The following is a 72,089-nucleotide window of genomic DNA, read 5'->3' as shown; positions in this document are numbered from 1 at the left end:
CCACGCAAGATCTCATCCCGTGGGGTCAAAATGATCATGAGAACGGTGAGCAAAGATCCCAGAACCACACGGGGGGACCTGGTGAATGACCTGCAGAGAGCTGGGACCAAAGTAACAAAGGTCACCATCAGTAACACACTACAACGGCAGGGAATCAAATCCCGCAGTGCCAGACGTGTTCCGCTGCTGAAGCCAGTGCATGTCCAGGCCCGTCTGAAGTTTGCCAGAGAGCACATGGATGATACAGCAGAGGATTGGGAGAATGTCATGTGGTCAGATGAAACCAAATTAGAACTTTTTCGTATAAACTCAACTCGTCATGTTTGGAGGAAGAAGAATACTGAGTTGCATCCCAAGAACACCATACCTACTGTGAAGCATGGGGGTGGAAACATCATGCTATGGGGCTGTTTTTCTGCCAAGGGGACAGGACGACTGATCCGTGTTAAGGACAGAATGAATGGGGCCATGTATCGTGAGATTTTGAGCCAAAACCTCCTTCCATCAGTGAGAACTTTGAAGATGAAACGAGGCTGGGTCTTCCAACATGACAATGATCCAAAACACACCGCCCGGGCAACAAAGGAGTGGCTCCGTAAGAAGCATTTGAAAGTCCTGGAGTGGCCTAGCCAGTCTCCAGACCTCAACCCCATAGAAAATCTGTGGCGGGAGTTGAAAGTCCGTGTTGCTCGGCGACAGCCCCAAAACATCACTGCTCTCGAGAAGATCTGCATGGAGGAATGGGCCAAAATACCAGCTACTGTGTGTGCAAACCTGGTAAAGACCTATAATAAACGTTTGACCTCTGTTATTGCCAACAAAGGTTATGTTACAAAGTACTGAGTTGTATTTTTGTTATTGACCAAATACTTATTTTCCACCCTGATTTACGAATAAATTCTTTACAAATCCTACCATGTGGATTCATGGATTTTTTTTTTTTTTTTTTTTTTTTTTTTTTTTTTTTTTTTCACATTCTGTCTCTCACAGTTGAAGTGTACCTCTGGTGCAAATTACTGACCTCTGTCATCATTTTAGGTGGGGGAACTTGCACAATCGGTGGCTGACTAAATACATTTTTGCCCCACTGTAAATGGTAAACGGCCTGCATTTGTATAGCGCTTTACTCAGTCCCTAAGGACCCCAAAGCGCTTTACACTACATTCAGTCATTCACCTATTCACACACACACATTCACACACTGGCAATGGCAGCTACATTGTAGCCACAGCTGCCCTGGGGTGCACTGACAGAGGCGAGGCTGCCGGACACTGGCGCCACCGGGCCCTCTGACCACCACCAGTAGGCAAACATAACACATACACATGTAAAACACTGTCAATATTTTCCATATCTACTTAAGTTTTGTCTAATTTCTTCATCCATCTGTTTCCTGTTCATGTCTTTTCAGTAATCTACAGAACTATAGCCCTCACGTCTGAAGTCATGAAGTGTTTTGAGCGGAAAGTGTCGCAGCACACCAGAAACTCTCTATCCCCCTCCCTCGACCCCTACCAGTTTGCTTACAGAGCAAATAGGTCAACCTAGGACACCATCACTATCACCCCACACAGAGGCTGAGCCATCTGGAGAACAGGAGGAGCTAAGTGAGGATGCTCTTTGTGTGCTACAGCTCAGCATCAACACCATAAGCCTATATTTATTTTGTTTCCCCTCACGTGATGAAAAGCAGAAACATGTTGTTTGATAAGACTCACTTATAATTCTGCACTGAATTCTTTTTGTTGCTCCCATCATGAGCAAAACTTGACAGAAAAAAAACCATGAACAATAGCTGCTTTTACTAAAACAGAGGAGACCCAAGGTTTCAGAAACAACTGAGGCAATGCACAGACTGTCAGAGTTATGAAAATGAGTCTACATACAGCAGAATTCTAGTCACTGTGGGTTATTGGATGTTGTTTATTGTAGGTCTTATCCTTGTGTTAATCAGTGTATTCTGCTTTTATGGCATATTATGACCAAGAAGTCTAATAAGTGTTTTGAGAGCAACGATGCAAACAGGTCGCAATTTTGTAGTATGCACAAGAGGTAGAGAAGGATTTCTTAATTTATATCTGTTATGCTGTCATCATTTCTGTTGAATTATTTTCTGTTTGAACTCCCAGAGCAAAACATTTTCTCTTCCTCAACTTAAATTGTTTAAAAATGTCTGCAAATTACTTTAGAAATTTAAAGTAATCTGTGAAATCCCAAAAAGCTGATTCTGTTCATGTGGACAACATGTTTTTAGTGGGAGAAACATTTCATCACTCTTCCTAGTGATGAGTCCTTACAGTGGAAATATATAAACATGATTCCAGCAGCAAACAGAGAAAACGAAATTAACATTTCTTCAAAAAATTATGCACTGTAACTGCAATAACACCTCGCATGTCCATAGCTTCTTTTCCAGCTTTTAGTTTAGCTATTATCTTTATCTCTGTTTTCTGTGCATTGTTCTCTGCATCTCTGCAAAAACATCTTAATCATGATGTGGTCAAAAACCTAAATGTTTTCTTCCTCTTTAGTTGAATTTCTCTCTTTCTGTTATTTTTTTCTCCTCCAAAATGAAGATGACAAATAAAAAAGCAAATTTTTTTCTATCTATTATCACATACTGATTTCATAGTTTTCTACAGACATGTTCAAATATGGTTATGGTGTGCCTACCAGGGGGTGGTCACTTTGTTCTCTATAAAAAACCAAAACTTCCCCGGTACTGTGTCTACGTTTTTAGCATCTCCCTTTTACACACTTGAAATTAACCAGGAGGTATTGACATCGTCTCTTTTTCCAAAAAAGGTAAAGCAATAAAGTTTTTTGCTTTTAGATTTTTTTAATTTTTGCTGGTAAAAATCAAGCTGTTCAACTACTTTTTGTCATTGTCTGTTTTTGTCACCTGTTGGTAATTTCCTTGATTAATATTTTTATGAAACAAAATTTCAAAGAAAGTGCAAAACCGGAATAAAAATGTGATAAACACCATCAATGAAAAGTTGAAAGGTTGTATGCTTTGCATTTCTGCATAAAAAACTGTCAAGTATTGCAAACTGATTGTTCTGTAAACTGATGAATTAATTTATAAACTAACTATTGATCTACATAAAAAGGTTTATTTGTGTTATTTCAACAGGGGATTATAACCAGAAGTAGCTGGCAACACATGTGAAGGTAAGTGAGGCAGCTCGATATCATGTTAAATGTTTGTGTTGTTTGCTTAAAACATTTACTTGGTTTAATTGTTATGATTGTTATGGTTTATTGGTTAAGACACAACAGTTTTGTTTGTGAAAACCACTGTGTTGTTAAATCTGATCTGATTAGATGGCTGGCCTGTGCTGGCTGGTGATGGTGCCAGCCTTCTTCCTGTCTCCTCCAAACATTTTGGCTGCTGTAAACCAGGACTGGCTCACGAACATTGTAGCAGCTGTCAAGAACAAGTGAGTTGACAAAAGTGGGGTTTTGGGGTTTTTATGTGTGATATTATATCTAATCACTGCTCTTCTAATCTGCTTGTGCTATTATCGATCTGTTGAGTCACCTGAAGGCAAGACATCTCTCTATGACTTCAGCCTTTGTATTACAACTATACATGAAATAAAGTATGTGACTTTATTTTACACTGCAGTTTTTCTGTTGTTTAAAGTGATTATAATGAGCTTTAAATCCTAATAAAAGATTATTATTATTATTTATTAATTTGCAATAGTATGTTTTAGTTTAATAATGATATCACTATTATTATTATTAATAGTAATAGTAGTAAGTAATTGTTAATGAAAATCTATAGTAATAGTATATATAGAATACAATGTACACGTACAACAAAATTATGGGTGCTCCATGTCAAGTGTGCAGGAATAACATCTAATTATTAGACAGCAGGAATAAATAGCAAACAAGAGACATATATACAAAAATAACTTTGGAGAATAAAATAATTGCAAAGTGCTTGTAAGTAGTGCAAAGTAAGATTTGGTCTGAATACAGTCCGTGTGAGTGGCCTGAGTGATGAGGGTTACTCAGACTGGTGATCTGGGTGGGCAGGGGTGGATTGTTAACAGTACGAACTATCCTTTGGAAGAAGCTGTTTATGAGTTTTGGATTGTGAGTGTGAGACCTGATTGACCTGAGGCCAGGGCTGGACTGAGACAAAAAAATCATCCCGGGCATTTTGACTAGACACCGGCCCACCAGGTATTATAGGTAAAGCCATGAAGCCTTTGAATGAAAACAAACGCCGTTGTAACAGTACGCTGTCTTGTTGGTATATGTATGATTTCTATACATTTTATATCAGATAAAAACTTTGGTTTTAAGATTCAGATTATTATTTTTTAAAAGCGAGACATTTTAAATGAGAGTAAGAAAGAAAAGTATTTCTTTGTGCCCCCCTCTCCCTGTTAATGCCCTTCCTGGCCCCCTGGCAACACTTTGCTAGATCCGCCCCTGCACAGTTACCAGCTGTCAGCTACATAGAAAAGGATCCTGGTGTTATTTGTCTCTCAGAAACAGTTCATAACTTCCCTTCAACTCATTCATGTCACCTAAAAGGTAAACCTGTTTCTCCATCACCTGTTCAGCTCTGATGATTCAGTAAGGACATCTCCTGGTTTCATCTTCATGTTTCCATCTCACCAGATAACCAAACCGACATCATGACCAGCAGCTTTACAGCTGTGGCTCCAGCAAACATCAGCTGATACTAGAAATTAATATTAAATAAATTCTAACAACAGCTGATCAAGCTTAAACGTGCTGCTGTTGTTTAGCACGACATCCACTGGTTTCCTCTTTCTGGCGCAAACTGGGCGATAAACAAACAAGAGAGAAAAGCCGATCAGCTGATCATTGATCAGTTTCATGATTGAAGTAGCAACAGGAGAGGGAGGGGGGAGAGAATGAGAGAAGAAGAGGCAGCTGACAACGTAAAGAAAACTAAAAATCACCATCGGCCCACCGGGCAAATGCCCGGTGGGCCGATGGCCAGTCCAGCTATGCCTCAGGTTATATATAGTAGATCAATAATTGGACTCCGAGGTTGCTCAGGGTCTTTTGTTATTCGTTAGAATAAAATGTACCATAAAATGAACTTGTTTTTTAATATGGAACTTTAAAAAAAAGAGAAAAAAAAAGAATTTGATGCAGAGGATTGCTTGTTATGTCTAGTGTCCCATTAGTGTCCCATAAAATACATTTTAATCATCTGTGTGAGGCATTTACGGCTCTTTTTTTTTTCTTTTTCCCTGGTACCCTCGAGACACTCAATGCAAAATATACTTTTACAACTCACTGACAAAGCCCAGATCATCACTGGTAGTCCAAATTTAGTGTGCAGTTTATACTTATTATATTATATTTTTGGCAGGTATGAACTAGGTGATTCCTTCAGCATGGCTTTGAACATCCCACAGAATCAAGATCCAAGCAGTCTCCAAGAAGTCCTTCAGGATGACCCAGCAGACAGCGTGACAGGAGCCATTTCACAGGACCAAGTGTACAAAGGCACCAGGGTGGTGGCAGCGACACAGTCACAGGCACTATCACATGTTCTTCATAACATACAACCATTCATAAACAGTAGTGAGGGTAACGTTCTCGTCATCTACTCTGAAAACTCTCCAATTTCAAATGACGAAGGTATCACTTTGAACATTAGTGATATCACTAATAACTGGAGCGATTATGCGTTTGTTTTTTCTAATGTAGCTGATGTTCCTGCTTCAGACACATCTCAGCTGACTCAATCATTTAAGAATCTTGAGATTACCAAACTTGGGCTTAACAACATATATCGTTGTTATGCACCTGGAGATGATGCTTTTCAGTGCACAAGATGCTCCTCGGGGGGAGATGTTACACCCACATGTGTTGCAAACCCAGCCCTGTCAAGTCAAGAACAAGGTACAGATGTAGAAACACCTAAACCAGGCCTTGACACTGGTCTAGGCAATGACATAGGCAATGACATAGGCAATGACATAGGCACGGGTATAGGCACTGGTATAGGGACTGACATAGGCACTGACATAGACAGTGGGATACCTCCAGGCTCAGGTAGGGGAAAAGAGGGTCAAATGAGCAAGTGCAAAGGAAATCAAAGAGGAAGCTTCAAACGCAGGGGAGGCAGCAAGCTTAGAGGAGGAGGTCGATGTAAAAAACGAAGCAAGTTTGGACGAAGAGGCCCAGGTAGAAAAGGAAGCAAGCTTGGACCAAGAGGCCCAGGTAGAAAAGGAAGCAAGCTTGGACGAAGAGGCCCAGGTAGAAAAGGAAGCAAGCTTAGACGAAGACGCCGACGTCAAAAAGGCAGCAAGATTAGACGAATAGTCCCAAGTAGAAAAGAAAGAAAGCTTAGAGGAGGAGGCCGACGTCAAAAAGGCAGCAAGATTAGACGAAGAGGCCCAGGTAGAAAAGGAAGCAAGCTTGGACGAGGAGGCCGACGTCAAAAAGGCAGCAAGATTAGACGAAGAGGCCCAGGTAGAAAAGGAAGCAAGCTTGGACGAGGAGGTAGACGTAGAAATGGAAGCAAGCAAGGCAGAAAAGAGGGCAAAGGCAGAAGAGGAAGCAAACGCAACGGACGCAACAAGAGTAGAAGAGGTGGTAAACGTAGAGGGAAATGGGGGATGGCATGGTTAAGGTAAAACAGGTCTGTCATAGCCTTAAACTCTGACAAGTAACCCAGTGAAGCTAGGAAGATCCTCTGAGAAACTGCATTATTTTTCCTTTTCATAGATTTAGTTGTTGTTTTTTATGCTAGCATAACTCTCATTTTTTGGCCTTTATAAACAAAATAACTTGCTTTCGAACTTGTCAGTGAGTTAATATGATCATGTCCCATGTGACCTGCTGTTTAAACCTTCAAGGAGCTGCCAGAAAATGTTGGTTTAAAAAAAGAATAAAATACATTTGAAAATAATAAAAAGAAACATGACACTAGAAATTTAAAGAATATGTCCACTTTAAGAATTTTACAACCTTTTACTGATTTAATGAGCTTTTGTGAAACATTCTTACAGATCTGTGGTAGGAGCAATCAACTTGAAACTTTTGTCTTGAATCATGAATTGGAGTCACAAAACAGGGACTTTAAAGAGATTTGACTACTATTTCATTTAGTCAAAGATTAAACATTATCAAAACTTTAATGTTCTGCTCTTCCTGATTAAAGCTTGGCTTGGCATGCATTCTGGTCTCTGTGTCAATCATTTGGAAACTCCTGTGTTATGGTACTATTAGACTTGCTTTGATAAATAAAGGACTGCACTTTCTGTATATCCTGAAACCAAATTCTCTGAACTATTACTCATGACATTTAAAGTTATGTGTTCAATGAACAGGATAGTGCATTGCATATAACATTTAGCCATTTTATACATGTTTTCTGTTAAAGCTATTTTATCAAAATATTACTCCTCAGTCACTACAGTTTGTACTGACATTACTGTTTCACTTTTTATTTCTTTTTTTAGATGGACATTGTTCAGGTGAAATAGGCCAGCTAATCAGTAAAAATGGATAGTCAGACTGCAATGTGATTCAAATGAATTGAATCAATGTCTAAATGCTCTTGATTTAATAATTCTGCAGCATTGCTTTTAAAATGCATTAAAGATTTAAATAAATAACACATTTTAAAAAACATGGGATATTTCAGGCCATTTAAAAAATGTCTATATTTTCTCTTTTTTTCTTCTCTTTTGGTCTCTCTTGACAGTCTCTCTGTAAAGAGCTCTTATCTTCTTTTCTAACCAACTGTAGATTTGTCCCTTCTTTTGCTGACACCCTTTCTAGCTCCTTGTTGCTTTCTGAAATTCTTCTCCAGTCTTTGTTCCTTTCTTTTAGACATATTGTCTGTAGTTACTAGTTTAACTTTAGTTTGGTATATATTACATAAGCATGCCTGTTTCACCTTTTTCCCTTCTCAGTGAACATGGGCTCATATGTGCACGACTATGTTCATATGTGCATAATACTCCTATTTGTGCTTATGCACACACAAATGTAGAAATCTTTTCAAATCCACACTAATGCGCACTGTCAAAACATCTGATAAAACTCAGCATGTTGCTTGTTTTAACATAAATCAATTGCTTCATTTTATCTGGTAAATTGGCCTTGTAACTGCAAATGATTTTTCACAATTTGTCTAGCAAAGTTTCTGATGTTCGCTTTAGGAGGCTTGGATGAAACGATACATGTCAAGCGCTGCCGTCGGAATCTGCAACTACAAGTCCCACAATGCCGTGTTGTACTGCAATTCATGTGACCACAAGAGCAAACATGGCGGAAGTAGACGCGATGAAGTCTCTGAGCAGCTTGTTAAATGGAATCGCACAGAAAGTATATTACAACAACAGCGAGATCACAGAGGAGCTGCTGAAAAGCGAGCTCTACCCCGAGATGTCGCCAGACGAGTTCACAGCTTTGCACGACAAAATGAAAGGCCTTTTAAAGGTAATGCAACACGGCACCCTGCACTACTGATGATCCTGATGCTGAAGTGGCAGTCGAGACCAAGCAATTCTGCTCTTTTCACTAATATTCACTTCAGTTTAGGAGAAAGGGTTGCGTCTGCGTGATAGTGCATGCTTGTGCCCATGCAGAAATGCACAACACGCAAACAAACACACATTAATGAGAGGCACCGTGAGAATATCTGTTAAAACGCAACTCAGAACATTGTCCGAATGTTTCTCTCTTAAAAGAGCGGCCGAACGAAGAAGTCTTCATGAACACATCTGTCAAATGAACTGTCTTTCTTTTTATGGATGAGTGTCGCCATGTTTGGACTCCCAGCATTTAAAGTCAGCTTTCTGTAGTTTCTGCTATTTCAGTACTTTGGCCTTGGGTTGCTTCCAGTACAAGTGAAGCAATGATTGAGTCAAATGGGTTGCTTGCCTCATTGCCAGGAAGAAATTGGAAATTATTCTTTTATGTACAAGGCAACATAAGGATGTCAGCTCCTTAGTGTGTGAATGTGTGCGTGAATGGGTGAAAAAGAATAATCATAAAAGAATAATTTCCAATTTGGATATGTAAAGCGCTTTGGGGTCCTTAGGGACTAGTAAAAGCGCAATATATACTAATGTGACACATTAGTATATGTGAGGGGGCAAACTCCTCAAGATGGGTAGTGACCATGGTGGACATTTAGAAGTCGGCCATCTTGGATACAACTTTTGTTTTTTCAATAGGAAGAGGGTCATGTGACACATCAAACCTATTGGTAATGTCACAAGAAAAACAATGGTGTGCTTGGTTTCAACGTAACTTGAAACCATCACTTTTGTTGTTCCAACAGTCTTGGAGGGATCCATCCAATGTGGGTTAGTGTCAGACCAATAGCGGTGTTTTGTTTGTTAACTTCACCATTCACATAAAAGTTTGCCTCATCACTGAACAAAATCTTCTGCGTGAACTGAGGGTCCTGTTCCAATTTGTGTTTTGCCCATTCTGCAAATTCTGTGCGCCGATCTGGGTCATCCTCGCTAAGATGCTGCAGTAGCTGGAGTTTGTAAGGGTGCCATTTGTGAGTAGCTAATATCCGCCGAAGGGATGTTCAACTAATGCCACTCTCCAGTGACATGCGGCGAGTGCTACGCTGTGGGCTCTTGCTGAATGAAGCTGGGACAGCCACTGATGTTACTTCATTAGTGACATTTTTCTTGCATCCACATTTAGGCAAATCCAACACTGAACCAGTTTCACGAAAGTTAGCAAGCAGTTTGCTAACTGTAGCGTGGGAGATGGGTGGTCTCGTAGAGTGTCTTGCATTGAAATCTGCTGCAATGACTCGGTTACTGCTTTCACCAGATATCAACACAATTTCAATCTGCTCCTCACGCGTTAACCTCTTCAACATGTCAATGGCTGTGAACAAAGAGAAACTTGTAAATAACTCAAAGAATAAAGTTACGTTGAAACCAAGCACACCATTGTTTTTCTTGTGACATTACCAATAAGTTAAATGTGTCACATGGCCCTCTTCCTATTGAAAAAACAAAAGTTGTATCCAAGATGGCCGACTTCTTGTTATACTGACAGACAGAACCTAGAGAACAGTCTGTAGATGTGTAAAGCTGGTAGAGACAGACCCTAAAAGACTGGCAGCTGTAATTGCAGCAAAAGGTGGTTCTACAAAGTATTGACTCAGGGGGCTGAATAATTACACACACCCCACTTTGCAGTTATTTATTTGTAAACAATGTTTGGAATCATGTATGATTTTCGTTCCACTTCTCAAGTGTGCACCACTTTGTGTTGGTCTTTCCTGTGGAATTCCAATAAAATTGATTCATGTTTGTGGCTGTAATGTGACAAAATGTGGAAAAATTCAAGTTTGCAAGCCACTGTAACAGCCGTGATAAAATATCTCAAAAAATCTCATAAAAATGCTGTTTAAACAGACTTACTACTTATAACTTTAAATGTTATTATGTCACTCTTTCTTTTTTCTTTTCCTCCTTTTCCTTCTATGTTTTTATCAATGGATTTTTGTTTGACTAGTGTCTTTAAATACATTTAATGTTTTTACTCCATGCTAGGCAGAAATATTCCATTAAATAACAGCTTAACACATTGTTTTCAGATAAAATAGCTAAATCCTGACTGGACTGTCTTAAATTTGAAAGAATTTAAAACATTTAAAATGTATTATTATTTTTGTAATGTTTAAGGTAAGGGTGACAAACCATTTACTGGTTTGTAATTTTTCCACTGGTTCTTCTCTTTTGTCAATAGGGGGCAGCACTAACATGAATATCCTACTCAGTACCTACAATGCCCAAAATATATATATATATTTTTTTTTTGTTGTGGAGGAGTTGGGGTTTTTTTGGAAACAAATGAAGTGCCTGTGAAAGGTATTTTTCGGGGCAGATTTGCCCAAACAGGGAAAATACAAATGTCAAAAGTACAGACTGTCTGAATGTATAGAAAGACCGAATACACTGTCCAGTTAAAATGCACCCACTTTGGTTACATGAGGCTTCCAAATAAATGTCATGGGGAAAATACTTCTTGTTTTGGAAACAGTAAAGGTAAAAAGAAAGTACACACTCTTTAAGTTCTAATTTTATATCAAGTCATAATAAAAAATAAACCGGTCCTTAAAAAGTCTTAAAATGAAGCAAAGTATTTATCAATATTAGTAGTATTATATAAGTATTAAAGTAAACTGCTTGCCTTTTCATAAAAGTCACCACACGACACTGCTGTAGCGATATGATTACAAGACATTAGAGCTCCAGGTTTGTTGAATTTCATCGTCCTCTTTTCTGCATCTCTCAGTCCATCGCCACAGCAGACATGGACCATGCCCAGCTGGAGGCCTTCCTCACAGCTAAGACCAAGAAACAAGGTGGTGGTGGCTTGAGCGCTGAACAGGCCGCTGCACTCTCTCGTTTCTGGAAGAGCCAACGAGTTCGAGTTAAGGAAAGTTTGGTGGCTCATAGCCGCTGGGAGCCCAGCCTCAGGGGCCTTTCCTGGAGAGTGGATCTCCAGGCTGCAGCCAGCAGACGGGGAACAGCTCACAGCGGCCCAGTCGCCCTGGTGGAGCTCGAGCTCGGCAGAACAGGACAAGTAAGCTATAGTTCCAGTTTCTTTTTTTTTTCTTTGACGCAAACTATCATTCTTAGCTTCCAAGGATGTAGTGAGGTGCTAATTTACGTTCGCCTGTTTTCATTTTTGTTAAAAATAAATGTGCCACCATAATTAAAACTATAAAGTATCCTAAATGACTTTTCTAATAGTACAATCCCATTATCTCCAAAAGTTTATTCTGTTCATCTGGACGTAGCGTTTTCAGTGGGAGAAACGTTTCGTCACTCATCCAGGTGACTTCTTCAGTCTCAGCTGACTGCAGGTTTCCCCAACCTTATAAACAGTACATTTGCATAATGACTGAAACCAGCCCGGAAGGACAGTTCCTTCATCGTAATTGTGCAAATTCTCATGACCACTGATCAAAGCCCACTGATCAATGGCCATGAGTACCATTTACAGAGAGTTGGAGATTGGCTGCAATCACAGCATTGTAAGATGGTGAAAGATGTATCCCTAGTGGGCTGGTTTCATGCATCAAGACATACAATCACATTAGAAAGACCAAAAATTTTATATATGCCGATTAATTATGCTTCAGGATTTGAGTTTGTGGATGTTTGACAGTATTTTCTCAAAGCAGAGCTGGAGCACAAATGATCATATTTTGAAAATTACATTAGCTCAAGGGGAAAAGTGAGGGCTATAATATGTTACAAAGGACTGAAACACTATTAAGATGCCTTTAGTAGCCTGAAATCATTAGAGATATAAATATAGGTATACTGAGTCTCAGACGCCACACAGAAAGACTCTAGACTGGATTCAAACCCAGGAACTTCTTGTTGTGGGGTATGGTACTAACCACCGCACCGCTTCTTTACTGCAGCACTCCACACATTTATGAGTTTATTGCTAGCAGTTCAAATGGACATGTAAGCGCATTTACACATCATAAAGCCAGGGGAGAGTCATGAATTGTTTTGGCCTTTCGATATGGGTGGGACGTAACTATACTCTGTCCAGTAGAGTTTGACAGCAATAGCTTTGTCATTTACTGTTATGCAACATCAACTCTAAGTACCCATTTATGATTTGACTGATATCCATTCCATAACTGGTTCTGTAACCTTTGGGGTGAAACGGAGAGGCCATTATGGAACTAACCTCATGGTGGTGTCATTCTGTCTAATTAACTACAGCTGAAAGAGCAGGTTTCAGTGTGGCCGTACTTTAGTGAGCCTCAGTCCCATGAGAGGTTTAAATTTACTCTGTGCCCTGAACAGTTTTAGAGCTGAAAAAAAGTTCTGTAAAAGTGGTAATATTAGCTTACCTTTGTAGTGTATTCAAATGTATATTCAGATTTAGGAGAAGGAGCATTGCCTTCTTTAAATTTTGGATCACTGTTGGATATTTGCTTTTTAAACAATTCAATATTGTAATAATAGAAAAAAAAATCCCCAAATCTATACTGCCACAGGCACTTCTACCTCTACATAAAGAGACTGTAAAGAATTTAAAAGTTGGATCATGTCTATGGCCTTGATTTTTTGCCTCTGATTGATTTAAGCTGTTGTTGCTTTGTGAAGAAATCCATTTGTCAGTAAAAGTCATAGGAAATCACATTTACGTTGCTATGAGCCCACATGACCATAGCAGTGTGTGTGTGTGTGTGTGTGTGTGTGTGTGTGTGTGTGTGTGTGTGTGTGTGTGTGTGTGTGTGTGTGTGTGTGTGTGTGTGTGTGTGTGTGTAATCAGCAATGTCCAGACTACCAGGATTTCTGGTCCTCTGAGTTTCTGCAACATATACATTATATACTGCATGTATATACTGCATGTATATAATGCAGTATATACATGCAGCTGCATTTTTACGTGCAGCTATGATTCTTCTACCTGCAAGAACTATTACTGTTTTATCATGAAGTACCCTTGTAGTTCTAGTTCTTGTCACATTTGGAACCAAACTAGGTATGCTATATGTCCTCATGGATGTACAGACTGCAGTCAAATAATTGCTTTAGCACCATACAAAGCTGATATTAATGTGTAGAGTTGATGCTGGTGTCATTTCCTATGACTTGCTGTCTGATTTAGAATGCATAATGACCTGACAGGAAGTGGCTCAGTCAACCATGGTGTAAATGCCAAAGCCTGCATGACTGTTTTTCATATATTTTGGATACAGAATGAAACATAGTTTAAGATGACTTAATGTGCTGTACCACTGAGCAGCTGCTGACACTGAGGAGTCTATTCTTTTTGGTGTATTTTTTTCTGCAGGTTCCTTAGCTCAGAGAAAGCAGATCGGCAGACCAGAGCAGCACATACTCTCAATGTGCACAATGCCACTGAACTACTGTTCAGCAGTATTATTGCCCCATTCAAGTCAATTTAAATGTAGCTAATAAAAGCTCAAAGGCTGAGGAAGAAGGTGGAGGAGACTGGTAACTGGTGAAATGAATTGCTAAGGTGTCTTTCAAGTCTTGAATCCCAGAAAAGGCCTAATGATAGGATGCCCATCATCACTGCAGAATCCCCTGTTTTTCTTCAGCTTCACACTAGGAATTAAACCAAAGTTTTTCTATTTTTATCCGCAATCACTGAATGATGCGCAGGGAATATTATATTGCTTCCTTCAGTAATTATTTATTGATTAAGAAGTAGACTGAATCATTGTTTTGGAAAATAATATTTAAATTCTTTTTGGAAATATCGTTAGTTGCTGACCCATTATGTTCAATCCGTTCACTGGCCTCTAACACCTCTGTTCTTTTGTCTTTCTCAGGACTCAGAGTTTGTGTGTCTGGAGTTTGATGAAACCAAAGTCAATCAAGTGTTGAAGAAGATGGCTGACATCCAGGAGAGCATCGACAGAATTGTTCACAGTACCTGAAAGTACTTCCTGAAAGTTTATCTCAAACAGCAGAGACAGAAAGATAACTGTGACTAAGAGTGCTGTGTTGAGGCAAAGTTTTTCCACTTGCTCACAGATTTATCAGAAATGAAAGTGGTGTGTACGTGTACAGATATACACACCACTATCAATTCTAGTAGATAATACTTGTGGTCGTCCTCTGAGAATAAGTGGTCATTAAAGAAGAACTATTCCTCTTTTTGCAATATAGTTTGCAAAGCTTTGGGATTCTGGGATTATGAGAAATAAGAAATGCGATGAAACTAAAGTGAACAAAAGCAATGTATTACAATATAATTGTAGATATTGTAAAACTAAATAAGAAGTATCCCACGTGTAATTGTTTTTTTATTATTATTAAAAGGGACAGAAAGATTAAGTTGTTTTTTTTGTTTGTTTTTTACTATTAATATTTTTTTTAATCTCTATCTCCTTCAGCATCACCTTCATGGCCATAGTGTTGGATAAAACTGTGTTTAAACTACATGTGAAGTAATAATTGGAAACTCTTTCAACTGTCTACAGCCTGACAAAACTAAATCAGAAATGTGCAAATTTCATTAGCCAGATTCAGGTATCAAATTAGGGTATTATTACATTCAGTTGTTTGTATGAACATGCTAACTGTATCTGGTAGCAAGGAACATATTTCCCAAACAGTAATTAACTAAAAAATCATAACTAATGCTAATCGTGACATCTTCAGTTAAAATGACTAAAGTAGATTTTTAATTCATGTAAAATAAATTACATGGGGTGTATCCTACCAGTGACCGGACAAAGCTGGACTGAAAGACGGCACAGAGGCACTAATCATGGCAGCACAAGAACAAGCTCTGAGCACAAGATCAATAGAGGCTGGGGTCTATCACACCAGGCAAGACCCCAGGTGCAGGCTGTGTAAAGATGCACGTGAGACAATCCAGCACATAACAGCAGGGTGCAAGATGCTAGCAGGCAGGGTATACATGGAACACCATAATCTAGTGGGCGGCATAGTGTACAGGAACATCTGTGGGACTTCCAGGTACAGACGGACATAAATGGTGGTGGGTAACCAACTGGACATAGTAGTGGTAGACAAGCAAAGGAAGACGGCCGTAGTGATGGATGTAGCGATACCGAACGACAGCAACATCAGGAAGAAGGAACATGAGAAGCTGGAGAAGTACCAGGGTCTCAGAGAAGATATGGAAGGTGAAGATAACAGTGGTCCCCGTGGTAATCGGAGCACTAGGTGCAGTGACCCCTGAGCTCCCAGGCCTCTGGTAGAGGACCCAAGCTTGAAGAACAAAGACTAATATATATATATATATATACACACACACACACACACACACACACACACACACACACACACACACACACACACACACACACACACGGATAGTAATCAGACTCTTATCATATGATGTTAGATAAGCACAGAACAGTCCAAAGGTAAAGGGGGAAGTCTGTTACACAGATAAGCACTGCACAATTTTTTTTTTCCTCAAGCAAATAAAAGAAGTTTAGGTTACTTTAAGGCAGTGGTAATAAACTTCAGCCCCATACATTCTTGGTGTTTCATTAACTCTCAAGAGGAAAAAAACCTTCAGAATGTCAGTGCTTGATTTCCAGTGGCACATCAAAACTGTAATACAAATCTTAATGCAGGGATAAGGAGAAAAGACTGTTCGTTTCATTTGGTGTGTTTAAAATAACAACGTCATGCTGCAATTCAACCTTTGGTACAGTACTTAATATAGTTTTATACATATTTAAATGTAAACCTGGAGACCTTACATCTTCAAAGATGGTTAATACATGTAACATTAAATCATTATACTTCTCTGATGTCTTTTGACCTTTCATTTAGTCCTAAACAGTGTTCTTGACATTATACTACTGTTGCTGCTGCACCTCATGTAGTTCTGTAGGATGGATCTGAGACAGCATAAAAGAAGTCTTAACTTGATTCTTCATCTTGCATCAGTCCTTAATCTTCAGATGTAATTATTGTGTTTTTAACTGCAGTAACACCAAAAAGCTAGCATTCACATTTTCACAGCAACCATCTCTAGACAATCCATAGTTTGGAGAAAGGCTAGTAAGACTACTAAAAGTCCAACTTAGTATGTTTAAAACAAACAAAGAAAAAACATGAAGTGGCCTGGAGAATGATTTTTACCAGGTGGTTATTATCCTGATAATAAATGTGAACAGGTGAAATAGTCTGGTTTTTTGACTGACATGACATTATAACAGTATAAAGTAGCTTTAAAGCAATTCATACTGTATATAGTATTTTGGAAGATTCTTTCTAAAATGTCTCGAGGATCCCTAAACCAAAGATAGAGATGGCCAAAACAAAGATTTTATTTATATATATATATAATATATTATATATATATATATATATATATATATATAATATAATATAATATATATATAATATAATATATATATAATATATATATAATATATAATATATATAAAATATATAATATATATATATATATATATATATATATATATATATATATATATATATATATATATATATATATATATATATATAAAATGTCTGTTTTGCCAGAACAGCAACCAACAACCAGTGGTGAATCAAATCTTTTGTCGAGGGTAAGCACGGCCTAAACTTGTTTGATTTTTGATTTGCATACACTTTTGTTTCCATCCACATTTCCCAAATGCAAATTTCTCTCATATTCCCGGCTCTGAAACATTTTAAGTACTAACTGAACTGCCGGATAGTCTGTTGAGCCCGAAGCCTCTATCCAGCCTCTTGAGCACGCTCTTGAAATTAGGGAGGAGTCACTACCCGCAACACACAGGAAGGACGGACGCTTCTAGTATTAGCCTTGTTGAGGATGGTACAAAGGAGATATTTGCGAGGTTTGATCATCTCTGATAATTTACGAAGCGTCCGATTCGCACATTTTAAAGGGGATTCTGGAACGCCGAGGTGTCTAAAACGCGTTCCCTCCGCAGGATGAGGAAGGTGCAGGTGCCGAAGTAGTAGCCTGATGATCAGAGCTATAGATAGAGCGAATCTGAAAGGTATGTGTGTTACTAATTTAAATAGCTGCCAGAAATTTCCAGTCTTATGCGACATGAAAGGACAGCTGTGCGCTCTTCAAGTGAATGTCTGCGGTCTAAAAGTAGGAATTAAAATAAAAGTGTCGTGAACTTTTGTTTTCTTTTTGTTTTTGCATTTTTGTTTTTCTCGAGCAGTGATCCTATAAAACATAGGTGGACAGATGTGTTTAACAATTTGCACATTATGGTCATTCTCAACAGATCACAAGTTCTAAAGGGAGTGCAGAATTATTAGGCAAGTTGAATTTTTGAGGAATAATTTTATTATTGAACAACAACCATGTTCTCAATGAACCCAAAAAACTCATTAATATCAAAGCTGAATGTTTTTGGAAGTAGTTTTTAGTTTTAGCTATTTTAGGGGGATATCTGTGTGTGCAGGTGACTATTACTGTGCATAATTATTAGGCAACCTAGCAAAAAACAAATATATACCTATTTCAATTATTTATTTTTACCAGTGACACCAATATAACATCTCCACATTCACAAATATACATTTCTGACATTCAAAAACAAAACAAAAACAAATCAGCGACCAATATAGCCACCTTTCTTTGCAAGGACACTCAAAAGCCTGCCATCCATGGATTCTGTCAGTGTTTTGATCTGTTCACCATCAACATTGCGTGCAGCAGCAACCACAGCCTCCCAGACACTGTTCAGAGAGGTGTACTGTTTTCCCTCCTTGTAAATCTCACATTTGATGATGGACCACAGGTTCTCAATGGGGTTCAGATCAGGTGAACAAGGTGGCCATGTCTCTTTTATACCCTTTCTTGCCAGCCACGCTGTGGAGTACTTGGACGCGTGTGATGGAGCATTGTCCTGCATGAAAATCATGTTTTTCTTGAAGGATGCAGACTTCTTCCTGTACCACTGCTTGAAGAAGGTGTCTTCCAGAAACTGGCAGTAGGACTGGGAGTTGAGCTTGACTCCATCCTCAACCCGAAAAGGCCCCACAAGCTCATCTTTGATGATACCAGCCCAAACCAGTACTCCACCTCCACCTTGCTGGCGTCTGAGTGGGACTGGAGCTCTCTGCCCTTTACCAATCCAGCCACGGGCCCATCCATCTGGCCCATCAAGACTCACTCTCGTTTCATCAGTCCATAAAACCTTAGAAAAACCAGTCTTGAGATATTTCTTGGCCCAGTCTTGACGTTTCAGCTTGTGTGTCTTGTTCAGTGGTGGTCGTCTTTCAGCCTTTCTTACCTTGGCCATGTCTCTGAGTATTGCACACCTTGTGCTTTTGGGCACTCCAGTGATGTTGCAGCTCTGAAATATGGCCAAACTGGTGGCAAGTGGCATCTTGGCAGCTGCACGCTTGACTTTTCTCAGTTCATGGGCAGTTATTTTGCTCCTTGGTTTTTCCACACGCTTCTTGCGACCCTGTTGACTATTTTGAATGAAACGCTTGATTGTTCGATGATCACGCTTCAGAAGCTTTGCAATTTTGAGACTGCTGCATCCCTCTGCAAGATATCTCACTATTTTTGACTTTTCTGAGCCTGTCAAGTCCTTCTTTTGACCCATTTTGCCAAAGGAAAGGACGTTGCCTAATAATTATGCACACCTGATATAAGGTGTTGATGTCATTAGACCACACCCCTTCTCATTACAGAGATGCACATCACCTAATATGCTTAATTGGTAGTAGGCTTTCGAGCCTATACAGCTTGGAGTAAGACAACATGCATGAAGAGGATGATGTGGACAAAATACTCATTTGCCTAATAATTCTGCACTCCCTGTAATTAAGATAATTGCATTTAATTGTTTTTAACACAAAACCAGGAGACGGCAAGGTGGTGTCAGGGAAAAATTTAGCTTGGCAGGGTCAGATGGTAGTCTGAAATGAAGACAGATATAAGGATTAAGTTGAAGAAAGAAGAATATTGCGCAGAGTTCAGGGAAGACTTGAAACAGGCTCTGGGTGGTAGGGAAAAGTTACCTGATGACTGGGAAAGTACAGCTGAATTAGCAGCTAAGAAGGTATTTATCCTTTGGACAGAAGAAAGAGCACAAACAGACTTAGTAGCGGAATGAAGTACAGGGAAGTATTTAAAGGAAGAGTTTAGCAACAAAAAAATGGGATCGTCAGGAAAACTATGTAAGTGGAAAGGTTATTGGGACGCTAGGCACACAGCAAAGGGAGAGGTGGTAAAGAAGAAGGCTCATACTGAGTTCGATGTGAGACTGAATACTAATGAAGAAGAAAAGGACTACTATTGATTTTCTTTAGACAGCGAGATCAGGTTGGGAAGGATGTGCAACAGGTTGGGGTGTTCCAAAAAGTTGATTCTGTTCATCTGGACGTAGCGTTTTCAGTGGGAGAAGTGTTTCATCACTCATTTCATGATGATGGATTTCCTCGCCTGTATGAATGAGAATGTACCAAGACAGGTTAAAGTGATTAAGGACAGGAATGGAAATGTGCTAACACGGAAAGCAAGTGTACTGAGAAGATGAAAGGAGTAATTTGAGGAGTTCCTGAATCAAGAAAATTAGAAAGGGTGATGTGCAGAGCTGTAGCAACTTCAGAACCAAACCATGAAACTAAAGGAAGTTGTTAAGGAGAGAGTTGATGATCAGTGAGCAGCCGTATGGTTTCCCCTTTTGTTTGCTATGGTGATGGACAGACTAGACGTTCTAAAGCCGTCTACCGACTACCGTCTGATGCTGCCAAGCTACAATTTTTGTAGCAGATGAGGTCAGACATTGTAGACTCCGTAGACTGTGATGTTTACACTGCGATCTGTAGTGAGAGTAGAGAGCTGTCAGAGGTTAGGTTGGAGAGGTTGAGCTGGAAAAATGAAGCCACTAGAAGCAAGACAGAATACAAGTACCTGACTGAGATGGAAACAGGTCTGACAAGGAAGTTGTAAGGAGTAGAGCAAGTGAAGATTGATGAGGGTCAGCCATCCAAAGATCAGGACAATATTAGAAATCAATATATCAGAGGGACAGCTCAGGCCAGGCATTTGAGACAAAGTTAGAGAGGCAAGTTTGACACGTACAGTGGCGTGATAGTGGATATAAGGGACGTTAAATATGGAGCTGCAAGGCAGGAGAAAAGGAGAGAGACCACAGAGAGCATTCATGGATGTACTGAAAGAGGACATACAGAGGACTGGTGCGGCAGAGCAGGATGCTATGAATAGGGTGAAATGGAGGCAGATGTTCCGGTAAAAATAGCACCGATGTGTCACTTATACTTTTAAAAGTAAAATTTTAGCAAAATAAACAGCATTACAGTAAGATGAATGATTCGAATTTTTAAAGAGTCTCTTATCTTGTCCAGTTTAACGTTTATTTATTTATTTTCAAATAAAAGCCTTTTGTATATTTTATTAAAATGATCTGAAGATAGGAGCATATTGATTGCAGTCTATAATTAGTGAAATGAGGAATGCTTTCATTTTGCTCTTTGCCTATTGGTTGAGAAGCTTGTATTTAAATAATACATAAATAAAATAGGTACTGTTGCAGCACTAAATATTGCACAATGAAAGTGGGAAGAGCAAAAAGGTTAGAAGGGGCCCAATGCTCCACACCTCTACAAGAGATTAGTGAGGAGGAATGTTCAGGAAAGAATAATGAGTTTTTGCATCTTTATAGACCGGACCAGCTACAAAACAGCATTTTAAGCCTAAACACCAGGAAAAAGGACTATTTTCAAATTGTTCCAATAGCTTGCAATTTATTTATTTTTACCAGTATTAAAGTAATAACATCATTATCAATCAAATTAGTAAGATCGATCTGGATTTTCACCATATTCATCAAATAAGTTTATCTTACTTAAAGGAGTTTGTGAATAATTAAGCTCACACGTGAACATACCCGACAGGTTGCACCCTCATTATTAGCTGTAAGCTGTAAATCAGGTTTGACTTCAAATGAACTTTAACAGACTGTGCGTTGGGTGTTTTGCTTTTTTCTTTGTTTGTGTTTTCCCAGTGTGATGAGCGTACACAGATGCATGCAGGTTTATTTACTACTCGAGTCTCGTATTAAAAACTCACGCATAACCATAAACATTGACTGTTAGATCAGTTGTCTGAGTAATACATGTATATCCATATATAAGCTTTGTAAAAGTTGAAAAACACAACCTACCAAATATATACTGTAGGTGTACTACTACCAGAGAAACAGTGACATCAAGTGGTACATATGTAAATTTTATTTATGAGCAGGCAGTACACAGATTGGTGTCATGTGCACTGCTGAATTGAAAATGTGTGACTCCTGTCTGTCAAGATGAGCGGAAAAATGTTCGCAGGCCATTCCTCGAGGATTAGGAATGAAAATGGAGCTTTGTGTGCAGCCAGTCACAGTTCTAAAACAAAACCAGGGGAAATTAAGCTTGCCACTGGCCTGCTGTCACAGATTCGTTCAGTTTTACTCCTGTTCGCGCCTTCAGGCTCAACTTAATAGTCTCCATGTTTCCAAGTGCTCCTTTGTATCCTGGCTTTGTTGTAAGTTTGCCTGTAATGCAATGACACTGCAGATGTTTTTTTCTCTCTATCTTTTTGAAAACAGAATATCTTTTCTCATGTCTAGATGCAGAGGGGAGGCAGCGTGGCTCTATGTCGCCATAAAATAAAGGCTTTCTGCTACATGATGATGCTTAACGTCTTCATCTGTGTCGTGATAAGCGTGTCATGGAACCTTGGACACAAGAGAAGTGGCCATCACAAAGTTCACATCCCATCCAAGAGGTTTTGGAGTAAACACATACTGAATGAAACCTTCTGGAACAAGGAGCAGCAACGCTTGGATTTCATTTACAACCCCAACTTTAACTCTGTATTCTCCAGCACGTCACGCAACACACTGCCAGATTGGCTCAATGACACTGGACCTCTGGACCCGTGTGAACCGGACTACAGAGTGCCCAGGCAAATCTTTGACTACAACTCCCTACCAAAGCAATTCCAGGACTTTCTTTTGTACATGCGTTGTAGGACATACCCTATGTTAATAAATCAGCCCCATGTTTGTAGTGAAAAACCTTTCCTACTGCTGGTTGTCAAGTCTTTGATCTCTCATTTTGAAAGGCGGCAGACCATTCGTGAAACTTGGGGACAAGCAGGAGTCTTAGCCAACCAGACTGTGGTAACAGTGTTCCTGCTAGGCAACGTCTTGTCGTCAGACCACTTCCCAGACTTGCAGGAGTTACTGAGTCATGAGGCAAAGCTTCACAAAGACATACTTCAATGGGACTACAGAGACAGCTTCTTAAACCTAACTCTGAAAGAGGTCCTCTTTCTGGAGTGGTTTACCAAACACTGTCCTCAAGCTCGGTTTGTTCTTAAGGGCGATGACGACGTCTTTGTGAACACCTTAAGAATTGTTAACTATCTGGAAGGCCTGCCAGAGGGTGAGTCCAAGGATTTGTTCATAGGCGATGTTATAATAAATGCTGGGCCACACAGAGACAAAAAACTTAAATACTTTATCCCAGAGAGTGTGTTTGTGGGTAACTATCCTCCCTATGCTGGCGGTGGAGGATATCTGTACTCTGGGGAGTTGGCGGTACGCCTACACAATGTATCTCAGCAAGTAGTGCTGTTTCCCATTGATGATGTATACACTGGGATGTGTCTCAAGAAGCTGGGTCTTGTTCCTGAGAAGCACAATGGCTTCAAGACATTTGACATTGAAAAGAAGTATAAAGACAATCCTTGTATCCACAGGAACTTGATGCTGGTTCACAGCCGAACTCCACAGGAGATGTTAACAATTTGGCCCTTCATTGTCCAACCCGAGCTGGACTGCCAGTGAAAGCTTTATTAATGGCTGTTTGCAATACTGAGTTTGTCAGTCATTTTCAATCCTTCCATTCTATATTTTTCAAATCAAAGTTCAACAGGGTTGCTACTTTTTATTTACAGGATATGTGTTGCATTTTACTGTTTAATTTTATATGGAGCATTTTTTTTCTGAATCTGTAGTGTTCTCTGTCAGTCATGTTGAAAGAGACATTTGATTCTCATCTGATGCATTTTTAAAATTTGAGTCATTCAGTATGTTTAAAAACACAATAAACGATTTGAGAACTAACATGAAGTACAAATGAACATCCTGAAAATGAATGATGTTAGTACATTTTCCTGATTTAAAAAAAATGCATAACTATATGTTGATTTATATACAGTACTGATATCAGCACCTGCCTACAAGGTTGAAAAGTGAATTGCATTAGTAATAATATATAAAATCATTTCTGTTCATTTAATGACATGTATGTCTGTTCCATTCACAGATGACTCTTTGTGAAGCTTTGCCCCCAACATTTTTTTAATCATTAAAACATTCCAGTGTCTCTGAATTTTGTATGCTTCCTCAAGATGCAGCAAATTTATACAAAATAACGTATTTTATGTCAACAGTATAAAGGGCATACATTAACCTCACTCGACTAAAGTTAAAACAGATGTAATCTGAAAAAAACAAAGTCCAAAGATATTAAAGATATTAAATTAGCTTCACAAGCAAGTTCCACATAGTGAGGCTTTCTTTGCATTAGCTGTCTTGACAGATCCTGAAATCAGTATCAGATTTCTTTGGGAGCTCAGGCTTTCTGCTTCAGGCTCTGGGCACATACACAAAAGGAGCCATTTGATGTGCCACAAAAAATGTATCAGATGAGAATCAACTGTATCTTTCAACATGAGTGACAGAGAACACTAAAGATTCAGAAAAAAATGCTGCATATAATATAAACAGTAAAATGCAACACATATGCTGTAAATAAAATACAAGAGTAATGTGCTGTTTTGTCACTGATCCAGGTGACTTGTTTTAGCTTGAGTTATATTTATTTTACCGCTCTGTGTGCTCTTGGTGTTGCTCTTTATTTCTAACACAACTTCTAACAGCTTTGTATTTGAACTCTGAAACTTTGATACATTTAATCAGTAAATGTTACTCAGTGTGTTCAGGTCTGATACTCTTCTGTAGCCTAATAAAGAAGACATTTAGTTTGTAGTCAGATGAAAGTGAAATAAATGTTATTGATTGGAAATTATTGACCATAAATCATCTACAAATGCAACAATTCAATTTTCTAATCTATGTTTTATTAGCTGCATTAAAACAATGTTAAAGAGACTTGGCAAACAGACCAAACTTTTATACAGTTTTTGCAATTGAATACATGCATTACACATGACACACCGTTTGCACTGCTGTAATTTCACAACTGGGCTTCATTTAGTGATGTGAGTAAAGTGAGGTTAAACAGATTGCATATACAGATACCTTCAGCAGAGAATCTATAAAAGACAAGAAACATTCTTTAAATAAAAGTATTATTGATCATGTGATGCTTCCCGCCAAATTTAAACTGAAATTCAGAACTTAACCTGGAACCTGGTATAAGTTATGCGGTAAGTATATGTTACCATGGTGATTTATGCAGGCAAAAAGAAAGTCACCTTCATAACAAAGAACACTCTTACTATAAGCTCAACATAGCTCACTACTTTGTTGATATTTGTTGTTTAATGGATGTGTTTGCTGGTAAACAGTCCAGCTGTTATTTCTGTTTTCATCCCACTTTTATTTGGTCAAATCCCAATCTTCACCACTTGCAAATAAAATGAACAAAAGCAGGTAACTCAATAAGGTAGAAGAGCTTGAGCATCAAACTGTGGCTGAACGTTTGCACGTGTATAAAATTTAGACCTACATTTTTAGATTTGCAGATGGTGCTACATTTAGTAGATGAAATAATAGATCAGACATTGTCTGAATAGCACTTCTATTACTCCAATATAACAGCCCGTGCCACAAAAAAAAAGAAACAAAAAACATGATTATCATGTGCATGTTTGCTTTTACATTTTCTTCTTAATACACATTTTCACTTTTCACACATCTGAAGGCTCTTATAATTCAAAGCATCATAAAAACATGGATAAAAGCATCAGGGAAAATATAAGCAGGAGTATTATTTTTAATATCACTGCATTTTAAATGAATTGCTTTTCAGCCTTAACTGACGTGACTAAGTTAAAGAAATGAAATAAAACTTAAAGTGATCCGACACTGGGTGTTGCTGTGAATTCAGGTTTATCTGACAGAAACATGACACATATTTTCACAGACTTCCATAATTCAATTTATGAAATATTATTTTAACTGTTTTTCTTGCTTATTTGTATGTGTGTATTTGAATAAGCAGTAAAGTGAGTTTGGCTCATATGCAACAATTTTCCATGGTTGACTGAATAAGGATTAAGTTTTTTTGACATTGTTTTAGCCATTACCCCCACCCATCTGCTCCTCACGCTCAATAAATGAAAACTGTCTCTTGTTATTGTGTGTTGTTGTGGTAAATTTTAAACTAATCTGTATTTGAATGTCCGACAATAAAGTGTTCTAATCTCATAAATTATAACATGTGATTTTTGGTATTTTTCTTTTCCTGGAAAAAATGTAAAGAAATAGTTTATGAAACTCAAACACAGCAAATATCTGTAGCAGATAAAACCCCTAAATAAAATAGGTGCAGTGTCTTCAGCTTTGTCTTTAAAGCAGAAAGCACCAGCCCAATAATAAATATTACAGTGCCCTCTGCTGGATAAAATGGATATTACTAGCCAGTAAAAGGAAACTTAATCAACTAACTGATGCAATTCACCTGCAGAGACAGAAAAGGAAATAGCCGTTGAACTGAATCTGAGAGGATCAGATTGACTTTGTTGCTTCCCAAATTTCAGTAATTTAACTGCATACGAAAATGAAACAAACAGCCGTCATAAACTTCAAGTGTGTGCTGCTCATATTTTTGTTGACATTTGACTGTAATGCACAGGTAAGTTATTGTGCCTCACTGATAACCTCTTTCGGATTTGTGTTAACAGCTTAATTGTGTATTTCTTTCTGTCTTTAGGTGAATGAAGAAGATACTGAGCAGCCTCCAGGTGAGTCTGCAAATGTTTAACTTGGGATTTTCTATGTTTATATGTCATTTTGTAAGTCTAAATGTTTCAGCCTGTGCTAACAAACTGATTTTAGTTTCATAAAACCTGATCACCAACGCACATGCAAACTTTCTTATGAAATATGACCATTATATTTGAGCTAATTGGATTCTAAATAAACTGTACCTCATTTTGGTAGTTTGACATCGCCCATATGGATTTATGGGAGAGCCTTCCTTATACAGGTTAATATTTGATTGTTTTTATTCAGTGTGAAAGTGAATGATGTTAGTATATTTTCCTGATTTTAAAATATAAAAATAAATAAATAAAATTAAAATGTTGATTATATACAGTACTGAAATCAGCACCTGCCAACTAGGTTGAAAAGTGAATTGCATTAGTAATAATATATAAAACCATTTCTGTTCATTTAATGACATATCTGTCTATTCGGTTCACAGAAGACTCTGGAGCTGAAAACACTTTCTTTGCCTTGCGGAGTTGTCACCGGTTGCTATACAGTGACAGTGGTGAGTTTTTCTCCCCGGACTACCTATGCTCCAATCCTCCCCTGTGGTGCAACTGGACAATCCAGGTGGATCCGAGTAAAAGGATTCATCTCTACCTGGAGGATTTGACCCCTGATGACATCTGTAACCTCAAACAGGACCAAATCCACATTGACGAGCCAGTTGGAGATTTAGCGGGACACAAAGTCTTACAGAAGTGCTGGCAAGAGGCCAAATACACCACCTCCTCCAATATTCTGTATGTAGTGCTACTGATTAGTGGCTGGCCCAACCCCCTGTACAGGGGCTTTTATGGTCGCTACCAGGCATTTGGATCGCCAGTCATTTATAACCCAGGGGAAGGCTTTACAGAGACAAGCAATGAGTCAGAGACATCTCCTGGGCTGATGGACTTCAGTGAATCTGGACCAGGTACAAAGAGGGAACAATTAGCAAGGATGACTGAGCTACCCACGGAGCCCAAGATGCCTGCAGGCACAAACACTTGGGTGAGTGGACACAGTGTTAGTCTTAGATGCCTTACGCTGCCTGGCAATATTTCTAACGCTGGCAAAAGCTGCATATTCACTATTAAATTTAAGAATGGGTAAAAAGTAGTCAACGTGTCAATGTTAACGCATCATTACGATTAACGCAATTAAAAGGTTTTTAACCCATATGGAGCACAGACTGGACAAACTGCCCGAAATGCGTTGACAGAGACATTTCAGGAATTTTGAGGCCTTCTGAGCTCCAGATGGGTTAATTGCCTTAAAAATTGTAATCTTGTAAATTGTGATGTTGGATTAATTGGTGTCAACGCTGACAGCCCTAGTAAAATTACTGTCTAATGTTAAAGATTTCACTCACTGATTAAAAACATGTAGAAAAAAAGTTTAGCAACTTCTTTCAGTCCCTCTGCAGTGTAAATCATTTAGGCTTTTTTCTGCACTTTGTTTTGATTTTCTCTTTAATAAATTAACCTTCTAAAATTTTTTTTTTTTTAAATGTCACATTTCATAAAATGTGACATTTTTTTTTTAAAAAAAGTCACATTTTTTTAACTTAATATATTTCATACATTAAGTGAGGTCACGTGATTACTGTGTGAGTTAGCATTAAAATCAAGGCTACATAGTTTTCTTTTATTTTCATATCATTCATATAATCTATGTAGCTCAAGTAACAGTGATATAGCTGTTTGGTTAGCTGTAATGTGACAACTGAATTTAATACAATAGTGAATTACACATAAATGTAATATGATTACAATAAGATCCAACATACATTACTTAATCACCAAATTGCCATACTGGATACTGCTCAGGAACTTAAAACATTAATGGTAATGACCCTATATGTCAAAAGGAAACCCAGAGAAGTATAAACAACATGATAAAGACCAGGTAATCTTGCAAAAATCTGCAGTACTTGTTTTGTTTTTTATTTTGCTTGTAAATTCCAGAAAACATTGTAAAACTCTTCGTCTGTCCTTCTTCAGGTGGATGAAAACAACCCTCTGTCCTTGTCTGGGAACTACACGACCATGCCAACTGCATCAGTGTCCACCCAAAGGACCTTCAGATCAGGGAGAGGTATCACTCACACCCAACTAGAAGTCACCACTGACACTACAACAGCAAAACAAATGAATGAGGAGGAATCTACTGTTGCAGAGGATGAGACCACAACTCTGAGCTGGACAGTGAAGGAGAACATAACAGAGGTCAGTCAGACCTCAGTCCAGCTTTCCCCATCCTCTGACAGACAAGAAATACAGCACGCTGATCACACTCATCCTCAGCCTAACATGGTGGAGCCACTGTCGGACCACAGAGCGAACTGTGAGTACATTTGAACACAGACACTCTCCTGGATCTTTCAGGTACTCGTCTTTTTTGTATTGACTAACTGTAATTATATCGCTTGATATAGATATTTTATTTTTTTATTTTGAATCTTTATTTTGAACATGTTGAACAAAGCAAACAAAACAAAAGGAAAACGAGCAACCACAACTCCAAATAACGTCCATGTTCAAAAAGGAGCAGGAAGAAGCATAAGCTTATTTAATCCCACCCCTTTTCCACTATCTAGTATCAATAGACTACAGAAATACCTCCTTGCAATTACATTATGTTATGTGTAATTTTTTTTTTTTTAATATTTACACATATATGTTTCTATCTATCCATACATACGTATATACACACATACGCACATATACACATTTTCAATAACCCCATTAACACCTCAAGGATACACAACCTACAATTTTATCTCTCTATCTCTCTATCTCTCTATCTCTCTCTCTCTCTTCTTCCCCCCCCCCCCCCCCCCCCCAACAAACCCGTGCATGCGCACACACATGAAAATATTAGACAAGAACACCCTATCAAATCTCGGACACAAGGATGTTTTAAATTCAATTCCCCCCTCAAATTGTATCCCCGTTCCCTTTTAGAAAACATTTTTAGAATATTGTCAGGAAGCAGGTTATTTCTTGCTTTACATATAATTTGTGCTGTGAGAAAATGAACCAGATCTGTGAATTTTAGAATTTTTGATTTTAAGAATAGTGGATTTGTATGATCTCTGTAACCAGTTTTATGGATTATCCTTATGGCCCTTTTTTGTAATATAAAGATTGATGATAGCGAACATTTGTAAGTATTGCCCCAAACCTCTGCACAGTAATTCAAATACGGTGCAATCAGGGAACAATAGAGAATGTGGAGTGATTTGTGGTCCAGAATGTGTTTTACTTTACTCAAGATTGAGACACTTCTTGAAATTTTGTTATGTATATGATTTATATGAGACTTCCAGTTTAATTTATCATCTATAATCACACCAAGAAACTTATGTTCAAGTACTCTTTCAATTTCCACACCATCTACATGAATCTGCACTTGTGCATTTCTAAGGAAATTCCCAAATAAGATAATTTTAGTTTTACTTAGATTTAGCGATAGTTTGTTCCTGTTAAACCATTTTTTAATTTTGCACATTTCTGAAGTAATTGTATCCAGCAGCTCCTTTAGATTCCCCCCAGAACAAAAAATATTTGTGTCATCTGCAAATAATACTAATTTTAATATATCAGATGCCTTACAAATATCATTTATATAAATAATAAATCATTTTGGACCCAGTACAGAGCCTTGTGGAACACCACAAGCAATGTCCAAGCATGATGAGGAATGGACACCCAGCTTCACAAATTGTTTCCGGTCACTTAAATAATTTTTCACCCATTGCAGTACAACCCCCCTAATCCCATACCGTTCCAGTTTATTAATTAATATGTCATGATTGATTGTGTCGAATACTTTCTTGAGATCCAGAAATACTCCAGCTGCATACTGTTTCTGATCTATAGCATTCGTAATCTCCTCAATTGATTCGATTAATGCCAGAGATGTTGATCTTTTTGATCTGAATCCATATTGACTGTCAGAGAGTAATTTATATTTATCTAAGAATTTGTCTAATCGTTTATTAAACAGGTTTTCTAGGATTTTGGAGAATTGTGGTAGTAAAGAAACAGGCCTGTAATTTGTGAAGTGGTGTCTATCCCCGGTTTTATACAGCGGCACAACTTTAGCTATTTTCATTTTGTTTGGCACTTTTCCCGTCTGAAATGATAAGTTGCAAATATATGTTAGAGGTCCTACAATTCCTTCAATGACCTTCTTGACGATTTTCATGTCAATATCATTACAATCAGTAGATGTTTTATATTTACACATGTGTACAATGTCAATTATTTCTTTTTCCTCCACTGATGTGAGGAACATTGAGTTAGGGTTCCTATCAATCAGGTTTTCACTACATTCTACTGATGGCAGTGACTCAGGAATTTGTTCTGCCAGTTTTGGTCCAATATTTACAAAATAATGATTAAAGCTGTTGACCTTATCAGCAGTGTTTTCCATAATATTGCCATTATCGATAAAGTATTGTGGATAACTTTGTTGTCCAGAATTATTTTTAATGATACTGTTTAAAACATCCCATATTCCTTTCATATTCTGTTTATTGTTGTTCAATATTTTACTATAATACTCCTTTCTACATACACGTATAATATTGGTCAACTTATTTTTGTATTTTTTATATTTATTTTCAGCATCTTTTGTTCTTTGTTTTAGGTATTCCCTATAGAGTGTATTTTTCTTTTTACATGCATTTTGTAAACCCTTAGTGAGCCAGATATGTTTAGTTCTTTGAAATGAGATCATGATCAACTAAATTTTCAATGAACATTTTCAGGTTAAACAGCTATTAAAATTTGAACTTGCTCTTTGATTTTCTAAAAGAGCTGTACATGATACATACGTGAGTAAAAATAAGTTCCACATGTTAAGTGTTTTCCTGTTAGAACCTTGTAATTAAGGCCCCTTCAACCCTAACACAAGAATTGACTGTATCCAGAAAGTATTGCCAGTGCTTCACTTGTTCAACATTTTGTGATGTTATAGCCAAAATAGGATTGATTCATTTTCACCTCAAAATTCTACACACACCACAAAACAATGCAATGACAAAGTGAAAAACTTGAAATTCTTACACTTTAATAAAAAAAAATGGAAAAACAAAAATGGAACATGTAGATAAATATTTATAGCCTTTGTAATGACACTCAGAGGTGAGCTCAGGTGCATCCAGTTTCCAATTATCATCTGCCAGACGATTCAACAACCTTATTGGAGTTCACCTGTGGTAAATTTAGTTGATTGTACTTGATCTGAAAATAAACTATATAGTTGATTTTTATACTTTCATGCTTTTTTTCCCTCTTATTTCTAAATTTTGTTTTGCCATGTTTTATTATATTGTATTGCTGTTATTGTTTGTGCTATTGTAAGGTGACCTTGAGGGTCTTAAAGGCGCCTATAAATACAACTTATTATTATTATTACAGTGCATGTGAAAGAATATGTCAAAATGTGGGATAAGTGATGCACTCTAGATACTTTTGGATGTACTATAAAGAAATGGGGCTTTTTTGCCGAACAAAAGCGCACACAAATAATCTATGTGGTCGAGTGGTGTTGAATTATGTTAAGTGTAGATAAGCACTGGGTTACACAACTGGTTCATTCATGGGAAGTCGGAGAGGGGTTTGGTTTTGTTTTGTTTTTTTTATTGTGTGGTTTTTGTTTTGTTTTTTGTCCCTCATAGCAAACATGAAAAATGACTCAGAAATTCAACATTTTCCTGGTGGTGAGTATTGAGCAAGAATGTCTTATTTATTTATTTTCTGAAGTGTGAGTTCTCTTTTTATCTGGCTAAATTGCCATTGTACCTTATGCTGAACACACAGTCTGGTCATGAGCAGGATTTTAAAAATGTTTTATAGATAGATTTACTCATTTATTAAAAAATGAGTAAATCTCATTTTTTCCCTTCTCTCCCCTGCGGGTGGTCTATCCTTCAAGCTAGGGTCCTCTACCAGAGTCCTGCGAGCTTGAGGGTCCTGTGCAGTATCTTTGCTATTTATATGACTGCGCTGTTCTGAAAAGAGTTCTCAGATGTTATTCCTCAGATCTTAGCCTGGGAGTCACTGCACCAAGTGCACCGAATACCACTGGGACCACTGTTACCTTCATCCTCCAGATCTTCTTGAGCTCTTCTTTGAGCCCTTGGTACCTTTCATGTTCCTTCTTCCTGATGTTGCTGTCATTTGGTATTGCTACATCTATAACTACGGTTATCTTCCTCTGCTTGTCCACCACTACTATGCCCAGTTTGTTAGCCATCACCAGCTTTTTTTTATATATCTGGAAGTCCCACAGGATCTTGGCTCACTCATTCTTGACCACCCTAGGGGCTTCTCCTATTTTGACCTTGGGACTTTCAGGCTGGCACAGATGTTCCTGTATACTATGCTGGCCACTTGGTTGTGGTGCACCCTGCTGTTATGTGTTGGGGCATCTTTACTTAGGCTGCATCTGGGATCTTGCCCAGTGTGGTAGACCCCTACCTCTCTTGTACTTAGGGCTTGTTCCTGTGCTGCCATGATTAGAGCCTGTGTGCTGTCTTTCACTCCAGCTTTGTCCAGTTTCTGGTAGGATTTCTGGATATCAGCGACTTCCTCTATCTATACCATACAGGGGCCCATCCTTCCATGATGCTTCTTCTCCTTGCTCCTCTTCTTTCTTTCTGCTGCCTGAGGTATTCACTAAGTACAGGGAGTGCAGAATTATTAGGCAAATGAGTATTTTGTCCACATCATCCTCTTCATGCATGTTGTCTTACTCCAAGCTGTATAGGCTCGAAAGCCTACTACCAATTAAGCATATTAGGTGATGTGCATCTCTGTAATGAGAAGGGGTGTGGTCTAATGACATCAACAACCTATATCAGGTGTGCATAATTATTAGGCAATGTCCTTTCCTTTGGCAAAATGGGTCAAAAGAAGGACTTGACAGGCTCAGAAAAGTCAAAAATAGTGAGATATCTTGCAGAGGGATGCATCAGTCTCAAAATTGCAAAGCTTCTGAAGCGTGATCATCGACCAATCAAGCGTTTCATTCAAAATAGTCAACAGGGTCGCAAGAAGCGTGTGGAAAAACCAAGGCGCAAAATAACTGCCCATGAACTGAGAAAAGTCAAGCGTGCAGCTGCCAAGATGCCACTTGCCACCAGTTTGGCCATATTTCAGAGCTGCAACATCACTGGAGTGCCCAAAAGCACAAGGTGTGCAATACTCAGAGACATGGCCAAGGTAAGAAAGGCTGAAAGACGACCACCACTGAACAAGACACACAAGCTGAAACGTCAAGACTGGGCCAAGAAATATCTCAAGACTGGTTTTTCTAAGGTTTTATGGACTGATGAAATGAGAGTGAGTCTTGATGGGCCAGATGGATGGGCCCGTGGCTGGATTGGTAAAGGGCAGAGAGCTCCAGTCCGACTCAGACGCCAGCAAGGTGGAGGTGGAGTACTGGTTTGGGCTGGTATCATCAAAGATGAGCTTGTGGGGCCTTTTCGGGTTGAGGATGGAGTCAAGCTCAACTCCCAGTCCTACTGCCAGTTTCTGGAAGACACCTTCTTCAAGCAGTGGTACAGGAAGAAGTCTGCATCCTTCAAGAAAAACATGATTTTCATGCAGGACAATGCTCCATCACACGCGTCCAAGTACTCCACAGCGTGGCTGCAAGAAAGGGTATAAAAGAAGAAAAACTAATGACATGGCCACCTTGTTCACCTGATCTGAACCCCATTGAGAACCTGTGGTCCATCATCAAATGTGAGATTTACAAGGAGGGAAAACAGTACACCTCTCTGAACCGTGTCTGGGAGGCTGTGGTTGCTGCTGCACGCAATGTTGATGGTGAACAGATCAAAACACTGACAGAATCCATGGATGGCAGGCTTTTGAGTGTCCTTGCAAAGAAAGGTGGCTATATTGGTCGCTGGTTTGTTTTTGTTTGGTTTTTGAATGTCAGAAATGTATATTTGTGAATGTGGAGATGTTATATTGGTGTCACTGGTAAAAATAAATAATTGAAATGGGTGTGTATATGTATGTATGTGTATATATATATATATATATATATATATATATATATATATATATATATATATATATATATATATATATATATATATATATATATATATTTTTTTTTTTAAGTTGCCTAATAATTATGCACAGTAATAGTCACCTGCACACACAGATATCCCCCTAAAATAGCTAAAACTAAAAACAAACTAAAAACTACTTCCAAAAACATTCAGCTTTGATATTAATGAGTTTTTTGGGTTCATTGAGAACATGGTTGTTGTTCAATAATAAAATTATTCCTCAAAAATACAACTTGCCTAATAATTCTGCACTCCCTGTACACAATTGGTTGTGGCCATTGGTTGTACTCATAGATGTTTGTGTACATTCTCACTGAAGGCATCGAAATTATGAATGAACACACATGTAATTTTGTAGTAGATAAAAGTATGAAATGAGTCATAACATGCTTTTATACTTTAGTCTTCAAAATAGCCAACCTTTGCTTTGATTACTGCTTTGCACACTCTTGGATTTCTCTCGATGAGCTTTGAGGTTGTCACCTGAGCTGGTTTTCCAACAGTCTTGAAGGAGTTCCCAGAGATGCTGAACACTTGTTGGTCCTTTTGCCTTCACTCTGCGCTCCATCTCATCCCAAACCATCTTGACTGGGTTTTAGGTCAGGTGACACTGGAGGCCAGGACATCTGGCGCAGCACTCCATCACTGTCCTTCTTGGTCAAATAGCCCTTACACATCCTGGAGGTATGTTTGGGGTCATTGTCCTGTTGAAAAATACATGGTGGTCCAACTAAATGCAAACCAGATGAGATGGCAGGATGCTGTGGTAACATGCTGGTTCTGTGTGCCTTTTTAATTTTGAATAAATGCCCAACAATGTCCAATACTTGTGTTTGTTGGCACAAACAAATCTCTTCTGCTTGTTGTGGTTTCTTAGCAGCTATTTGACCATAAAGGTCTGATTCACACAGTCTCCTCTGAACAGTTGATGTAGAGATGTGTCTGCTACTGGAACTCTGTGTGGCATTTATTTGGGCTTAATCTGAGTCGCTGTTAACTTCAGATTTCTGAGGTTGGTGACTCGGATGAATATATCCTCAGCAGCAGAGTTGACTCTTGGTCTTTCTTTCCTGGGGCATCCTCATCCAGTTTCATCATAGTGCTTGATGGTTTTTGAGACTGCACTTGGCAACACAGTCAAAGTTTGAGGAATTTTTCAGACTGACTGACCTTCAGTTCTTAAAGTCATGATGGACTGTCATTTCTCTTTATTTAGCTGATTGGTTCTTGGTATAATATAATTTCTAGTAGTTGTCAAATAGAACTTTCAGCTTTGTACCAACCTGACTTCTGCAGAACACAACTGATCATCCCAACTCCATTAAGAAGATATGAAATTCCACAATCGAACCCTGACAGGTGACTACATCCTGAAGGTCATTGAGAAAAGGCCAAGGGATTGCAGCGCTGTCAAGAAAGCAAAGGGTGGCTACTTTCAGGAATCTGAAATATAGAGTATATTTAGAGTTTTTTTTTTTTCTTTGCTACATACATCTTGCTTCATATATTTGATGTCTACAGTGTAGAACGTAGTAAAATTAAAGAAAAAAAAAAACATTTAATGAGAAGGTGTGTCCAAACTTTGTGTATGCCTGTATGTCTAATCTGGAGATCAACTTTAATTAATTTTATCTGAGCTACCAGTGAAACTGTTAATATAATGACTTTATTTTGGTCTTCTGAAATCTCTCTGACAGATCACCTGTTTGAAGTGGCCATAGAGATCAACTTTAGTCAGGATTTGCTGAAGTCTTGGGACAACCTGGCCAGATCACTGCTGCTTTCAGTAAAAGCTTTGGTGCGTGTGTGTGTGTGTGTGTGTGGGTGTGTGTGTGTACGTGCGTGTCATATGTAGCATGTTTTTGTTTTTTTTTGTTTTTGTAATAAATATAAAAAACAAAGCTTCATTGACGCATTAAGAAATGGTGAAGGCCCAGACTAAACTTTGTATATGGCTTTTGTTTCTGTAGATCAGCAAACAGCTGGAGGCTCTGCATGCACAACTGTCGGTGTCTTCCAAAAGAATAAAAAGGTTTGTAGAAAACATCCTCACAAGTCTTTCCATTAATGCTGAAGTATAAGTTTGTCTTTGAATGAGACTGTCTTTTCTGAGTGAACCTATGCAGAAAAGAACTGCAACTCCACACGTAAATACCATTGGTCTAATCTTGCAAAACCGACCACGACTGGATGAAAGTATAGATGGGATCAGATGTAAAATGTAATTTGAACACTTGTACACTTGAGATGTTTCTTCTATTTCACTACAGTTTTGCCACTTTGTTTTGTGTCAGTAGTTTTACAATTTTTATGCTCTTGTGCAGTGTTGTGTTGATTCTGAAGTTGCTGAATTTGGGTTTCTGTTTAGGGTTTTACTTTTATTGTAGTGTTTAAAGTTTTAAATTGTATTATTTAAGTCCCTGTTTGGTTTCTTTGGAGTTCTGGGTACCTGTTTAGATTGCCTCATTGTTCTAGGGTTTGTATTAAACTTTGGCTCCAATTTTGATGTTCTTGTGTTTAACTTGATCAGTTTCCTTATTTTGGTCCTCCTCTGTCTTGTCTTTCTGTTTATGCTTTTGTCCCCTAGTTTTCGATTCTGTTTTCTTTAGTGCTCTGTGTAAGTTTTAGTTCCTGTCTCTGTCTTCCCATGATTGTTCTTATCTGTGTTAATTATGCTCAGTGTCTGCTATCGCCGTTTCATTGTCTGATACCTGTTGTTCTGCTGTGGTTGTTGGAATTTTCATTTGCTTCACATTTTGGACATTTTGACTGTCACTCTGGGACTCCATGTCCAACTTGGGGAAAAAAGGGTGCCTTTTACTTTGTATCCAGCATATAGGACCAGACCTTTTCCCCACCTCTCTCATTCATTTTCCTCTTTTGCTACCATACTAAAAACAAATCCTGGAAACTCCACTTGAGAACTGTGGACTGGTGTATTTATTACATTAAACCTCACTCTGCAGCGCCTGAACTTATGTCATTGTGTAGTCTGTTTTAGACTCAATAATGAAACGGGATCTATGGACCATAAAGCTGCTTTACTGTTAAGGTATATGTTACGGTACATAATTACAGGTTTTGTGCACAGGTTGCATGCAGGAGTGCTGTACATCCTCTGGCTGCAAGTTAGACAGGGACCTAGAGGCATGCATGTCCACAGGGGCATCCACTCTGCTCTCCAGGGGCTCATTGAAGTTGATGCCAGTGGCAAAGGAAATCTGAGAAAGGCAATCATTATGTCTGTGTCGACTGCAGGTATGGAAGTGTCCAAAATTGCTTGGTAATGTTACTCTGGACAAATCTGTAAACAGGAAGGAGTCAAAAACAGTGATTACTGATAAATACATATTTGATTACACTAATTGTTTTTACATAGTTTATTTTAAATGCATATAATACTAAACACATTATCAGCTAAAAGTTCTGTGCATGTCTGTTTCAGATGTTAATGAGTGTGGGACCCAGCTTGCTCAATGTGACTTCAATGCAGACTGTGTGAACCAGTTTGGCTCCTACTCATGCCATTGCCGGGCAGGCTTTCAGGATAACTCCCGCCTGGGATCAGGAGGAACCATCTGTGTGGACATGAAGGCTGCAGGTATGTTTGACCCATATCAGAAATCTTAGTTAGACTTGCAGATATTCTGCTTTATTTCAGCTGCTGATCTCCTGTTTTGTTTGGCGGGGTTTTTGTTTTCCCTTCAGGTTGCAGCTCACGCCTGTCCACTGAAGCCAAAGGTGTATACGTCCTTTTCTTCCTGCTCAGCTCACTAATTCTTGCGCTGCTGGTGGTTGCTGGCATGTTCTACCATCGTCACCACCGGGGAAAATTCCTAGTTCGCTGCCACAGCAACAGCAGCTTATCCCCTTCTGACCCCAACAACAACCACCAGCATCCTGAGGAAAACTACTCCAATCCCGCTGACTCTGACCCGCCTCCCCCATCTCCACCTGCCTGGGGTCCCAGAGAGTGCTGGGGCCATGTAAAGGAGCAACGGCAAGTTGTGGATCTGCAGCTGCTGCGCTTCAATCTGCTGCACCCTCCAGACCGCTACATGGATCAGCAGGAGGGTGTGAACAGTCAATGATAATTAATCTTAATTATATTCAGTAAAATGTCCTCTTTAAATTTACTTTCGTTTTTTTTGTCTGCATTTTGCACTATTTGTAAATTGCACAATTAAAGGCACAATGAAAAGCATTTTTATTCCTTGAAGTGCAAAACATGTCTTGAGAGAAGACTGTTGTAATAATAATAATAATAATAAATCTTATTTGAAAGTGCCTTTCAAGACACCAGAGGACACTTAACAATAGAATAAAACTCTAGCCCCCACCCCCAAAGGGGGTCGGTTGCCCTCGGCCTGGGGCTCGGTCACTCTGGCACAGCTGGCTGCCGGCGGAGCTCACGGGCGTGTCACTGCAACCCCCCCCCCCCCCCCCCCCCCCCCCCCCCCGGCTTCTGCTCCACGGCTGCTGAGTGAGCCCTCATCTGGGACTCTCCTCAGCTCTTTCTGGGACAGTGGCGCGGCTGCCCCTCTGTTGGTCTTCCTTGGTCTCTTGTGTTCTGGGGGCCTCTGGATGTCTGGAGTTTTGATCTCCTCCATACCTGCTTCATGCCCTGGAGGACGGGGCTGTGGCCCCCCACACCCTCTAGCAGATCATTACATGAAGGAACCTTTTAAATACAAGCGCGTCCATGCTCACAGGTGTACACACGGGTGCTCACAGACACAAACTACACCCTTTTTGGCTCCTACCTCAAAGCACACTGTGTTCTGTTGATCTTATGTGCTGCACAATAATATTCCATATTTAGTATTTACTGTTATATTCACATAGATTATTGCGATGATGTTCTGATGTGACACGGAGCAGTATCATCTGTAGTCCTGCAGCGCGGTCACAGCTTATCATATATCGTCTCAGCTTCCTGTTTCCTCTTCCCCTTTTTTTTTTTTTTTTTTTTTTGGCTTGTTTTCTCTTTTTTTCTTTCTTAACAGGTGATCCAGGTGATTGATATTTGTATTTTTTTGTCTGTTTTGTTGGTTTTTGTTTTTTGCCCTTTATCACCGTCGCTCTTCCCCAATGTTTTTCTTTCCCTCCCTCTCTTTCATTCTCCCTTTTCTTTCCCCCAGTCATGTCTGTCCCGTGTGTAGCAAGTGAAAATAAAATGAACAATAAAAGCAAAGGTGAATCAAATAGACCAATACGGCAAGGCCGGGATAGTCCATTTGGTAAAGTAAATCTGTTGGGCATCTTTCTTTGCCTTTAGACAATAATTCTGATGGCAAAAGAGCCAAGCTGTGGGGGGGGGGAGAATAAAACACATAATATAACAATGACAACAAAGGAAAAATTAGAAAAAAGCACAAAATAAAATGATAAATCCAAGTCAAAAAATGTACCGGTCAATAGCGGCAGCCAGACGCACCAGCATTCACTCAAGCCAGAAGTATTCACGGCTTGAGTGAATGTGGGATTTACATGGAAAAAGCCTATAAAACAAAAATTTAGGATACTAAAACTATAGATCAAAACAAATCGCCAATACAACTTTGATACATAAGATATTTGAGCTAACTTTTATAGTCTAGTGTCAGGCAGAAGATGCCTGCCTGGGACAGCTCATAGGGGAGCAGTAATATAACACATGTATAGTGTATGTGTCTTTTAGATCCTGTAGAAGTCCATCAAGTGTGTGAAGAGGGCTCTCCATTTACATCAACAAATTGGGGTCTATTAAATAAGATTCAAACTATTGCAGCAGTACCTTTAATGCCTTTTGAATGCTCTAATCGCTGTTAAAAGCCATAAGATTCTTTGTAACTGTTACCAATGCTGTTTTTGTACTGTGATGAAATCTGAATCTTGAGTAAAATTCTTTAAACAAACATTCCTCTGCAGATGATCAGTTAGCTGTTTTGTAACTAGTCTTTTTTTAGAATTGTTGAGATAAAAGAAATGTCTGCATGCAGCCTGAGTCCACCAAAGCCTGGCAGCTTACCCGAACACTGTATGTCGCTCTTGGGACCCCAATGACATGGAACACCTGACCAACCTCCATCAATGGACACTCCCGCCGCATATGTCCTGTCACCCGCATCTCTAACACTTCTGCCTTAGCATTGGTGTGGCCTGCCGTGGGTCAGCGCTGGCAGGACCTGGTGAGGCAGATCTGGGAGAAAGGGGTTAGTGTCCTGTAGCTGCAGTGGCTGCTCTGCCAGGGCAGGGCCGTGGGGACCTGGAAATAGCCTCGTCCCACTAGCTGCCAGCTGCAACCCTCCACCTCCTCTGGCTGCGTGGCCGTCAGCATGACCTGACAGCCGCGCCTCTCTTTCCAACGGCACAGGTAGCCAGGTAGCCTGGCATGCCTCTGCCATTGCCTGTAATGTTTCAAGGAACACCTGAGGGTCGTAGCCTGCCCCCATTCTATGTGGCGTCACTGCCACGGTAGGGGAGGTGCAGTGGGAGAGTCAGCCCGACCAGCCTCTCCAGCACTTGTTCTGGTGTCAGCCTGGTCCTGCAGCTTATCCAACTGAGCTCTCTGCATCCCATTAAAAGAACATTGAAAGGACTGTAGGAATGCGTCTACCAATACCGTGCTGGTCAAGGACACTCCTACAGGACACATGCCGTACTGTGGTCGCAGCTTCAAGCCAGCCAGCCTGCATCATTGCATGTAAAGAGTGAAGTGTAGTCTGTGCTGGCCCACCCAGTCCAAACCACTTTAATAGGCTTACAGCAGCTAATCCAGCACAGTGTGCTGACACATTGGGAGTCTGCTGACCTTACTCTGCTTTATTACAGGGTACTTGTTCCCTCAGACCTTCACTGCTCAAAACAGGAAATCAGCTACAGTTTCTCTACATCTTCATTCAGGGGGAAATATTGGAACGATTTTCATCAGGTTTGCATAAAAACATTATTCAATTTGAATGATGACAATGACGTCTAAGTTGATCTCATTTTTGCTCTAACACGTTAAAACTATCAGCTTTTTAAAAAAGAAAATCTTTCTGTTAGGGGGGGGGGTTAATTGTTGACTGATAATCAGCTTTAACTTATAGGCTTCAACTGCATTGGAAAGCTAGTTTTCAGGAAAATCTGCAATGCATTTGTCATCTAATGCAGTCCACAATTAATTAAGTCAGCTTCCTTTTTACTTCATTGATGGTATTAAGATTTTTTCTAGATTTTTTTTCCCACCATTTACTCAGATCCCTGCCTCCTGTTAAAAGAAACTCCTTCTTTGTCCTTTGACTGAATGCTCCTTATGTCTATCAGGTAGATTCTCCAAGGACAGCCTCACTTGGTTGCTGTCTGTAAGGTAAGGAGGAGTGGTTGTTGGTGGTGGTAATAGTAGATCCACCCTCAGCTATCTTCCTCACTTGGAAACCTGAGGTCACTCCTCCTCTATCGCTCTCCAACCAGAGAGGCATGCTGAGCATGACCTTCCAGGCAGCATCCTCCAACCTTAATCCTGTGCAACCCTCCCACACATGCACAGAATCCCAACTGTTTTTCACTGCCCTAAAACAATAATAAAGTCCTACAGTAAAAAAGCGTCTCTAATTCCATTACCTTCCTGTATTGCATTTATTTCATTTTATTGTAGTTTATTTTCAATGTGTATCCTGTTTTTCTTTGTTTTGTCTTTGATTCTGAGAAAGCTATGTCACTGAAAACATTTCAGATGACTAAAGCATTAGTCAATTTTCTTGTGGGCAGTGAAGACTGGAATCCTTATGTTACTAGTTGACAAAGTGATAAAGAAGGTATTAAGGTATTAAGGCGTTAGAAATTTAAAATGTTTCTAATTACATTTCTGACATTCAACTTAATAGAAGAATAATGAAGGATTACTGTAATACATTTTTTTTTCATCTGGAAAGGAATTAAAACTCGTAATTGTATTAATTCGATTTGTCTATATTATTTATTTATATTGTTCACTAACCATATTTATGTTCTCAGATGTTTTAACACCTCCAGCACTTGAATGCTCTCAAGCGAACATGTCAAATTCACAGGAAATATTTTCATAGTAATGGCTATATTCATAAAGTGATATTGCTGTATTCATGGCCTACAATATTTCAATTTGAAAAGCTCTGTGATCTCTCTTCTTGATTCTCCATCAGATAAAAACATAATCACTTGACACAAGACAATACTCAACAGTGGCGTCTGTGACTTTTATAAACATTTAATATCTATCTATTAGGGGTGCAACGATACACAAAATTCACGGTTCGGTTCGGTTCGATACTTTGGTGTCACGGTTCGATATTTTTTCGATACAAAAAAAAGTTCATGCATTTTTAATTTGTCATTTATTAAAATTATAAATATATATTTTAACTCAAAAGTACAGTTTTTAAATTTAACCCTAACCCTTGTGCGCGTTTTTTATTTTGACAGCGAATGCGCACCTGCGGACCACTTATGTGCAGCCCTGGTTATTTAGCTCGTCATATTGCAGCCACAGAAATTCTTTTGTCCATGAAACCATAAAGCTGCACTTTCTTTTTGCCTTATAGTCTCATTTGTCATAACTTCTCCGTTTTGTGGTAAGCTTTTCTTTGGCTGTCACTTCTTCACCCTGACCTGTCTTATTTGGCTCAGCAGAACTAAAATATATATCCTGCTGCTTTTACACACGGACTCACATAAGCTCAGCGATTCTCTGCGCGATCAACCTCTCACATGTTTAAGCTTGCTGCGGGAGATTTCACTTGTCATGTTTGCATAGTAAGCTAACGATTAATAAGACGATGTCAGAGGAATTGGTGCACAAATTATCATCACTCACAGATCAGTGCTGTCGCTCTCTATACACAGTTCGCACGATTGCAAAGTGAAAGCAAAAAAACAAGTGCAAATTCAAACACGATTTCAATATGTCACATATTGACAGTGGCTCACCGATGCCAATGACATAATTACCCAGCTACATTTCTGAAAGAATGCAAAAGCATTGACATATATTTTTCCTTCCTACAATAGCCCGACGGGCAGGGTAGCCCGTCTGAAAAAAAACGCTAGCCCCAGGACGTCGGGCTAGCGATTGTGCAAGCCCTGTATCTGATTGAGGAATCACTCATCTTTGGAAAAGAGAGTTTATTACAGAGAAATGTCTCTTTCCAAAATAAAAGCTATACTATCCGCTTCTTCTGGGCTATATTCTCAGCAGCATAAGGAGAATCATGTGCTAACAGCTGTCTAAATGACTCGGCTAAAGTTAGTAGCATGCTTGTTGTTTTTGTCTTTGCACTAGGATGATGTCGGCGTAAATGTGCAGTCATATTCGTTGTGTTCCCACTAGTGCTTTCAGGTTAATCTCGTTGAAATGACCTTAACGCCACCACACGGCAAATCTCCGTTAACGAGCTACCGCCGATCGCCCCGTGCATAGGGCTAGACGGCCAACACGTTAACGAGCTAACTGCGCTAACACACTAGTTCCCACCCATGTAATTGAGCATTGCATGGCACATTCAACATACTGTTTTACTTTAGTCCATGACTCGCTTACCTTCAGGGTCATACGTCACATGAAAACCAAAATAATTCCAAACGCCAGATCTGAATGAGAGTGGGGGAGGTCCATGTTGCAAGGACAGCTTAACTTCTGTCTTGCTAGCTTGCCCTGCGCTCTTCCTTCTGACTATGCTGTCTATGTTGAGCGCTCAGTGGATCTGCGCTCGACAGTGCAGCCTAGGCGGAGTAGTCGAACGCAGATTCACTGAGCGCTCAACACAGACAGCATCGTCAGAAGGAAAGTTGATAAAATAAATTACAAATGTTGTATTGTTCGATACATATGCGTACCGAACCGAAAGCACTGTATCGAACGGTTCAATATCCATACGAATATCGTTGCACCCCTACTATCTATATATATATATATATATAGATAGATATATACATACATATATATATGAAATATAATGAATATTATATAATATATATATATATGATGAATTGAAAAATGGAAAAATCAGTGTTAAAGTAATTAATATTTCTCATTTGAAGTACTTGATATTGTGTTTCATTTTCAGCATCTTTTATAAAGTTTATAGTGGCTGTCCTGGGAGGAACACATATCTAATTAGAGAAAACAAAGATACTAAAATATGTTGATAACAAAAAAAAACCAAAACTGCTGAATTAAAAGGTGAGCAGTGAGTGACATGGTTAACTGTCAATATCTACAGGGGATTAAATGCTAGTTAAGTATATTCCTAGACATTCTCATAGATGCTAATCTGAAAGTGCTGCTGAACTCAACTTGCATGTTTGTCCTCTGTAGAGGACCTTTCTAAACCTGAATAATTCCCATCCACTGCATACTACAGAATTACCTCCTTTTGGTATCTACATTTAGGGCTTTCCAATTATACCAAATATGAAGGGGTGGGGCTCTAGGGACTTTAGTGTTTTCATCAAGGAATATGGCGGCCATTGCTGCAAGCACATTTTATGGAAAGAACAAAAGTAAGTGCACAAAACTGCTTACTGAGCAATTTTTGGCTATAAATGTTATTAACATATTTTAGATAAGTCTCTTAGTAACACATTAAAACATAGTATGCTTAATTCTAACTTTATTTTAGTATAGTATTGAAGTGTTTAAAAAATGTCCTCCGTAGTGGACATTTGTAGTCATTTCCTCCATTTTGTTCTGTTTTTTTCAAATGACCAGAAAAGGAGTCCTTTTTAGAAGCAGAAAGAAATGTATTGCATTTTGTTGTCGGTGGACACGTGATATCTGAAAAATAAAAACTTTTTTTCCCCAAAAAAATATTTCAGTCACCAAATATTTCTGATTACCTTACAAACATTGGGGGATTTAAAAAAAATTGATTGGATAACATTTTTTTTCCTGGTAGTCAGGAGGTTAAGGACATTGTCAGAGCTGCTGTCCCCTGTCCATCAGGCAGGGGACAGCAGCTCTGACAATGTCCTTGAGTACATTAGCTTTCCCTGCTAATGTACTCAAGGAATTATTAACAACCTTTTCAAGCTCCATCTTCTCTATATCACATACATTGACCAAGGTGGTTAGCAAGAAGAAACTTGTCTGTTAGATGCTAAATCATTGGAGCTCCTTTACTTGCTAATGTGTTTCCATATGAAGTGCGGATGGACCGCCTGTGTTACAGAGAGAGCGACAGTGTTCAATGAGGTCAAAATAATTGCAGCTTTCAGCGACAATAGTCAACTGCAGCCACAAGATGGCACAAATGTAAAGGCTGGATGGACATATTAATTGACAGGCAAGAAGCTTCATGTCAGTAGTGTCTTAAAGGAGAGAGATATTTACTTTGGTACATTTTATGTCTATTTTTAAATGTGTCAAGGCAAGCACTACTTCCTTGCTTATCCTGAGGGAACACTACTGATACTCAAAAGCCATATTTCCATTAATTAAATACAAAAAGCAATGATGCCTGAAATTTGATGACTCAAATTCCGACTTTATGTTTTCTTTATTCGAGCAATCAAAGGTTCGAGTTAAAAAATGGCTGTCATCTCTCTTTGCTTCATCAGGAGAGCCAAATAAACAAAAAGCCCCACACCCAGAAATTAAATGCATTTTATTATGTGTGATATTATGTGTGATAAACAGGGCACCAAAGTGATTGGTCAAAACAGTTTAGAGTGGTCTTGGGTCTGATGTCGACTCAGGTTTCTTCTTCTGCAGCTTTCTGGCCACTTCTTATTTGGAGATGACGCTTCCGTTACCATTGCAACCATCTCTTGTCCTCCAGTGTAGGGTTAAGAAGGGGGTATAGTGCATACTATGGGGTGGCTGGGGCCCAGGTGGTAGAGCAGATCAGCTACTGATCGGTAGGTCGGTGGTTCGATCCTTGGCTTCCCCAGTCTGCATATCAAGTATCCTTGGGCAAGATACTAACCCCAAATTGCCCTCCGATGCATTCATCGGAGTGTGAATGCATGTGAATGCAGGTTAGTTTGCACTTGTGTATAGAAGTGCTTGTACGAGTGGGTGTGAATGGGTGAATGAGGCATGTCGTATAGAGCACTTTGAGTACTCCAGGAGAGTAGAAAAGCGCTATATCAGAAATAGTCCATTTACCATATAACAGCATATTTATGACCAAGGCCAAATTCCTGTGTGGGGCCTTAGTCTTGTGTCTGTTAGTATCAGGGTAACAGTCTACTTCCAAAACTTCTCTACAATACACTGTGTGCAGTAAAAAATCAAGTCTCTTTTCCCAAGAGACATGCACAACATAACAGGTGCATGTGCATCACACCACAAACATAACTAAATTTCTTACTGAAGTATGATCAGGAATCATCATCAGGAAGAATTATTTTTAATGATTCTACCTACAAATACACTTGACTGTTAACTAAGTTGACTATTGCTTCAATCAGAAGCAGGAGCAGTGCACTGCGTTCCCTATCTAACATTTGTGAAGAATGGGTCACTCTCAGAAGCTCAGTAAATTCCTGTGATAAGATGCCACCTGTGCAACAAGTCCAGTCATGAAATTTCCTTGCTACTAAATATTTTCCATTCACTACAAACCTCCAAACTTGAGTTTAAGATTGGCTCAAGAACAGTCCATAGAGAGCTTCATGGAATGGGTTTCTGTGGTCGAAGCAGCTGCATCTTACATAACCAAATACAAAGCAAAGCAACAGATACTTAAGGTAAGGTACACCACCACTGGACTCTACATCAATGGAGACATGTTCTCTGGTTTCAAGAATCACACTTCTCCATCTGGCAGTCCGATGGATGAGTCTGGGCTTGACCCGGGGTATAGAGTATGTTTGGGGAGTGTGATTGTGTGTACAATGTCCATTTGTGTCTATCTTTACGTTGGGTGAGTGCTGAGTATTTGTATATGTGAATGTATGTTTGTGTCTGTGTGTGCCTGTTTGTCTGTGTCTATATGTCAGGCCATGTCATAGACTCCACCTCTCTGGGAACTCCCAGGCCCTCCAAAGTCTCCAAACTTAGCTGGATTAATGCGATGGTGTTGTGTTTATTATGTTGCTCTCTTTTTTTGCTTGTTTTCTCTTCTTTTTCTCTCAACAGGTGATCCTGGAGTTTTTGTTTGTTTTTTTCTCTCTCTTCCTCTTTTTAAGTTTCCTTTCTCACTGTCCCTCTTCCACTCTGTTTTTCTTTTCCTTCATCTTTCTTTCTCCCTTTCCTATCCCCTAGTCATGTCCCGTCTGCAACAACTGAAAATAAAATAAAATAAAATAAATAATAACAACAAAGGTCGATCAAATGGACCAATACGGCAAGACCGTGATGATCCACTCGGTAAAGTAAATCCATTGGGTATCCTTGTTGGCCTTCAGACAACAATTCTGACGGCTAAAGAACCAAATGGGACAGGCAAAAAAAAAAAGAAACATTAATGAATCAATGGTACGGATTTAGAGGAAGCAAAAAGAATGACTTGAGTAAAGTTTGACTTATCTAACTATTTTGTTTCGCTTAATGCACCTTATAATCCTTTGACGTCGACACTGTTGTGTTTGTTGTCTTCTGAAAGTGAAGATTTATGTTAATTTGACAAGCAGAACACTTTCTGTACTGTACAGGAGACACGGCATGAGATTAATTGAAAATGGTCTACAGCTGATCAGGACGCAGAACACAATGTGCTGTAAAAACCCCCCCAAAAAAACAAAAAACAAAACAAAAGAAAATTGCACCAAAAAAAAAATTCTGCAAAACAGTGAGGTCGTGAAAAGTGAACCACGATATAGCGAGGGACCACTGTATTGTCATTTCAACCAGCAGTGGTACAGTACACAATGAAGCAAGACAACTTTCCTCCAAGACCATGTACATATAGCAGACAATGAACACAGGACCACATAAAGTTTGAGTGTGCAAAAATTGCAAAAAAAAAAGCCAAAACAAAGACACAGAACAGAGCAATTCAGACACAAGATAGTGTCTCTTGATAGTCCCTCAGCAGAAGGTGGTGAGAATGGGTGGTGGGCATTTCTCAGCTTCCGCAGGAAGTAGAGATGCTGTGGGCCTTCTTAGTTATGGAGCTGGTGTTGAGGAACGTCTGCCAGGTGAACACCAAGGCATTTGATGCTCTTTACAACCTCCACAGAGGATCGATGTTAAGTGGACAGTCATCATCCCATCAACTCTTTTGTTTTGTTCACATTCAGAGACAGGTTGTTGACTCTCACCAGTCCATTAGCTGTTGCACCTCCCTTACTTCATGGTGACTCATCGTTCAGTCATCGCTCACTCACTAATCACTCCTATCTCTTCTGTGGGTTTTGGGATGTCCAGTGCTGCTTTGACTTTTTCTTGGTCAGGCTGTACACCCTGTGCAGTGAGCTTGTCTCCAAAAAATACAATTTCTTGCACATCAAACTGGCACTTACTCTTGCCGAGTCTATATTTGTGTACCCTTGCTCTCCTTGTGTTCTTGCATTATAGAGCCCCAGATAATTATCTCATCCACATAAATCTGGACATCTTCCAGTCCTTCTGTTCCATGCCCCATTGCCCTGTGAAATATATCGGAGATTCTCCGAGATTATTCCAAAAGGTAGTCTTAGGAAACAGTATCTGCCAAACGGTGTATTGAAGATGCAGTATGTGGTGCTGCTTTCATTCAGCTTTAATACCCAGAAACCTTGTGAAGTGTCGAACTTTAGTAGTACAGGGACTCTTCTTGCAGCATGCTCAACTGGTGCATGCTTTGCGTCATTCTTTAGCACAATTTTATATGTGAATGGTCTTTTAAATACATCTGCAAAAATGTGAACTAGGTCATCAAAAGAGTTATTTGGTGATTGTACATCTGCACTGATATAGTACACTCGTCTCACAAGTCCAATATCTTTACAGGCTTTTTCACAAGCAGTGATTCGTGTTCTTCAATGACTACTGTACTTTTTTTTTCCACTATTACTTTAATCTACATGTGCCAAAGTTTTTAATATTTTGTCCATTGTAGTCTTTCAGGGTTGATTATGTTTTTTTTATTTCTTTCATTCCTTTGATGTCAGATAAGCTGATCAGATTTGCTTTCACACACCAGTGTCTAGTTTCGGTGTGACAAGTGTCCCAGTTACCAGTGGTACTGTCCATTTGTCTTTTACCATGGCATTTATTTCTGTGTCTGGCTCATTTTAAAAGTTGCTCAAACTAACAAAAATGTCTCACTTAAATCAGTATTTTCAACCAAGTTTACTGATCATCTTTTCATTTCCTCTTTACGAGAAGCATTACATGGCAAAATGGTTCTTCCTATGGCAGATGGAGCATGCCTTACCATGGGCCACTTACCACTGTTTAGTCATGTGCTTTAAGCCACAGCATATGTGGTCAAACATCCTGTTCTCGGACTGTGGCTGTCTACTTTTGGTCAGAATAGCTGAGGAATGCTGACACTGAATGTGGAATCAGGATGAGCTAGCAAGTAATCCTATCTGTGTTTGATAACCTAATCCCAGCGTTACAAGCTCCATTATATTAGAGGAATCAGGCTCTAGATTCTTCTAATTCCACACAGTTTTGGAACCTCCTCTGCTGCAATTTATTTTGCGGTAGGTTGGTGAATGTACTGCTTGAGCTGATAAGAGATCCAGCTCAGCACACTGACTTTCTGCTCATATTGGATGAAGATACAAGGCAGAAGATTGAACACCATGGAAACGTGAAACGCAATGTCAACCCCCATTATGAGAAAGACACGCAACAGTCTACAACAGTCTTTATTTTATATCATTTTTCTTTAGGGCTTAACCTAAAGAAAAATGTGGACACTTATTTTTTGTTGGTTATCATCTGAGTATTTTTAATCCTTCAACCCACAATAACTGCACCTCTGCTGAAACCAAATATGACATTTAAGACATGGTCCGGATTTTATTTAGAAACTATAATGTTGAATGAGGAAACAAGTGCAATCTAAATACAACATAAACCAAATTGACATTATAGTAAAAATATACAAAATTGTGTATATTTGTTCTTTAGAATATAAAACATATATTTGTGTTTTATGTATATGGTGTATGGTGAATATACAAAAATATACATATATTCTACGTATATTTATGTATATTCTACGTAAATATACGTAGAATATACATAAAACATATATTTGTGTTTTATGTGTATGGTGGTGCTTTCTCTGGTGGGCACCACCATGACATGAGCTCATCGGCATCAGTCAGACAGAAACACTGACACTTTGTTACAGTAATTATTACAGTTATTATTAAACATTGTATACACTGCCTAAAGTTCATTGTGTAACTCTGAGTAATTTTGAAAAAATTTGTCCATGTCTGTTTACTCTGGAGGATGCTGGAGGATACATCATTAGTGAAAATTTCTTTGAATAAACTGTCATACAGTTTGAGAATATAATCAATATTATCAAACTGTTTATTAGAGGGAAAGTGTGACTTTTAGGACACATTTACATTAACTGGCATAATGTTAGCTTATAGCCACTTACACTTGGCTTACCAGTTCATTGTACTGCTGTCTGGGGACGAGGAGTTGCTGGCTAACACTGACAGTAAGTAACTGTGACAGTACTGGGAATAAATACAAATGTTTATGCATGTTTTCATCTATTAGAGCCCAGACTTCAGTTCAGGAGAGAAGCTTGAGGTTTTCTCTGTATTATTGTAGGTGCTTTATTTTACAATATAAATCAGTTTGAGGCAACTGTTGCTGTGATTGTGGCTAGATAAATAAAACTGAATTGAACTGAACTGAGGAGAAAGAGGATGGATATTTTATTCAGATGTCAGTTGTCTCTTTCCTTTGCATTTCACTTTTTCATAAAGGGGACCTCTTCTCAATGTTAAAATTATATGTAATCCATCATATCTTGAGCTTGAAGGTGCAGACATCAATTAAAACTTCCTCCAATGCATGCAAACACCTACAAGGTCTCTTCTCCTCCACCTTTGGTATAATACATTTGTCACATAGCACATCATTATATACCAGCTAGCCCAACTTCAGTAACCCTACAAACGTCACTGCTGTTTAGTTTCTGTCTTCATTTATGTTGGAAGTGATAGCAGAGCTGTACGTTTTAATTTGTTTCCAAAACCCCGCAGTCAGGACATGCTATATTGTATTTAGATAGAAGCTAGCGAGCTAACTCCCTGCTAACTTCTAACTCCGTTAAATGTCATAAATTCCGTTTTCATGGATGCCTGGATGTTAAACTCAATTGTTACACCTGGTAGAGCAGAACGCTGATCATTTTATTAAAGATGAAAGACTTTAGACAGTTTTTCAACTCTCAGTAATGCCATAGTGATCGTTTGATATATGGACCTTGTAACGTTGGGTTGTGTGGTTGAGAAGAGGCGGCAAGACACCTAGCAGGCTAGGCGGAAGGATACTGTGATATTATTCTGTTATTATATGTTACCTTATATATGTAATCAAAGTAGTTGAATTAGAATACTGCTGTAGATCACATTATACCCTTTAAAATAGAGTGTGTGATCTGTATGTAGTTTAGTTCTCATTATACTTTTGAGTTAACAGAACATATTCACATATTAGTTCATTAGATAAATGTGCATCACTCTGTATCCTTGATCTGCTGGGAATGTGTTACACTGTTTTCTTGACATGCTTAATTGTTGAATCATGAAGAGAAGGTTGTAAGCAGGAGACTCTGTGTCTAAAGACAGGGGAGATAGATAGACCACATTCCACACCCCCACCTTACAGAAAGCAGAGAAACAACTGCCGAGGTCATAACTTAGGCGCTGTAACAGAGAAAAAATGTGATGTTTTGGCTTTTACGACTAGCTGGGGGCCACTAGAGACTATAAAAAGCTGAGCAAGCCGTCACCATTTTGAGACATGTGCCTGACCCTCTGGTAGCATCTCTCCCGTCCGGACGTTGTAATGCTCTGACTGTTGAATTGTATGGAAATAAATGATTGTTGATTGAGCATTGATACACCGAGTATTGTCCCTCCTTCAGCCCAAAGATTCAAAGAACTGCGTGTTTCCAACAACTTGGTGCCGTGTGACCCGGATCTTTGGTGTGCTGAGGAGGTGCAGATTTGACCTTTGGTGAGATCGTGAGGCGAGGTGAACAGAGGACCGGTCCAAAAATAAAAAGGTAAGCACAGCCTGTTGTATTATAAATACCAAATGTGCATATTGGGCTTTCCAAATTAATCTGTTCACTGAGTTACACGTATTTTCACAGTAAATTTGTCGGTGTCTGGTTTTTGGCGCAAGATACTAACAACATAAGTTGAGGCTGAATTCCAGTGTGTTAAGTAAACTGCTTCTACCGAGAAACTAATAAGATACTACGTTGAGCTTCACATTTATTTCCGGACTAGAACAAGACACATTTTGCGACCAAACGTTGAGTCTAGATTAGTAAAGAAATATAAAAAGGTTGAATTCCTCGTTTCAGTGGTTGAAATTGTTGTGTGCCTGTCCCCTGACGAGTGTGAAATTAAAATAAAGAGGGAATTTGGAGCCACATAGAGATAGACGGGCATAATTGGGTGTATTACTCTGTGGTGTAATAAAAATAAAAAGGAGAGATAGTAAGAGGTGTGCAGTGGAGAATTATGGAGGAGTAGAGAGAGGAATGTGTTGGGAGACTGGCGTACAGTTTACGCTGTCAAGGTAGGCGTGTTGCCTGCGTATCGGTTTAAAAGTGATGAAAATGAAATTAAAATAAATCTCTTAGTGTGTTAATACAGGAAGCTGCGGACCTGGACCAACTGCCCCCACAAGCACAGCGGCCGAAGCAAAATTATAGGTAATGGGAACCACACCCAGCACGAATCAGCAGCTGTGAAAAAGACAGCAGCGAGGAGAGAATTAGAGGAGAAATTAAGAGAAGTTTTAACACATAAAATTGGGGCCAACGGACTTGTGGAGGTTGGGAAGGCGTCCGGAGCATCACAACAAAAAGGTGAAACAAAAACACACACAAGCAGAGAAATCTGAGAGAAAGGCTCCTTTTAAGGTAACGCCTAGTTTGAGAAAAGATTAAATTAACCTGCTTTTATACAAATGCACACACACGCAATGAAGAAACAGCTTACACCCATGAACACGTGAAGATTTTCCAGCAAGGTTAAAGAAAAATTAACATACTTAAATGATGAAGTCTATACATTACTGACAAAGAAACCCCCTGGGTTGCAGGACAACAATTTAACTAAAAAAAAAAAAGGAACACTGGTCTAACCAACCAGGCAAGACACAACAAATTTAGTGGTTAAAAGATTCAAATTGTGACATGTTTTCTGTTGATTGATTAATAAAAGTGATTACTGAATGAAAGAAAGTTCCATTTTTGGGCTTTTAAACATGATCTTAAGAATTTTAACATATACCGGTGTTGTCCTGTCAACTTGGTGGGTTAGGAGTTGATTATATCGGGAGACAAAAAACAAAAAAAAAGGGGGAGAGAAGGCTGACACAGGGCCTGGCCCCATTGCCTCCCCTCTGAATAACACAGCCAACACAACAACATTTTCCTGTTCGTTTGTTTTTGTTTTTTGTTTGTTTTTGTTTTGTTTTGTTTTTGTTTTTTCTATACATATTTAATTACAGGCTGCTTTGCCGGCCCTGAAAGCCGAGGCTGACTGGACTCCTGCTCTCCCCCATACGTGACACTGACCAAATGCTGCAACAGCTGGACCCACAACAACGACCTGAGAATGTCAACAGACCTGCAGGAATGTGATCTCATGCAGCCGAGACGGAGAGCACTAAACCTAAGGCCCGTTTCACTACACGGGGGAAAAATTCCCAGACTGCGTCAGCTGACAGAGCTGTGACGAGACGCCCGCCAAGCCCGAATGAAAAGTAAGGCCGAGCGAAAGAATGCTGACCTTGATAACTTTGCATTCACACTGTGCAGGACAGTGATGGACCAACACGGATGATCGGGTGGCGAAAAAGGGCGTGACCGAGACAAGAGGAGTAACTGAGGACAGAAGGCACCTCAGAATGGACAAAAACACAGAAGAAGATGCAGGTTTCACCTGCGGTGAACATCGACACTGGAGAAAGGACTGCCCCAATTGGGGTCAGAACCAGGACGGACTGAATTTTGAGCAGCAGCAGCAGCAATGGTCGTAAACAAACTGAAAAAGGAGGGGGGCAGGACCCCAGGGCACGCTTCAGGCAGTGGTTTACCCAGAACACCAGAACAGGAAAGTGATGAACACACACACACACACACACACACACACACACACACACACACGGGAATGTTGATTCACTGAGAAGTGATGCACACACATACACATGCACACGCTTGTGCAATGAAGAGTGATCCACACGCACACACACATACACGCTGATGCAATGAAGAATGCTTTGCTTATGCTGATATGCAAAATGCTGCACACAAACATCCCAATGCATAATTTTTATGAGGAGCCATTGATTACCATTAAAAACTTAGAATGTGTTATATGTCACCCAGAGGGCATTTATGTAGATTTTAGGAATAAGCTCTAAAACGGTTTGGTTATGAAAACAATGTCTGTGCGTGATGTCTGTTTATGGCTCAAGGCCTTGACTGAATTCTTTGCTGTGCTTCACACAGCCCTGATGAGGAACAGTGGCACAGAGTGAAAATGATGAATTAATAGTGTAAGTTTTAGGTCGGAGTACGGCATTTTCTGTGATTGAGTTTTAATTCAAGGAGGAACAAAAGGTGTTACGGCACCTGAGGTTCTCATTCCCACACAATATTGTCCCGGCAGGAAGCAAAATGTTCCTGTGAATTTCTGGTTGATTGTTTAGTTTTGTTTAGCGCTAGCTTGATTTTATCAGTGAGCTTTGGCTTGTGTTCTTTCTCGTAAGCGAGAGAGGGATAGTTTTATGCTTGGACATGTCTGCAACGGGCCCTAGTTTGTGTTATTTTAGTAGTATTTTGTTGGTTATGTCTGTTTTCGTTTTTGTTACAGTGCACTGGAGAAAAACATCTGAGAGGTGTGATCCACCGGTGGTGATATGTTGATATTGTGTGAGTTCATGATTTAACAATCAGCTCTTTAAACCAGGCCTGAAAGATTGAGATTTAAAGCGCTATAAAATATTATTACTGTAAACAGTTGCAAAGTGTGCTTCTCCATGATTGTAATTGGCTTGGGAGAAATTCACTTATAGGGAACACTGAGAAGTTCTGAGTCTAAAAGGATTGCACCGAGTCAATCCGGCCCAAAAAACAACAAGGAATTGTTTTCCTTTAAAATGATGACGTCATCTTGCTGGTGATGGATGCTCGAATAGGTTGCGCGTGAGACTCCATTATCAGCAACATCTGGTATGAATGGGTATGGAGGTATGCATGTGAATGGACTGTGATGGACTGACGACTAAAAGTTTTGACTAACTTGATACTGAGACAATGACTGCACCAACTTTAGGATTAGTAAATGCCAATAAACAATTCATAAACAATTCACCCAGCCGACAAGAGAAGGGTGGATGCTTCGCTTTGTTTTGTTTTGTTTTTTCAGGAGCAGGAGGATAAGAGAGACTGGAGGAGGAGACTCTAGCTTCACATAAGTATGAACTGCAGACTCAACACTGTGGTTGCTGATTTTGAGTTACTGATGTTTGCATTAAGAAAACTGTGCTATATTAGCTGTGTTTTGATTAAGGTATCATGTTATATTATTGGGAATGCCAAATGCTACAGTGGAGAAGACTTTTGATACCACTCATGACTGGAATATGTTATTATTAACCATAGCAGGCCACTGTAAAAAGTCAATTAAATTTTATAGAGGAAAATCGCCAAAATTGAACAATACCTATGAATGACTGGCCACATTCAGAATAGAGATATGCAATAATAAACATTGGTCCACATGATTTAGGTTCTCACTTGAAATAGTAAGTTATTAAATGTAGAATATAATCGACAGGGACATTTGATAGGATGTGGTACTGCAAAAGAACAAGAGCAAAGTAAATAAAGAAAATATTGTGTTTAGTTTGGATAAATTCAAATTAAAATGTACCATTACACTCAGAGGATCAATATGAAATAAAACCTATGCCAAATTTGTAGGAAGTACATGACTGGTAACTGTTCTGTCCTGAGCGTTTGTTTCCAGAGCACCCACTCGACCACACCAACAGTTTCTCGCCACCGAGGAGGGGTACTTGCAAAAAATAATAAAATAAAAATCTGAGTTTAACAAAACATTTTAAATGTAAATATCAAGCTTACCTTTCTTTTTCCATGAAATATGCTTGTGGGCACGCCAGCCATTTTGAAAAGGTGGGCAAAACAATTGGCAAGGCCACACCCCCACACGTGTGATATAATTTTAAAGGTACTGTTGCCCTCTCTAAGAAACATCAGGACTTAGAGGAGTGGCAAGTAGAGTATGCGAGCTACAAGCAAAAACTAAAATGTGTACTACAGTGTGCAAAAATGAAATACTGGGTCATCAGGGGGTCATGAGGGACATTTATAAAACTAAAAGTCCCACTAACCTTAAAGTGCACTTGAAAAGCCCACACAAGAAGGTTAACCTAGCTTACCTAGAAGACCTCATCAGGGGGAGCACACTCCCCCTCCTTGAAGAGCTCACCCACTCAACCCGCATCCCCAGGAAACAGCTCACCCCAGATAAGGCAGCGTGATGTATCCCGAGACAACAGGACTGGGACATCTAAATAAAGGTGTGAAACAATCGCCTTCAAAAGATTATCAATTCACTTGAACCAAAATTAGGACCACTCGGTGCGGCAAGAGTTAATAGTTATTAGTCTCAACACCCAAGGATAACCAGAAGAGCATGACTGATATGATGGAACTGGGATTTTGTTACACTTAATTTTTGCAAAACACAAATAAAACTAAATTGAAACTAAGGATTTTCAGAAAATAAAAACTACACTAAACTAGCAAAGAATTGGTAAAAACTAATTAAAACTGATATAAAATTGAAAATCTGAAGTCGAAGCTAAATAAAAATAAAAACTGATGAAAATTGCAAAACTATTACAACCCTGGTGCAGAGATTGGCAAATCTGACCAGGAAACGTTATAAAATGGATTGTCAGGATAGTCAGCGTTAAAGCCACTTTTGACAGTCCATACTAGGATGGCATTGGACATCTTCGGGGCAGAAAAGGGTTGGTGTGACCAAGGTGTGGTTTGGCTTGTTGTATGTACATTTCAAAATGTTACAGCTCTGGATGGACCAGTTACCAGGGCATGGAAGGATGACGGACTTTATTACATGAGGAGAAGGGACATTTTCGGGATCGAAGATCCTCAGGGATGACAAGGCTGGAGCAACGCTCCAATGAATTGACACATGGGAGTGTGTCAAAAAGGGGGAAGTTGAGTCCGAACATCAAACAATGGTTTTATGAACATCTTATGACGTTATTTCTGTGTTTAATAATTTAGCTATGGTAAAACTTAAGCTTGTAATGTGTTAGACTTAGAAAGGGTTCACTAATTTTTGATTTCTTTTACACACACATAGATTATGATTAGAATAGGTCCTGAACATAATATTTTAAACCAAATTTGAATCATTAGAACAACAATGGATAACAATATTAGATTATCAAGGCTAGGGAGAGAGGTGTTTTGGTTTTCTGTCTCTTGCAGAGAAAGGAACAGACACCAGACGGGGACACGGAGATGTGAGGACCCTTCACAGCAGGGACAGATGTAGGGACTGCCGAGACAGCAACTGGGGTCAAGTGTCATGACGTTTGGGCTCCTGGAGAAGATGGATCCCACAAACACAGCAATAACCATGAAGGGGTTGGCGAAAACCAGGAACACCAGACCAACGAGGTTCGAGAGGCTCTTGGCAAAAAGGGGGACACGGCTGTGACCCCAAAAAACACAGATCTTAGTATAGAAGGGCCAGAATAATCCCCAGAACTGTGCAATGACTAAAGGGTGGTCTAACCCCGGAGGTCGAAGAAAGAAGCTGAGAATCACCCAACTGGAAGACACTGGTAGCTGCAGCAATAAAAATAAAGGTTAAAAGCTCCTTAGACAGAGGTTCTAGTCTAAGTACATTTGAAAGGTATAAGGGGGCATTAAAATGGGAGTGGAAAACTGGAGCGCCAAAATAAAGCTGTGGGAAAATGGGGAGTGATGGGAGTGTCATCTGTAACTGCCGTTATGGTTGTAAATCTAACTTTGCTTGCATCTGAACTGCGTGAACACAGAGGTCATCCCCCATATGGTCCACCCGTTAAAAGGGGACAGAGGGCCTCAGGATCAAGAAAACCTGGACCTTGCAACGCTGAAGTGCTTGTTATTAGTGATCTCTTTAATGAGAGATCAAAAGAGGGTATTGTGATATTATTCTGTTATTATATGTTACCTTATATATGTAATCAAAGTAGTTGAATTAGAATACTGCTGTAGATCACATTATACCCTTTAAAATAGAGTGTGTGATCTGTATGTAGTTTAGTTCTCATTATACTTTTGAGTTAACAGAACATATTCACATATTAGTTCATTAGATAAATGTGCATCACTCTGTATCCTTGATCTGCTGGGAATGTGTTACACTGTTTTCTTGACATGCTTAATTGTTGAATCATGAAGAGAAGGTTGTAAGCAGGAGACTCTGTGTCTAAAGACAGGGGAGATAGACAGACCACATTCCACACCCCCACCTTACAGAAAGCAGAGAAACAACTGCCGAGGTCATAACTTAGGCGCTGTAACAGAGAAAAAATGTGATGTTTTGGCTTTTACGACTAGCTGGGGGCCACTAGAGACTATAAAAAGCTGAGCAAGCCGTCACCATTTTGAGACATGTGCCTGACCCTCTGGTAGCATCTCTCCCGTCCGGACGTTGTAATGCTCTGACTGTTGAATTGTATGGAAATAAATGATTGTTGATTGAGCATTGATACACCGAGTATTGTCCCTCCTTCAGCCCAAAGATTCAAAGAACTGCGTGTTTCCAACAATACACACCCACACTGGTATCAGTAATCCACGGTGGTTCTTTAATACGCATTCTTCAGCAACCGTATAAAAACCCGGCTGAACGGCTGCGGCTCAACAACAAAATGCCCAGCGTTCATACAACCCAAGCGCTGCAAACAAAACAAAAAAAGGGTCTCGAAAAGAAAACATAAGTCCGTCCCTCGTTAAGCACGAGCGTGAAGGCACGTGTCCTCATAATCACAGAGAGAGAGAGCAAGAGAGCAGTGGCACACACTGATGACACCATCAACCCTCGACTTGGGTGTCTTAAAGGGACACCACACCATAGTGGCTGTTACAACCTGCAGCGGAGTTTAGGTCCAGACACGGCTAGTGACGTCAGACTGAACAACCAGATAGTCATATACATATACAGTGGGGCAAAAAAGTATTTAGTCAGCCACCGATTGTGCAAGTTCCCCCACTTAAAATGATGACAGAGGTCAGTAATTTGCACCAGAGGTACACTTCAACTGTGAGAGACAGAATGTGAAAAAAAAATCCATGAATCCACATGGTAGGATTTGTAAAGAATTTATTCGTAAATCAGGGTGGAAAATAAGTATTTGGTCAATAACAAAAATACAACTCAATACTTTGTAACATAATCTTTGTTGGCAATAACAGAGGTCAAACGTTTACTATAGGTCTTTACCAGGTTTGCACACACAGTAGCTGGTATTTTGGCCCATTCCTCCATGCAGATCTTCTCGAGAGCAGTGATGTTTTGGGGCTGTCGCCGAGCAACACGGACTTTCAACTCCCGCCACAGATTTTCTATGGGGTTGAGGTCTGGAGACTGGCTAGGCCACTCCAGGACTTTCAAATGCTTCTTACGGAGCCACTCCTTTGTTGCCCGGGCAGTGTGTTTTGGATCATTGTCATGTTGGAAGACCCAGCCTCGTTTCATCTTCAAAGTTCTCACTGATGGAAGGAGGTTTTGGCTCAAAATCTCACGATACATGGCCCCATTCATTCTGTCCTTAACACGGATCAGTCGTCCTGTCCCCTTGGCAGAAAAACAGCCCCATAGCATGATGTTTCCACCCCCATGCTTCACAGTAGGTATGGTGTTCTTGGGATGCAACTCAGTATTCTTCTTCCTCCAAACACGACGAGTTGAGTTTATACCAAAAAGTTCTACTTTGGTTTCATCTGACCACATGACATTCTCCCAATCCTCTGCTGTATCATCCATGTGCTCTCTGGCTTCCTCAGCAGTGGAACACGTCTGGCACTGCGGGATTTGATTCCCTGCCGTTGTAGTGTGTTACTGATGGTGACCTTTGTTACTTTGGTCCCAGCTCTCTGCAGGTCATTCACCAGGTCCCCCCGTGTGGTTCTGGGATCTTTGCTCACCGTTCTCATGATCATTTTGACCCCACGGGATGAGATCTTGCGTGGAGCCCCAGATCGAGGGAGATTATCAGTGGTCTTGTATGTCTTCCATTTTCTGATGATTGCTCCTACAGTTGATTTCTTCACACCAAGCTGCTTGCCTATTGTAGATTCACTCTTCCCAGTCTGGTGCAGGTCTACAATACTTTTCCTGGTGTCCTTCGAAAGCTCTTTGGTCTTGGCCATGGCGGAGTTTGGAGTCTGACTGTTTGGGGCTGTGGACAGGTGTCTTTTATACAGATGATGAGTTCAAACAGGTGCCATTCATACAGGTAACGAATGGGGGACAGAAAAGCTTCTTACAGAAGACGTTACAGGTCTGTGAGAGCCAGAGATTTTCCTTGTTTGAGGTGACCAAATACTTATTTTCCACCCTGATTTATGAATAAATTCTTTACAAATCCTACCATGTGAATTCATGGATTTTTTTTTTTCACATTCTGTCTCTCACAGTTGAAGTGTACCTCTGGTGCAAATTACTGACCTCTGTCATCATTTTAAGTGGGGGAACTTGCACAATCGGTGGCTGACTAAATACTTTTTTGCCCCACTGTAACGTGATTGGGCAGAATGGGGCAATATGTCTGCTACCACAAACTGGTGCTCACTCTATGTATTTTAATTTAATCCGAGTATATGAGAATGAATCAATTTGGTAGATGTAACAACTATTAATTTATTAGATAAACTCAAAAAATAACTAACTGTACCTTCAAGATTTGAATGGATTGCCATGTAGCTCTACTTGCAGCTGAAGTTTAGCTGTATTAATTGTCATTGAAATGTAAAACGTCCCGAATTCCTGAATTATGAAGTTGTGTCTTTCAATAAAAAATTCTTCATGTAATTCAGTAACGAAACATGGAAAAATAATCACTTTAATTTAAATAATGAATGTCCTCCATCTCTTTTCTTCTGTTTATCCAATTCATGGAGCCAATCCCAGCTGGCAGAGGGCAAGAGGAAGGCAAATGGACTGATTCTTATATAGCGCTTTTCTACTCTACCTGAGCATGCAAATTGCTTTATACAACAAAAACAACAAAAATAAATTAAATAAATAAAAAACACAACAAGCAAGGATTGAGCCACCAATCTAAGTTAATGCCTTGCTCTATCTCCTGTGCTACATCCACCATAAGGGTAACACCACTACAATGTAGTTTTTGTGTGTTTGTATGTTGTTGTTGTTTTCTTAAACATCCGTTCTTAAACTATATTTTAAAATAATGTTGTTTAAGGAAGGAAAAAAACACACTGTATTAAAACTCACAGGAGCCACAATACAGGAAACAGTAAACCCATTCATAACAGCAATCACACTCAATTGTATAACAATTCTTCACATAAACCATGTCACCGGGGCAGCACTACCATTCAGCCAAAAAAAAAAAAAAAACACCGTGAGCATAATTTTCCTGCAGGTGGCAGTGTATAGCCTCTGCCTCTCTCTCTCTGCCTCCTGGTTGTAATCATTCCTGAGGCATAAAAAGAGAAGCATTTATAGTTATACCCCTGTAATAAAGGAGGTGTCGCTTTGTCCTTTTTCATTCAACACATTGTCACAATCCAGAGCCTTAATCCTGCAAACTAACACAGTTGCATCTTGGGAAAAGAGCTGCATGCCATTGTTTGAGTGAGTCAAATCTGTTAAGCCTTAATTCTTTTGTGGGCATTTGCATACTCGGAAGTATTCTTTTATTCAAGGGCCAAATCCTCCTTATGTGTGGTGCGAGGCATTTTGGTATCATTTGTGAAGTATCTACATGCTCTATTAGCACTGCATAATACCTTCATATAATATAGCTGCGTAATCTTGCAGATAAGAAGGGTTTTTCTAAAGTGTAGCCTTACATTGGGATGAAATGCTCAATTTCAAGCAGATTCAAACAAGCTCAAATGTCATCACAAATGTCAAGTGCCTCTGCAGTGATGGGATACCAGAATGCCTTTTTTTTTATCAATTTCATCACCCATCTGATTCCTCAAATGTATCGCCCTATTGAAAGGCACAGCTTGGCTCAGACAGTTGCAATATGCTGCTTTAATAAAGATTCCCTTGGCCTCTTTTATTTTATTTTTCTTGCTGCCTTTTAGTCTTTTTCTGTTTCTTTTTTCCTTACCCTCTTCACGTTTTGTTTGGAAGTTGTGTTTTGATCGTGTCCTGTGGATTTTTGAAATTTGGCCATCAATTTCTGGAGCAAAGACTACTCAAATTGTTGGAACTTTTGGTACAACCCTGTCTGGATTACGACTTTGATACAGGATATTGGACTGGACTAACGGAGTTAACGAGGTAATTGCAGGCTAGCCAACGCGTTACCAGGCTAACAGCTGACTGAACCTGCTACCAGGGTAACCAGATAAAATGGGGACACCGACAGCTGAGGAAGCTGAGGAAGTCGAGGACATTAAAAAGTCCCTTGACTTCATAACAGAGGTGTGGACTCGAGTCACATGACTTGGACTCGAGTCAGACTCGAGTCATTAATTTTATGACTTTAGACTTGACTTGAAAAAATGTTCTAAGACTTGTGACTTGACTTGGACTTTTACACCAATGACTTGGGACTTGAATTGGACTTGAACCGGTTTACTTGAAAAGACTTGATATTTTACCCCAAATATAAAATTTAACATGCATATTATATAGAGATTGAAAATGTGAGGTCATTCACGGGTAGAACCGCAAAGGATTCTGGGAACTCGTGGCAAGCGGTACTAGCGCACGCAGGCTTTCAATTAAAATCAGTTATACAGCGATAAAAAGAAACACAAAAATGTCAAGAAGCTGTTGTATTATTAACTGCAATAGCCGGTCGCATGACAGCCACGGGAAGCCGACGGGTAAAGAGATCGGTTGTTATCGGATTACGTCGTTGAAGAGAAATTGTTCAAGCCATGTTTCCGAAGTAACAAAGAGGCGACGGATGGCCTGGATTGCAGCCATTCAAAGACCAAATATAACGTCCCAGAACCCTCCAGCTCACAGGTTAGTCTGCTCCAAGCATTTACACGAAGGTCAGTGTTTTTTAGTAGTTAATACGTCATTTTCATAACATAATTGGTGATATAGGTTACAAGCAAGTCTGGCGCTGAACAGAAATTGTCGCGCTATGCTCCTTTATTTATTGTGCATAAATAGTGAATTGTCCTGACACAATATTGCGTTTCGCTTCTGTTATTATGGTACATTGACAAAAACATATACTTTTATTCACAGGATAAAACAGGTTTTTTGTATCACTAATTGCCCAGTGCGATTACAGACTGCGGTAAAGTGAGCCGTCATTTGTGAGCCGCGGTCAAGCCAGCCGCCTCCTATCCGCGCGGTGATTACAGCATACAATATTGTTGTCACTGCTACATTTCTGTAACGCTACCAGAAATTATTTCCACTACTAATTAATTACCGTTGAGCTCAAAGGTCCTATTAATAAACGGTTAAGGAATGTGTATTTATGACGACGATTTGTGAGACTGGTAAACTTATGATACGTACGATGGTCTTTCGTTCTACACGGTGCATTTCAAGGTCCTGCACCCATCCGGCGGTAAACTGTACCTGGGCTTGTTGCAGTGACCTGAAGTTACTAAACTTCATGAGTGTATGCACTCACTCCAAGAACCGTATGATTATAAATATGCATATAAATATGCTACGATGAGATAGCTGACTTCATCTAACTAGCAAATGTTGTCCAGGCTACGTTGGTGATACAGTTTTTTTTAATGTGTATGATATTTTTGTCATGCGATTTTAAAGCTGGTCCTACAACCGCATCCAAGAATAACATGCAGCTTATCTCAGAACCGTCGGTGAAAATTATTCTTGGAGCTAGGTTTAATTGAGCTGCATTTTAAAGAGGTGCAATTTCACAATTTGTGTATATTTTCTAAGTTCACTATTTTGTCATGTGTTGAGAAAAACACAGATTTAAAAATTACATGGTCTAATATTTACATTTAGCATAACTGCAACATTATTTTTTCGTTTTTTTTTTTTAAAGACTCGAAAGGACTTGAAATTCAAAGTTTCAGACTTGTGACTTGACTCGGACTTTTACACCAGTGACTTGAGACTCGACTCTGACTTGCCTGACATTACTTGAGACTTGACTTGAGACTTGAGGATAAAGACTTGAGACTTACTTGAGACTTGCAAAACAATGACTTGGTCCCACCTCTGCTTCATAATGGACGAAATTTCTACTATCAGGTTGCAGCAGAAAAATATCATTGAAATTGTGGAGGAGGTAAAGCTCCTCCGCATCCAAAATGCCGAAAAGATAAAAAGATTGCATACCTGGAAAGTAAGGTCGCTGACCTGGAACAATACTCCAGGATAAACGACGTCATCATCACTGGGCTACATATTAAACCCCGGTCATACGCTCAGGTGGTGACCGCTGACAGCAATGAGGAACCTGGAGAGCTTGACATTAGCTCCATGGAACAACAGGTGGCTGCTTTCCTGCGGTCCAAAGGGATTGCCCTGGACTGTAACTCTGTCGAAGCATGCCACCCTCTTCCCAGGAGGAACGGCAACATACCGGCTATTATATTAAGGTTTGTAAATCGAAAGCACAAGATTACGCTGCTGAAACAAGGAAGAAAATTAAAAGGATCTAATGTCTTTATCAATGAACATCTAACCAAACACAACGCTGAAATAGCCAAAAAAGCGCGACACCTTAAGAAGCTGGGAAAAATCCAAGGTACTTGGACGACGAACTGCAAAATATTCATTAAACTAAACGGATCACCAGAGGAAGCCAAAGTTCTGACCATTAAAAATATGGCGGATCTCGAAAAATATCAGTGAGCAACACGATCTGGACGGCAAACAAGGTAACAGACAACCACACACTCACTTACAGTATGACACACACTGGAAGGAAGAACTCAGATACATCTGGAAGAATCAGCTGCATCAGTCAGACAGTTGCAGAATATGATCAATTGGAACTGAAAACATTTAACTATATGGATCACAATACACATGACTTGGAATGAAATAGATCCAGACAACAACCTTTTCTCATCTAACAATAACAATTGCTGCTACTATACAAATAAAGACTACAATCAGAGGATTAAAACTGAGAATAAATTATCAATTATCCACTTTAACTGTAGAAGTCTCTATGCTAATTTTAGTCATATCAAAGAATATCTTAACCAGTTTTCACATCCATTTAGTGTCATTGCCTTATCAGAAACTTGGATCAATATGGAAAAAGGAACAGACTTTGAACTGGAGGGTTATGAATTCACATTTATAACTAGGCGAAACAAAGGAGGAGGAGGAGTGGCCTTGTATGTGGACAAATCCTTGAAATTTAATGTGGTGGAAAAGATGACGATGGTGATTGATAATGTACTAGAATGTATTACAGTTGAAATTTGTAAAGAAAAAAGTAAAAATGTAATCATTAGCTGTATATACAGAGCTCCAGGTAGTAGTATTGAGACATTTAAAGACTGGATAGAAGAAACATTTATTGAAATAGCTCGCAAAAAAGTTTTCATTTGTGGAGACTTCAATATTGATTTGCTAAACCCAAATAAACATAAAACCACTGAGGAATTTATAAACACAATGCACTGTATGAACCTATTCCCTAAAATTACTAGACCTACCAGGATTACATCACATTGTGCAACTCTCATAGACAACATTTTTGCAAATGACATTGAAAATAAGACTGTAAGTGGACTCCTGATTAACGACATAAGTGACCATCTTCCAATTTTTACAATCTATGATAGGAATTACAAGATCAATAAAATGGACAGTAAAAAAGAGTACAGACGAGTAAGAACAGAAGAAAGAATGAATGCATTTAAAAAAGATTTATTGAAAGAGAACTGGGGTGAAGTATATCAGGAACAGGACGTTAATAGTGCTTATAATAAATTCCTTAGAATATTTACATTACTGTACAATACCAACTGTCCAATAAAGCAATATAGTAGAAACATAAATATATGGACTGTCCATGGATAACAAAAGGTCTGCAAAATGCATGTATAAAGAAAAATGCTCTATACAGAGAGTTCTTAAGAACGAGAAGTAAAGATGCTGAAATCAGATACAAAAGATATAAAAATAGGTTAACTAATATACTTAGATTTAGTAAAAAGGAATACTATAAGAAGCAATTAGATATAAATAGAAATAATAATAAAAGATTATGGGAAATCCTGAACAGTGTTATAAAATGTGGGACTGAACAAAAGAACTATCCCAAGTATTTCATTTGTAATGACCATGAAGAATACAATATGGATGTTGTGGCAAATAGTCTCAATGAATTCTTTGTAACTGCTGGACCAAATTTAGCAAGAACAATCACTCATCCTGGGAAAGCACAGGAAAAACCCGATACACTGATTGACAGAAATCCATATTCTATGTTTCTCACAGCCGTTGATGAAAATGAAGTTCTTGAAATTGTCAAAAAATGTAAAAATCACAAATCTTTGGATTGTAATGATATTGATATGATAGTGGTTAAAAGAGTCATTGAGGCTATTATAAAACCATTTACATACATCTGTAATTTATCATTTCAAACTGGTCGATTTCCAGACAGAATGAAAATAGCAAAAGTTATACCTCTCTACAAATCTGGAAACAAACACCATTTCACAAACTACAGGCCTGTCTCTTTACTACCTCAATTCTCAAAAGTTCTTGAAAAACTGTTTAAAAACAGACTGGAAAAATTTATAGATAAACATAAACTACTCACTGAGAGTCAGTACGGATTCAGATCAAGCAGATCAACATCATCGGCACTATTAGATTCAATAGAATACATCACAAATTCCATAGACAAAAAGCAATATGTGGCTGGGTTATTCATAGACTTGACAAAGGCATTTGACACTATAGATCATGATATATTAATAAGAAAACTAGAACGTTATGGTGTCAGAGGGGTAGTTTTAGATTGGGTCCGGAGTTATTTAAGTGACAGAAAGCAGTTTGTGAAAATAAATGGTGGTTGCTCCTTATGTATGGACATTGCTTGTGGTGTACCCCAAGGGTCAGTTTTGGGTCTAAAATTCTTCAACTTGTACATTAACGACATCTGTAAAGTGTCCAAAGTATTAAAAATGGTTCTCTTTGCTGACGATACAAACATTTTTTGCTCTGGTGATGATCTGCAGAATTTATTGGAGGATATGACTAATGAAATAAGTAAAGTGAAGTTCTGGCTTGATAAAAACAAATTATCATTAAATTTGAATAAATCTAAACTGATGTTATTTGGAAATAGTAGTTTAAATACAAATGCAAAGATTCAAATAAATGGTGTTGATATTGAAAGAGTCAGTGAAAATAAATTTCTGGGGGTAATAATAGATGAAAAACTTAACTGGAGAGCTCACGTAAGATATATTCATTCCAAAGTATCACGAAGCATTGCAGTACTAAACAAGGCAAAACAGGTATTCGACAGAACATCACTTCATATTCTCTACTGTTCACTGGTTTCACCATACTTAAGCTATTGTGCAGAGGTCTGGGGCAATAACTATAAAACCACATTACATTCACTTTTTACTCTTCAAAAGAAAGCAATTCGAATCATCCACAATGCAGGTTATAGGGAACATACAAACTCACTATTTTTGCAGTCTGAAATATTGAAAATTGACGATATAGTGAAATTCCAAACAACACAAATTCTATTCAAAGCAAAAAATAAAGAACTGCCAGGTAATATTCAGAGTATGTTTTTTTTGAAAGAAGGAAGTTATAATTTAAGGGGTTTTTGTAACTTCAAAACAATGAAGGTACGTACTACAAGAAAAGGCTTTTGTGTTTCTGTTCAAGGAGTGAAACTATGGAACAAACTGAATATGGAATTAAAGCAATGTCCAAACATAAAACTGTTCAAAAAGAGTTATAAAAATATGATCTTCTCGATCTATAAAGAAAAGGAAAATATTTAAATTAAGTGAATGTCTCTATTTAAAAACAAACAAACAAAAAATTCATGATGTGATATTATAGTATATAGTATATCAGAAATCTGTTCACTATTTTTATTACAAATTATATCAGTAAGGAAGCTGACTAAATATTCACTGATAATTTATGGGACAGGGGTGGGATTAAATAAGTGTATACTTCTTCCCACTCCCTTTCAACATGTAAATTAATCAGAATGGTTTTTTGTATGTAATTTGTATAGTATTTTTTTTTTTCTCTCTTATTTCTTTTCTAAATGTACTTGTATATTGTTCACATGTTGAAATAAATTACCAATCAATCAATCAATCAATCAATCAATCACCACTCCTACTTGTTCCCATCCTCCACTGATTATTGCAGGATGGCTTTCCTTCTTCCAACAGAGTTTCTCTGGCTCACTGATAAACTGTTTGTTATCTGTCTGTGGCGTTGGTCACAGTGTGCTTCACACATTCACATTGTCTGCAGGCCTTTTCTCTGCTGCTTCTCTGGAGTCCCTTCTGCAAAAGCTCTGATAAGATTGTTCAGTCAAGATGGCAGATGGAGACCTCCAGAGTGAAGGTGTATTGCTAAAGGGAAAACTTTAGCTACCAGAAATATATAATATCCATGAGCTGCTTTATTAGTTTACAAGCCATTCAGCTTTAAATGTCCAAGGTTGAAATATCTGGCAAAATATCAATCAATGTTAATACCAACTGTTTAGATCAACTATGTATCTATCAATGTCATGCAACTTCTTCAATCATATCAATAAACTAGATGCAAATTCATGATGGAAAACTCAGTTCAATTCCATTTTATTTATATAATTCATTCAATTAATTCAGTCACCTCAAGATGTTTTACATCTTAAAGTAAAGACTCTACAATATTAGAACAACACCCCAGCAATTACACAACCCCCTCTGAGCAAGCATTTGGTGACAGTGGGAAAGAAAATCTCATTTTTAAAATAATTAAGTTTTGGACAGAACCAGGCTCAAGGTGGTTCAAACATCTGTTATGACCAGTTGTGTAGAGGGGAACAGAGACAGAAAAAGACAAATGGCAAACTATGGAAGAGAGAGCTGGAGTTTAATGACTGCTAATGACTGAATAGCGCAGTGGTGTATAGACATACAGATAGTGAAAAGAGAAGCCTGAAGAAGAAATGCTCAGTGCATCATGGGAAGCCCATCAGCAGCCAAAGTCTATCGCAACAAAACTAAGGAATGGCTCGGGGTCATCTGATCCATCTCTGAATTACAATAGTACAGCCTAGAATTAGAATGCATGAAGAAGCTTTTCACCATCACTCTTAGACTTTTAGCAATGTATGGTCCGTCGGTCTTTATGAATGGGTTATGTACCACAGGCCTTTAAGGTGAAAATAATTAAACTATTATTTAAAAATATGTGTTAGCTAATTATAGGTATATTTCCAAGCTTTCTTTTGCCTAAATAATTCTTGAAAGAGTAGTTGTAAAACAGCTAACTGATCACCTGCAGGGGAATTCATTATTTGAGTTTCTGTCACAATTTAGAATTTATCACAAGAAAGAAAAAGTGCAATAAGTTGTAAATGTACCTCACCAAACCACTGTTTAATATATGTCTAATAGATGCCATTTGGCCACGTGAATGAGGAGTCTTCTGCACACATTAATGTTAATTACAAAGTCCCACAGGGTTCTCTACCAGGACCACTTCTATTTACATTAAACATGCTTCCCTTAGACATTATTACTAGAAGGCATTAGCATGCATTGCTACATGTGCAAGTCCAGTCATGAAATTTCATCACTATTAAATATTCCACCGTCAACTATTAATGCTGTTATAAGAAAGTGGAAATGACGGGCAATGACAGCAACTGAACTACAAAGTGGGAGGCCACATAAAATCATAGAGCAAGGTCAACGGATTCGAAAAATGGTGCAGTCAGATTTCAATCTGCCATGCATTACCACCTGGAAAGCATCTGATTGGTAGCAGCTTCATTTGTGTGACAATGATTCTAAATACACTGCCAATGCAAGGAAAGCATATCTGGATAGAACAACATAGAATTGAAGACTAACACTGATAAATTCACTTAAAAAAGTAATTATTTGAATGAACACTTAAAAACAAATCATGGATTATTTTGCAGTTTTTCATTTAAAGAGTTATTTTTTGGAGTTTTCAACAAAGCCTAGAGTTTTGGTTAACATAAAACTTGTCCACTTGTACATGTTTTTTGTTCCATTTTAATGGATTTCGGACATAGCTGTCACTACATCCTTTTCTGCTCATCCTTGGATTACCTATTTATCACAGGGAGACAAACAACCATTCACACTCATATTCACACCTATAGACAATTCAGAACCATTAACCTAATCAAACTGCATGAACACATCACATGTACACAAACACAGCACCACTGATAAATACCAATAGCACATATGTGGTGTGTGTATGCTTTTCTGCCTCTTATTACTCCAGTGATTTTCCTGTGGTTTGAAATCTCGTGTGATCTTGGATAAAGCGAGTCCAGGCAACTAGCCACTCTTGCATCAGGACATTTCAACAGGAATACATTTAGCAAGTTTTAAGTTGTTCAATTTCACGCAGATCATAAATGATTTAATTAAGTTCACCATAGAAACCTAAAATAATTATGTTTAAATTACATGTTAGACTCTTGTAAATGTAACATAGACTCTGTGCACCTTAGCATATGCTACTTCCAGTGGGGAAACTCCTGTATAGTGCTTCTTTTCCGGTGTGATATTCGCTCCTTGTTTACAGTCGGGTTTTCCAAAACAAGTCAACCAAATGGATGAATCAAGCGACGATTTACAATTCTCAAGATGTCTCTCAAGATGGGCATTTACCGAATATATCTGTAGATGATGTTCATCGACTTGTCAATATTTTTAACCCTGTGCTTCAGAGCAAAAGCAAGAAAGGATTTAAATTCTATATTTCTCAGTATTTGTATACAGCGGTCGTTCGTGTATCGCGGGTGTTATGTTCTAAAAACCAGCGATGGGTGAAGTCCGTGAAGTAGCCAACTTTATTTTTCACAATTATTTTAGATGTTTTAAGGCTGTAAAGCCCCTCACT

The 72,089-nt window shown here is 38.9% G+C and overlaps 4 protein-coding genes and 2 long non-coding RNA genes across 9 annotated transcripts; 5 read left to right on the top strand and 1 right to left on the bottom strand.

Moving 5' to 3' along the window:
* Nucleotides 1-2,724: 2,724 nt before the first annotated feature.
* On the top strand, nucleotides 2,725-7,187 carry LOC113023373 (uncharacterized). The gene is made up of 4 exons (XM_026169380.2): nucleotides 2,725-2,805; nucleotides 3,137-3,174; nucleotides 3,328-3,443; nucleotides 5,372-7,187. Exons 3-4 carry the CDS (start codon nucleotides 3,328-3,330, stop codon nucleotides 6,642-6,644), a joined length of 1,389 nt encoding a protein of 462 aa, XP_026025165.2. The 5' UTR covers nucleotides 2,725-2,805; nucleotides 3,137-3,174; the 3' UTR covers nucleotides 6,645-7,187.
* Nucleotides 7,188-8,253: 1,066 nt separating this feature from the next.
* On the top strand, nucleotides 8,254-14,840 carry commd1 (copper metabolism (Murr1) domain containing 1). The gene is made up of 3 exons (XM_026169379.2): nucleotides 8,254-8,457; nucleotides 11,293-11,583; nucleotides 14,333-14,840. The coding sequence occupies exons 1-3, from the start codon at nucleotides 8,284-8,286 to the stop codon at nucleotides 14,438-14,440; spliced, it is 573 nt and encodes a 190-aa protein (XP_026025164.1). The 5' UTR covers nucleotides 8,254-8,283; the 3' UTR covers nucleotides 14,441-14,840.
* Nucleotides 14,841-17,190: 2,350 nt separating this feature from the next.
* Nucleotides 17,191-24,580, top strand: LOC113023371 (N-acetyllactosaminide beta-1,3-N-acetylglucosaminyltransferase 2-like). The gene is made up of 2 exons (XM_026169378.2): nucleotides 17,191-17,521; nucleotides 22,130-24,580. Exon 2 carries the CDS (start codon nucleotides 22,130-22,132, stop codon nucleotides 23,351-23,353), a length of 1,224 nt encoding a protein of 407 aa, XP_026025163.1. The 5' UTR covers nucleotides 17,191-17,521; the 3' UTR covers nucleotides 23,354-24,580.
* A 1,647-nt stretch (nucleotides 24,581-26,227) lies between these two features.
* On the top strand, nucleotides 26,228-38,811 carry LOC113024737 (uncharacterized). Of its 4 annotated transcripts, XM_026172042.2 has the most exons (11): nucleotides 26,228-26,390; nucleotides 26,469-26,499; nucleotides 26,964-27,520; nucleotides 28,513-28,606; nucleotides 28,688-28,855; nucleotides 32,199-32,240; nucleotides 36,305-36,405; nucleotides 36,578-36,639; nucleotides 37,699-37,865; nucleotides 38,053-38,208; nucleotides 38,316-38,811. In XM_026172042.2, exons 1-11 carry the CDS (start codon nucleotides 26,316-26,318, stop codon nucleotides 38,696-38,698), a joined length of 1,836 nt encoding a protein of 611 aa, XP_026027827.2. In that variant the 5' UTR covers nucleotides 26,228-26,315; the 3' UTR covers nucleotides 38,699-38,811. The 4 variants fall into 4 exon arrangements, with proteins under 4 accessions (XP_026027827.2, XP_026027823.2, XP_026027822.2 ...); XM_026172038.2 differs by having other exon boundaries at nucleotides 26,967-27,520; nucleotides 28,513-28,855; XM_026172037.2 differs by having other exon boundaries at nucleotides 28,513-28,855.
* Nucleotides 37,630-41,295, bottom strand: LOC145429258 (uncharacterized). The gene is made up of 2 exons (XR_013909496.1): nucleotides 40,618-41,295; nucleotides 37,630-37,911 (listed from the first exon to the last, which is right to left on the bottom strand). It is a non-coding gene; the product is annotated as an uncharacterized LOC145429258 (long non-coding RNA).
* Nucleotides 41,296-41,405: 110 nt separating this feature from the next.
* LOC145429259 (uncharacterized) lies at nucleotides 41,406-42,526 on the top strand. The gene is made up of 2 exons (XR_013909497.1): nucleotides 41,406-41,520; nucleotides 41,898-42,526. It is a non-coding gene; the product is annotated as an uncharacterized LOC145429259 (long non-coding RNA).
* Nucleotides 42,527-72,089: the final 29,563 nt, after the last annotated feature.

This window comes from Astatotilapia calliptera, chromosome 6, assembly GCF_964374335.1.
Source record: "Astatotilapia calliptera chromosome 6, fAstCal68.1, whole genome shotgun sequence".
In the NCBI taxonomy this organism is placed as follows: Eukaryota; Metazoa; Chordata; class Actinopteri; order Cichliformes; family Cichlidae; genus Astatotilapia; species Astatotilapia calliptera.
This window is presented reverse-complemented; position numbering and strand designations above follow the sequence as displayed.

Bases quoted from the DNA above. Each gene is read 5' to 3' on its own strand.
- LOC113024737 (XM_026172037.2), top strand. From the start codon at position 26,316: ATGAAACAAACAGCCGTCATAAACTTCAAGTGTGTGCTGCTCATATTT. The intron at 36,640-37,698 runs GTTTGTAGAAAA...TTTTGTGCACAG, and splicing joins TCTTCCAAAAGAATAAAAAG to GTTGCATGCAGGAGTGCTGT. The intron at 37,866-38,052 runs GTATGGAAGTGT...TGTCTGTTTCAG, and splicing joins TATGTCTGTGTCGACTGCAG to ATGTTAATGAGTGTGGGACC.
- LOC113023371 (XM_026169378.2), top strand. From the start codon at position 22,130: ATGCAGAGGGGAGGCAGCGTGGCTCTATGTCGCCATAAAATAAAGGCT.
- LOC113023373 (XM_026169380.2), top strand. From the start codon at position 3,328: ATGGCTGGCCTGTGCTGGCTGGTGATGGTGCCAGCCTTCTTCCTGTCT. The intron at 3,444-5,371 runs GTGAGTTGACAA...TATTTTTGGCAG, and splicing joins GTAGCAGCTGTCAAGAACAA to GTATGAACTAGGTGATTCCT.
- commd1 (XM_026169379.2), top strand. From the start codon at position 8,284: ATGGCGGAAGTAGACGCGATGAAGTCTCTGAGCAGCTTGTTAAATGGA. The intron at 8,458-11,292 runs GTAATGCAACAC...TGCATCTCTCAG, and splicing joins AAATGAAAGGCCTTTTAAAG to TCCATCGCCACAGCAGACAT. The intron at 11,584-14,332 runs GTAAGCTATAGT...TGTCTTTCTCAG, and splicing joins AGCTCGGCAGAACAGGACAA to GACTCAGAGTTTGTGTGTCT.